The 72,089-nt window shown below is 47.0% G+C and overlaps 3 protein-coding genes across 3 annotated transcripts in view; 2 read left to right on the top strand and 1 right to left on the bottom strand.

Moving 5' to 3' along the window:
* Positions 1-27,845: 27,845 nt before the first annotated feature.
* Positions 27,846-33,181, top strand: LOC109748846 (endoglucanase 12). Its single transcript, XM_020307868.3, has 3 exons — positions 27,846-28,418; positions 28,636-28,943; positions 31,674-33,181. The coding sequence occupies exons 1-3, from the start codon at positions 28,046-28,048 to the stop codon at positions 32,856-32,858; spliced, it is 1,866 nt and encodes a 621-aa protein (XP_020163457.1). The 5' UTR covers positions 27,846-28,045; the 3' UTR covers positions 32,859-33,181.
* Positions 33,182-36,025: 2,844 nt separating this feature from the next.
* Positions 36,026-37,241, bottom strand: LOC109748847 (uncharacterized). The gene is made up of 2 exons (XM_020307869.4): positions 37,074-37,241; positions 36,026-36,507 (listed from the first exon to the last, which is right to left on the bottom strand). Exons 1-2 carry the CDS (start codon positions 37,189-37,191, stop codon positions 36,245-36,247), a joined length of 381 nt encoding a protein of 126 aa, XP_020163458.2. The 5' UTR covers positions 37,192-37,241; the 3' UTR covers positions 36,026-36,244.
* Positions 37,242-67,936: 30,695 nt separating this feature from the next.
* Positions 67,937-72,089, top strand: part of LOC109776930 (probable glucomannan 4-beta-mannosyltransferase 11) — a 4,266-nt gene continuing 113 nt past the window's right edge. Inside the window, exons 1-9 of the mRNA XM_045234539.2 lie at positions 67,937-68,351; positions 68,487-68,585; positions 69,493-69,745; positions 69,838-69,948; positions 70,190-70,326; positions 70,431-70,544; positions 70,622-70,821; positions 70,899-71,147; positions 71,281-72,089. The exon at positions 71,281-72,089 is cut by the window's right edge and continues 113 nt beyond it. Of these exons, the coding sequence (XP_045090474.1) occupies positions 67,968-68,351; positions 68,487-68,585; positions 69,493-69,745; positions 69,838-69,948; positions 70,190-70,326; positions 70,431-70,544; positions 70,622-70,821; positions 70,899-71,147; positions 71,281-71,446 (1,713 nt within the window). The 5' untranslated portion in view covers positions 67,937-67,967 and the 3' untranslated portion in view covers positions 71,447-72,089. The remainder of the gene's footprint in view (positions 68,352-68,486; positions 68,586-69,492; positions 69,746-69,837; positions 69,949-70,189; positions 70,327-70,430; positions 70,545-70,621; positions 70,822-70,898; positions 71,148-71,280) is intronic.

The raw sequence follows: 72,089 nt of genomic DNA, 5'->3' as shown, positions 1-72,089 counted from the left end.
AATTAATTTACTAACAAATGACATGAACCCAGGCACACAACAAATTTTAGCTAATTGACTATGAAATGACATGGAATGAACAAACAATTTATTTAGAAAATAGCTCTATCTTATCTAAAATTAGCTACACGTAGTTACCTGCAACTATTTAGCAAGCCTAGCCAATTAACTAATGTAACTACACCTACAAACAACAAGGGTTGGTATACCTAAAATGCTAACTTCTAAATGTTTAGCTAATTGACTAATTAAAGAGGTAGAGGAAGCAGTTAGGGCGGAGGAGGAGCTTTGCTGGGTGGCGGGTGTAGACCAAGGAAGAGGACGCAGGTCGAAGAGGCGGCAGCACTAGATTTGGCGAATTAGCAACAGCGATGGGATGTTAGGCATTGTGGCTCAGATGATGGGAGGGCCGGTGACGAAGCTATGTACCTAGGGTAGGGTTACATGCCTGACCTAGACACCCTCTCCAAGGACATTACCCTAAAGTCAGAAGCATTGGAGGGATATCATCATCCACTCGACCAGAGACGTTCCACTCGGAAGGAGTAAAGTCACTCGACCGTACCAGAAACCACTCGACACACAAAAGGTTTAAGGTCGCTCTGAGCAGCAACGGCCGGACGTTCACTCTGTAGACTTAATGATCATTTATGACACTTTACTGCTGGCGTTACCTGTAACGTCCCATCCTAATGTACATTGAACCCTTGGCGTCGTTGGCTGGCTGGGGTCCTGGCGCACTCTATATAAGCCACCCCCCTCCACAGGCACAAGGGTTCGCACCCCTGTAATCACATACACACATAATGTAGTCGACCGCCTCCGGGCTCCGAGACGTAGGGTTGTTACTTCCTCTGAGAAGGGCCTGAACTCGTAAAACTCGTGTCTACAATTTCGCCGTAGCTAGGATCTTGCCTCTACATACCTACCCCCTTTCTACTGTCAGCATTAGTACCATGACAGTTGGCGCCCACCGTGGGGCAGGTATCTTAGCGTTTTTCCGGTGAAAGTTGCGTTTTCCCCGACTCCCATCATCATGGTTTCTGGCGGAGGTTTGGTCGAGGGCCGCGAGATCCGTCTCGGCGCGCTCATCTTCGTCGCCGACGACTCCGCTTGGCTCCAGGAGGCTCCACTCGACGTCGACGCGCTCCCCGTCCGCGGGGCGATGCACTTTCGCGCGTGCGTCCGTTGTGTTCTCCTCCGTCAGCCGTCGACCCAGTATCGGTCGGCTCCCGTGGCGTCCTCGCTCCCCGCTGTCCGCCGGTGCAAGCGTTCTGGTCGGTCACGGCTCCAGCGGTGGGTGAGGCATGTGGTGGCCCGCCAGTCGGCCACTCCACAAGTCACGGCAATCGAGCCCGACGAAAATCTCTACGGCATGTTCGACCTGTCAACTGGCTCCGTCGAGACTGCATCCGAGTGTGATAGCAGCGACCCCGCGGCGGAAGTCCTGATGGTCGATGGACCACGCAGTCCTCCTGGCTTCGCCCACGACGGCGATGGTAATGGCAGTGGCGATCCGTCGCGTGCTCATGAAGAGTACCTCCCCGAGCCTCTTTCTTCGCAGCAGAGGGAAGATCTCCGCCGCCGCAACATGGATGCACTTCACACTCCTATCGTTGGAGAGACCACCGAGGCCCGGGCCTTGGAGGAGGCGCGCCTGGCCAACTTGGCTGAGCGCACTCGACTGGAGAACCTCTAGCACGCACTGGACGAGCGTGCTCGGTAGCGGGTTCCAGGATCCATTCGACGACAACTTTTTCGGCCTCCAACTCAGGTATACCGAACTCTGATTCAAAATCTCGCGGCTGCAACCCGAATAGCAGAGTCGATCCAACCTTCTCAGTCAGAGGCTGGCAGAGGTTTGGTGCAGATCTGGGATTTGCTCCGGGCAGCTGGAGAGTTGAACACAGCAGTATCTCAGTCACAGAATAGGATTCATAGCAGATCAGCAAGGGCAGACACAGTTCAGTCGGCTCACAGCCCAAGATCGCCCCTGCGGCATGAGGGATGTGGGGACCGGCGAGATCAGTATCGAAACCATGAGCAGCCTGATCACCGAGTCCATGATGATCGGCGTCGAGTGCCCACGGCTCCCCCGAGGAGTGGGTCATATGTGCCCCGGCAGTACGATGACATACGCCCTCACAGTTGAGGACGAAGAATTCCAGTCGACCCTAGAGAGCCTGGTTTTGATGCGAGGTCTATCCTTGTTCAAGGTCTGGTCGACAGGAACAAAGCATACAGGGAAGGCCCTGACAGAGATTACCCGACTGGCAGTAGAGTACATGTTTCCGGTCTAGAGTGCTTTAGCAGAGCCATCAGAGCAGCAGTGATTCCTCCCAACTTCAGATTGGCGACTGGAATCAGTAAGTTTACCGGAGAGTCCAAGCCCGACACTTGGCTTGAGGACTACCGAGTGGCTGTGCAGATTGGCGGAGGCAATGACGAAGTGGCTATGAAGCACCTTCCTTTGATGTTGGAAGGCTCAGCCAGGGCGTGGTTAAATCAGTTAGCGCCTGGCAGCATATACAGTTGGGAAGAGCTGGTCCGAGTGTTTGTTAGAACCTTCGAGGGCACATGCAAACGATCAGCAGGGTTGACAGAGTTGCAGTCTTGTGTGCAGAAGCTGGGTGAAACCTTGAGGGATTATATCCAGAGGTGGATCACATTGAACCAGACGGTAGAGGGTGTGTCAGATCACCAAGCAGTTTCTGCCTTCAAGGAGGGCGTTAAGTATCGAGAGTTGAACATGAAGTTCGGTCGGCCTGGGGATATGTCCCTGAGTCGGATGATGGAGATTGCCATCAAGTATGCTAACGGTGAAGAGGAAGACCGACTCCGGAGTGGCAAGCACAAAACAGTCGCCCAAGAAACCGGAGGAGGGAACTCCAGTCGGAAGCAAAAGCGAAAGGCCGAACCAGCAGCTCCTGGTGAAGCTTTGGCGGTAACTCAAGGAAAGTTCAAGGGGAAGCCCAAAGGACCATGGAACCCCAAGAAAGTTAAAGATCAATATGGAAATGACATGTTGGATTTGCCATGCCACATTCACACCAAAAAAGATGAAGAGGGCAATTTCATTTACCCCAAACATACCACTCGACAGTGTCGGCTCCTGATCCAGCAGTTTCGGGATAAACAACCCAAAGAGAAAGAAAAGGAGTCGGACAGGGGTGAGGATAGGGATGAAGATGATGATGGTTTCCCCAACGTCAATTCTACTCTGATGATTTTTGCTGATGTTGAGAGCAAAAGTCGATTGAAAGTCATAAACAGAGAGGTAAACATGGTTGCCCCGGCGACACCAAGTTATTGAAGTGGTCCCAGATTACCATTACATTCGACCAGTCCCATCACCCAGCACATATAGCCACCCCCGGGAGGCAAGCACTGGTGGTCGACCCAGTGGTTGAAGGCACTTGATTGACTAAAGTGCTGATGGATGGTGGTAGCGGCCTGAATATCATGTACGTTGAGACCTTGAAGGGGATGGGCATTCCGATGTCCAAGCTTAGCGCGAGCAATATGAGTTTCCATGGCGTTATCCCTGGCAAGAAGGCTGAATCACTCGGCCAAATTGCACTTGATGTGGTTTTCGGTGATTCCAAGAATTACCGCAAAGAAAAGTTGACATTTGAAGTGGTGGATTTCCAGAGTGCCTATCACGCTATCCTGGGTAGGCCTGCATATGCACGTTTCATGGCTCGACCGTGTTACGTGTACCTCAAGTTGAAGATGCCTGGTCCTAGGGGAGTGATCACTGTCACTGGCAATCGGCAGAAGGCGGAAGAGTGCTTCCAGAAGAGCTCAAAGATCGCCGATGCACAAATGGCAGTAGATGAGATGCAAGAGTACCGGAAAAATGCTGATCCGAGTGATTTGCTGCGATCCAAGAAGCCTGCAACCGACTCTGCATTTCAGTCGTCCGGTGAAACCAAGCCGATTCATATTCACCCGACCGATCCTGATGCTGCTCCTACTCATATTTCAACTACACTCGACAGCAAATAGGAAGAAGCGCTCATCCAGTTCCTCCGTGAGAACTGGGACATCTTTGCATGGAAACCTTTTGACATGCCGGGTGTACCCAGGGGACTGGCTGAGCACCGTTTGCGAGTCGACCCGAAGATAAAACTAGTCAAGGAACATCTTCGACGGTCCGCCGTATAGAAGAGGAAAGCAATTGGTGAGGAGGTGGCTCGGCTCCAGGCAGCTGGGTTCATCCGAGAAATCTACCACTCCGAGTGGCTCGCCAATGTTGTCATGGTCCCCAACAAGGACGATTCACTTCACATGTGCATTGACTTCAAGCATATCAACCAGGCCTGCCCGAAATATCATTTTCCTCTCCCCCGTATCGACCAAATCGTCGACTCGACTGCGGGGTGTGAGAGATTGTCTTTTCTGGACGCCTATTCCGGGTACCATCAGATCCGACTGTATGGGCCCGATGAGATAAAAACAACTTTCATTACTCCATTCGGATACTTCTGTTATGTCACCATGCCATTCGGCCTGAAGAACGCTGGAGCCACATTCATGAGGATGATTCAGAAGTGTCTGCTCACTCAAATCAGTCGGAATGTGGAAGTATACATGGATGACATTGCGGTCAAGTCACGAAAGGGTTCCGACCTGCTGGCTGACCTGGTGGAAACCTTTGCCAACCCTAGAAGGTATGATATCAAGCTCAATCCATCAAAGTGCACATTTGGAGTTCCTGGTGGAAAGTTACTCGGCTTCCTCGTTTCCGAACGAGGGATCGACGCTAACCCAGAGAAAGTTGGTGCTATACTCCGAATGAAACGCCCTGTGCGTGTGCATGATGTCCAAAAGCTTACTGGATGTTTGGACGCCTTGAGTCGATTCATTTCTCGCCTCGGTGAAAAGGCATTGCCTCTTTACCGACTGATGAAGAAGTCTGACAAATTCGAGTGGACTGATGATGCTGATGCAGCGTTTGCAAAGCTCAAAGCCCTGCTTTCCACCCAGCCGGTGCTCGCTGCCCCAATCAGCAAAGAGCCTTTACTGCTTTATATTGCAGCCACTGACAAGTTGTCAGCACTGTGCTCACGGTCGAGCGGGAAGAAGAAGGAAAAGCCTATAAGGTTCAGCGCCCAGTGTACTATCTCTCCGAAGTTCTGACCCCATCAAAGCAAAGATATCCGCATTATCAGAAGATTGTGTATGGGATATACATGACCACGAAGAAGGTTGCTCACTATTTCTCTGATCACTCCATTACAGTCGTCAGCGACGCACCACTGTCAGAGATCCTGAATAATAGAGATGCAACTGGTCGAGTGGCAAAGTGGGTGATTGAACTCCTTCCCTTAGGCATTGAGTTTGAGGCAAAGAAAGCTATCAAGTCCCAAGCAATAGCAGATTTCTTGGCCGAGTGGATTGAACAGCAATTGCCGACTCAAGTTCACTCGGAGCACTGGACCAGGTCTTTTGACGGCTCCAAGATGTTGAATGGTACCGGCGCTGGGGTAGTATTGGTATCCCCCCAAGGAGACAAACTCAACTATGTTCTCCAGATTCACTTTGACTCCTCTAACAATGAAGCTGAATATGAAGCACTTCTATACGGGTTGCTTATGGCCATTTCACTCGGCGTCCGTCGCCTCATGGTCTACGGCGACTCAGATTTAGTGGTCAATCAAGTGATGAAGGAGTGGGACGTCAGAAGCCCAGCTATGAATGGTTACTGTAATGCGGTAAGAAAGCTGGAAAAGAAGTTTCAGGGGTTAGAGCTCCATCACATACCCCGACTGAAAAATCAAGCGGCCGATGATCTGGCAAAGATAGGTTCCAAGAGGGGAGCCATTCCCAGCAATGTGTTCTTGGAACATATTCATTCACCTTCAGTACAAGAAGATCCCTTCACTGAAGAGCCCCCGCAACCGAAGAGTGCCACGGATCCGACTGAAGTTGAAGTCCCCGCCGTGGTCGACTTGATCATGGAAATTTTGGTCGTCACTCCCGACTGGACAGTACCATATATTGCGTACATTCTTAGAAAAGAACTCCCAGAAGATGAAGAAGAGGCTCGGCAGATCGTTCGTCGATCGAAAGCCTTTACAGTGATAAGAGGGTAGTTATTCAGAGAGAGTGCGATTGGAGTCTGCCAGAAATGCATAACACCAGAAGAAGGTCGAGTGATCCTCAATGATATCCACTCGGGGTCCTGTGGTCACCATGCGTCCTCTCGGACCATTGTGGCCAAAGCATACCGAGCAGGTTTTTATTGGCCACGGGCGAATGAAATGGCAAAAGAAATAGTTGACAAGTGTGAAGGCTGCCAGTTTTACTCCAACATGTCTCACAAGCCTGCATCAACCTTGAAGACCATTCCGCTTGTCTGGCCTTTTGCAGTCTGGGATTAGATATGGTTGGACCTCTGAGGACTGGAAGAAGCGGCTTTACTCATGTGCTTGTGGCAGTCGACAAGTTCACCAAATGGATTGAAGCCAAGCCTATCGACAGCCTTGAAGCCAGTACTGCTGTTACCTTCATCAGAGAGTTAACGTTCAGATATGGTGTTCCACACAGCATCATCACTGACAATGGATCGAACTTCGATTCTGATGAGTTTAGAACCTTCTGTGCTTCCCAAGGAACTCGAGTCGATTATGCTTCAGTCGCCCACCCCCAGTCGAATGGACAAGCTGAAAGGGCGAATGGATTGATTCTCAAGGGATTGAAACCTCGACTGATGCGTGACCTCAAACATGCAGTAAGAGCCTGGGTCGATGAACTCCCATCAGTGCTGTGGGGACTGAGGACGACTCCCAATCGGTCGACTGGCCGAACTCCATTCTTCTTGGTTTATGGAGCTGAAGCTGTACTTCCGAGTGACTTTCTCCACAATGCACCCCGCGTCGAGTTTTTCTCAGAAAATGAAGCAGAACAAGCACGACAAGATGCAGTTGATCTCCTGGAAGAAGAAAGAGAGATGGCCCTGATCCGGTCGACCATCTATCAGCAAGACCTGCGTCGATTCCACGCCAAAAACGTGAGGGGTCGGGCGTTTCAAGAGGGAGATTTGGTTCTCCGAGTGGACCAGCAGAAACCACACAAGCTTGCTCCTGCCTGGGAAGGCCCCTTCATCGTCACCAGAGTGCTCCACAATGGGGCGTACCACCTTTACAATGTCGAACACAAGAAAGACGAGCCTCGAGTTTGGAATGCGGAATTGCGCTGCCCCTTTTATACTTAAGAACTCAGTCTGCTGAGATGTAATAAAAGATACCTTTGTAGTTTTGTTTATCAAAGACAAGAGCTTTTCAGTATGTCAAAATGATCGTCGTTGCTTATATTTATGTCTAAAATCCCCCAGTGGGTGACTTAGTCGCGAATCCGTTTCACCTAAGTTTACAAAATCTTACCGAGTGGAGAGCCAGCCTCTCACTCGGGTGCTTAGTCGTGAATCCGATTCGCCTAAGTTTTAAAAAAATCCTACCGAGTGATGAGCAAGCCTCTCACTCGGGGGCTTAGCTACAGTCTAGTACTCGCCTAAGTTACAAAAATCCTACCGAGTGATGAGCAAGCCTCTCACTCGGGGGCTTAGCTGCAGTCCAGTACTCGCCTAAGTTACGAAAATCCTACCGAGTGGTTAGCAAGCCTCTCACTCGGGGGCTTAGCTGCAGTCCAGTACTCGCCTAAGTTACGAAAATCCTACCGAGTGGTGAGCAAGCCTCCCACTCAGGGGCTTAGCTGCAGTCCAGTACTCGCCTAAGTTACGAAAATCCTACCAAGTGGTGAGCAACCCTCCCACTCGGGGCTTAGCTGCAGTCCAGTACTCGCCTAAGTTACGAAAATCCTACCGAGTGGTGAGCAACCCTCCCACTCAGGGGCTTAGCTGCAGTCCAGTACTCGCCTAAGTTACGAAAATCCTACCGAGTGGTGAGCAACCCTCCCACTCGGGGGCTTAGCTGCAGTCCAGTACTCGCCTAAGTTATGAAAATCCTACCGAGTGGTGAGCAACCCTCCCACTCGGGGGCTTAGCTGCAGTCCAGTACTCGCCTAAGTTACGAAAATCCGACCGAGTGGTGAGCAACCCTCCCACTCGGGGGCTTAGCTGCAGTCCAGTACTCCCCTAAGTTATGAAAATCCTACCGAGTGGTGAGAAACCCTCCCACTCGGAGGCATAGCTGCAGTCCAATACTCGCCTAAGGATAAAACGCGGTCCGAGTAAGATCCGATATGCTCTCTCCATCCCGATCCGCAAGGACGGCGAGGTGCAGGTCGACCGCGACCTTCTCCTCAAAGCTGCTCCACAAGTACAATGGGTGCTCCATCCTGACCCGCAAGGACGACGAGGTGCAGGTCGACTGAAACTTTCTCTTCAGAGCTGCATCTCAAGTGTAAAAATCATCCGAGTGAAGAACAAGTTCCACTCCAAGAACAAAACACAAGCATATTCAGAGATAAACTAAGATCGGATAAGTTCTAAGTGTTCCAAACCACGGATAAAAGTACTCGGGCACCAAGCCCGAAGGAGTTTAACGGTTACAAGACCACTCGGCATTCCGAGGCAAATTTAAGCATGTCATAAAAATTTTCACTCCTCAGCAGGAGGACTGGCAGGATCGACGAACTCACCCAAATCGATCCCATCAGCGATCCGAGTTGCTGCATCGATGAAGGTCTCCAGGAAGGACTGAAAGTGGAGCTTCTTTGTGTTGGCAACCTTGAGCGCTGCAAGCTTGTCTTCCTTCACCTCCTTGTAGTGGCCTCAGACTAGGGACAGGGCCACGTCAGCACCACAACAGGCAGAGGATTTCTTCCATTCCATCACTCGGTCTAGGATCTGGTTGAGTCGGGCCATCAGAGACTCCAAGTCATTCCGAAGTGTGGTTTTGGGCCAGAGCGCAGTGTCGACTCGGGAAACCGCCACTTTCAGACGAGCAATGTAGTCGATGACGCTCGCGAGACGGGATTCCAGTCGGAGCACGTGCATGGCAGCTTCATCTTTGATTGGGGAGTTGATGGGATCCAAGTTCGTTTCGATCCGCCCGGTCTCCTCTTCGAAGTTCTGGCAGAATTCTGTGTGCAAAAGCGAGAAGTGAGTCGACGGTGGCATGTCGAGTCAACAACGACAGAGCAATCGAAAAAGAAATACCTTCAAGCATAAGAGACAGTTTTTGGGAGAGCCCTCCCAGATAAGCCTCCAGGTCGTCCCTCCTCTGCGCCAGGTCACTAGCTTTGTCCGTCAGCGCGTCCTTGTCTTCCTTCAGTCGGTTTGATTCCTTGTTAGCTTCGTCGAGAGCGATCTTCAGCTTGGCGTTCAACTCCTCCAACTTGCCGACTGAAGCCAGCTTCTCCTCAGCGAGTTTGGTCTTCGCTAGAGCTGCCCTCTGCGCCTCAACAAGGTCACGGTCCTTCTTCTCCAGAGCCTCCTTCATTTTCTCTACAAGAAATGACAGTCGAGTCAGAGCAAGGAATGGGAAGACAGGGTGAAAGACAGTCGACAAAGTTCTCACCGAACGTACCAGTTGTTTCGTCCTTGGCCTTATGCAGGTTCTCTTGAGCAAGCTTCAAGTCCAGGTCGAGCTGGATCTGCTTCTTTTCCAGCTCGGTATAACGAGCTCCGAGCTCACAAGATTTCTGCAAAAACGAACAGTCAGTCGACGAGCATAAAGTTTAATTGCTTCTGAGCAATGAAAAACAATTCCAACAGTTCTAAGACTACTGCCGAATCAAACATCCAACAGAAGTCTCAGGGACTACACCCAGTGGGTGCACTTAGCGTGCCCCCACTGGTACAGTTTCCACTCGGCGTGGTCTGTCCAGGCCGAGTAAAAAAAAGAGTGAAGTTGTTTTCAGACCGTAGTCGACTGCCCGCAGTCGACCACGGTCTCGGGGACTACACCCAGTGGGTGCACTTAGCGTGCCCCCACCGGTTCAGTTTCCACTCGGCATGGTCCGTCCAGGCCGAGTGAAGAATTTAGCATCTCAGACCACAGTCGACCACCCGCAGTCAACTATGGTCTTGGGGACTACACCCAGTGGGTGCACTCAGCGTGCCCCCACTAGAAATCCAATCGACTCAACTTAGTCGACCTAAGATACAAGATTTCTCAGAGGCAAATCAGAAACACCCAGTGGGTGTACAAACACGAAACGCAGACAGATGAAAAGAGTTTTCAGGTACCATATCCTAACAGAACAAGCTGAGGAGTCAGTGGATCATCAACTAACCTGGACATTACTCTGGAGACCTGAACTGGCATCACAAGCAGCCTAGCTAGCTTCCTGGACCACCTTCATTTGCTCCATCATGAGGCCCTCCTGGCGTATAGCCTCCTTAGCAGCCCCCACTTGGTCCTCCAGGACGTGGTGTGCGGCGAAGAGCGAAGGAGAGTCAGTCGGAGGCTGCGCAGTCGACGCCGATGGCTGGGCACTCGACAAAGGTTCAGCAAAGGTTACGGTAGTCCGAGCGGTATTGCCTCCCTCCTGGGCCGCTGGCTCCGTCACTGGTGTCGACTGAGGCGCTTTTCCTGCTGACGCCTTCTTGTTCCTCCGAGGCCTTAGGGGCGCCTCATCGCCGTCGTCCGGAAGGTCAATGACTTGGGGTGGAGCTGCAGAAAGAATCAAGTATGGGAAATTCAATCGACCAATAAAGCGTCCGAGTAAACAAGGACAAGATTGCGAGAATCGTACCTGGATTGGAGGTGGCGGCATCTTCCGCTTCTTCGTCTTTATACTTATGGCCGGAAGTCTCGGAGGTACCAGCACTGCAATTTTCAAGATTCAGTCGGCTGTAACAGTGAATCGACCAAGACTCAGTTCGTACTAAACAAGGAATTCAAATTCTATTATTACCCGGAAACAGTGGGGATGGTCACTTTGATCTTGGGCAAGGCTTTTGGCAGTTTTGATGGCGCGACTTTCAGTTGCTTCGGCGCCCTTTAATTCGGCGCTGGAGAGGACGTCCGAGGGCGCTTGGATGGCTGACTAGTCGGCGCGGTAGCTTTGCCGCGGTCGCTCGATAGATCGTGAGCGAACTTGGATCGCCTTTCCTCACGGGGAGGAGAGTCGACCTCTTCTTCGTCACTCGGGTCGTCGCTGTCTTCCTCCTCCTCACCATCAGACTGCCACTCGCCGCTCTCGCCTCCACTCGCCTCTCCCTCCACGTCCTGCTCCTGCTCGCCGTTGGGCATCGAATACCACTCGGTAAGGGCCTAGAAGACCACAAGCAAGACAGAAGCCAGTCGGTTGATCACAAACAGTTACATGATGATTCAAGAAAACACTCGACGACTCTGAGTTATACCTGGTCTACTTCATACGTGTCGTTGAGCGCAGGAATCCTCCTGGATCCTCTGGGGTTATCCTTACTGCCGGTGATGCTCTTCAGCCACCCCTCCAGTATAGCCTCCGAGACTTCCTCTGGGTGGACCCGAGTGGTGTCATCGGCGCCCGAGTACATCCACATCGGATGGTCACGAGCTTCAAGCGGCTGGATGCGTCGTCTGAGGAAGACCTCCAACATGTCCATGCCGGTCACGCCGTCTCGGACAAGTTGGACTACCATCTCGACCAGCACCTTCACCTGTGCCCTCTCCTCCGGGATCACTTTCAAGGCAGCGGGCTTTTCCACTCAGGCCAAAGAGAAGGGGGGAAGTCCAGCCGAATTCCAGGGGTCGGCTGATCTTGACAGTACAACCAGGTCGACTGCCACCCTAGGACCGACTCGGGAAGGGTCATGGCTGGAAAACAACTCTTTCCTCTCATATGGATCGCAAGGCCCCCACACATCTGGATCACCATCGTCCTCTCGTCACTCAAATTGGCCTTCTTGACCGACTAGGAGTGGCAGGTGAAAATGTGTTTGAACAGGCCCCAGTGTGGTCGGTAGCCCAAGAAGTTCTCACACAAAGAAACGAAAGCGGCAAGATAGACAATGGAGTTGGGAGTGAAGTGGTGGAGCTGTGCACCGAAGAAGTTCAAAAACGCTTGGAAAAAAGGATGCGGCGGCAGAGAAAACCCCCGGTCGACGTGGGTAGCGAGGAGAACGCACTCACCATCCTGAGGCTGGGGCTCAGTTTCGTCCCCTAGGAGCCGCGCAGATCCGTGGGGGATCAATCCCTCCTGGGCCATATCCGTGATGTCGTTCTGGTGAATCGTCGACCGGATCCAGTCGCCCTGGATCCAGCCGCGCGACAAGCTGGCCCTTGACTAGGATCCGCCCTGGCTGGACTTCTTCCCCTTCGCCTTCGCCGTCGCCTTCTTCACGCGCTCCAAGGCCACCGTCTTCTCCTTTCCCATTGCGGCGGACGAAGCTCGAGCAGTGCAGCAGTGCTAGGGCAAGAGCGAGCGTGGCGGAGAGAACGGAGGAGGAAGGGGAAGACTGGAGACGCACTGTTGAAAAACCCCAGCCCGATACCTTATATGAGGTGGGTTCCGAGTGGCTGACCTGTTGACCCGGGCGATCTTATCAAATCCCGTAACAGCCGCGCGCACGGTACGTGGCGAAAAAGGTGGCGCGGGAATCGAGGCGGCCCTGCCAAATCCAGTCCGATTACTACGGCCTCCGCCGCCCCGCGCGCTTCCCAAAATCCGAATCCCGCGAAATCCGCGGACGGCAGAGCAACTTATCGGACGAAAGATCTTTCTCCATAACAACGCTCGGGACTTAGCAGCAAAAGTTCACTCGACAAAAATCAAGAATGGATCAAGGCGACTGAAAAAGAAGTTGATGTCACCATGTTGAATCAGTCCATCTAAACAAGACTCTTCCGAGGCGCGAAAATTGAGTCGGAAATACTTTCAACTCCGTCTCCACTCAAACCCTGCCATTCGGGGGCTAATGACGAAGCTATATGTACCTAGGGTAGGGTTACATGCCTGACCTAGACACCCTCCCTAAGGACATTACCCTAAAGTCAGAAGCATTGGAGGGATATCATCATCCACTCGACCACAGACATTCCACTCGGAAGGAGTAAAGTCACTCGACCGTACCAGAAACCACTCGACACACAGAAGGTCTAAGGTCTCTCTGAGCAGCAACGGCCGGACGTTCACTCTGTAGACTTAATGATCATTTATGACACTTTACTGTTGGCGTTACATGTAACGTCCCATCTTAATGTATATTGAACCCTTGGCGTCATGGGCTGGCTGGGGTCCTGGCGCACTCTATATAAGCCAACCCCCTCCACAGGCACAAGGGTTTGCACCCCTGTAATCACATACACACATAATCCAGTCGACCGCCTCCGGGCTCCGAGACGTAGGGTTGTTACTTCCTCTGAGAAGGGCCTGAACTTGTAAAACTCGTGTCTACAACTTCGCCGTAGTTAGGATCTTGCCTCTACATACCTACCCCCCTTTCTACTATCAGCATTAGTACCACGACAGCCGACAGGGATGAAAGGCGGGGTGCAGTGATGGGAGGCGGTGGCGGGAGTGCGGGGGTGGATGTTTTGAGTAAGGAGAAGTGTGTGTGTGTGGGGGGGGGGTGCTTCCCGATCTAGGACCTTTGCCGAGTTTTGGGTCTAGCAAGTCTTTTCGGCTGCTTTTCTAGCAAAGTAGGTGCGTTAAACAAGTTTAGCGAGCCATTTGTCGCGTTTGCAGCATCATGGACCAGAGTGAGCATGCGGGACAAGTTCATGTGCATTTAACTCATTGTTTTCATAAGTCGTCATCAGTGGGTGGAACATAATGATGTGTAATTAAACTTAAATACATCTTACTAGCATGTAAAATGCTCCGTAAAAATGGCATACTATGATGCACGGTTTTTATTTCATGAAAATCTGCATACTGGCAAAAAATTTTGAGGGGTACCAAACTTTATTATTTTATTTTATTTTGCGAATTGTGTACCAAACTTTATTGCCCAAATGAAATGTTTATGCGTATACACTTGCAGATAAACAATGCATTGGGTGCGCTGTAAACATCACAGCCTACATATGCACGTCCGGGGAATCTTTCGCTGCTATTTTTTTTCTTTTTTGAGAGAGAACGTCGGCATTTATTAATCATGCAAACATACTACAGAGAATCTCCCGGATACAATCTGAAACAGAGTGATAAAAACAAAAACTCACAGAGTTCAAACTAGACATAGCTAAAACATGAGCTAAGACATTACGATGCCGACGAACATGCTTGAAAGATACAGACGACAGAGCTCCACACGCTTTCTTGATGTCAGAAATGATCGAGCCTACCACGGATCGATCACGGGTCGAAGAGTGCAGCCTTTGAATCACCGAGAGGCAGTCAGACTGGAAGATCACATGCACGTAGTTCTCCTGACGAGTCAAAACAGCAGCACGACAAAGAGCCAGCGCCTCAGCCAACTCCGGGGACGAGACTCCCGGCAGAGGTTCTGAAGCCGCCGCCACACACTGGCCGGTGTGGTCCTGCATGCGCCACAACGCCCACAGCCGAAGAATTCTGCTCCAAGCTGACCGCGGCATCTGTAGAAAGAAGCAGCGTACCATGTGGAGGAGGAGTCCAACAGGACCTATACGCCGGTGTCACCTGGGGATCAGCGGCTGCAGACTTGAAAATATACTGAAAAATCATGTCAATGTAAGCACGCGCCCTCGCCGCTGTACGTTTCGGAGGAGAAGCTTCAGGCTCATTCCGGGCAGAGTTCCTGGCTTCCCAGATATGCCACAAAGTGACCGTTATGACGGATATCTCTCGATCGGAGCCACGCTCCGGCAGGTTGAAAAGCCACTGCTTCGGAGAGGTGAAAGACAAGCGACATAACGTGATCCCGAACGCAACTTTAATCTCATCCCAGACTGCTCGGGCATGAACACAGAACAGAAGCGTGTGATCAATACCTTCCGGACGACCGCAGAAGAAGCAGTCCGTCCTTTCGCTGCTAATTGAGCCTTCTCATCATGTACACATTCTAAACGTGCAAATGCTACTGTGCTAACGATAGCGGCGGCCACGTCCAGGCAGACCATAATCTACGGGAATTGTTGCTAGTAGGTGCCATCTACTCTCTCCATCCCGAAATACTTGTCGGAGAAATTGATAAAAATAGATGAATTTAAAACTAAAATATGTCAAGATACATACATTTCTTCGACAAGTATTTCCAGAGAGAGGGAGTATCTTGCATGCTGAAAAATAATCACGGTTGGTCGAGAGTGTGACCGCCCCCGGATGCAGACAAATGGTCCTCTATCGGACAGAACTAAAATTAATACTGCCCTATAAGACAATGGCCGGGGAACAGAAAAGTATATCAATCATATGCACAGTCACATGCATGCCGCGATTACAACTAACTAATCGTACGGCATTGTCGCATGGGTAGGTTCTATCTGATGCTGACATTTTCCGTCCTCGTTGATTTCTTTTAATTAACTCTGATCTCAAATGGGATTCGCACCTGAATAATATGACTCTGGTCGATCGGTTGTGTTTCGGTGCATTTGGTGGCATCGGAACAAAGGTGGTCTTCGACGGCGCAGCGGTCTCGGTCCACTTGATTGTGCGGATGACCAGAAAGGAGTTTGAGACCTGGCAATTCGCATGATTTTACAAAATTAGCTATGCGACTTACAAACGAAGCCAACAATAAATCGGGGCGAGTGTGCGTGTGTATGTGTCTGTAATGTGTCCCTAAAGATACATGGACATGTCTGAAAACTTCTGTCAATTTCTTTTGCTAACTATAAAATTGGTCAATGATACCTCCAGACGCGCGGCTGCAGACAGCGTGCGGCAGAACACACTGAGTACCCAAGAGCATGGCCCAATCAATATTCTCGGTGTAGTCTAACTAATTCGTACTGTTAACCATGGCCAGTTCGAATTCGTACCCAAGAGCATGAAGATGTGAACCATCGAGTCAAAGCCGAATGGATGAAGTGGCGCCAAGCTTCTAACATTTTCTATGACAAAAGGGTGTCACAGAAGCTTAAAGGCAAGTATTATAAGACCGCGGTTCGACCCGCAATGTTGTACGGCGCTAAGTGTTGGCCGACTAAAAGGCGACATGTTCAACAGTTAGTTGTGGCGGATATGCGTACGTTGAGATGTATATGTGGCCACACAAGGAAGGATCGAGTCCGGAATGATGATATACGAGATTGAGTTGGGCTAGCACCAATTGATGAGAAGCTTGTCCAACATCGTCTGAGACGGTTTGGGTATATTCAGCGCGGGTCTCCAGAAGCTCCAGTGCTAGCGGACGGCTAAAGCGTGCGGAGAATGTCAAGCGAGGTCGGGGGAGACCGAATTTGACATGGGAGGAGTCCGTTAAAAGAGACCTGAAGGATTGGAGTGTCAGCAAAAAACTAGCTATGGACAAGGGTGCGTGAAAGCACGCTATCCATGTGTCAGAGCCATGAGTTGGTCGCGAGATCTTATAGGTTTCACCTCTAGTCTACCGCAACTTGTTTGGGATTAAAGGCTTTGTTGTTTTTGTTTTTGTTTTTGTTGTTGGACCCTAAAGCCATTTCTAACCGATTCCCAATAATCGGTTGGAGAGAAGTAAAATTTCGATTTTACTCCTCTAACTGGGACATAGCCAAACCCCCATCGATCTTAGAGGAGAACATATTATCCTCAGCCGCCGTGGTTCTCCCTATAGTTACTCGGCCACTCGGCGGCTGGGTAAAAATATCTCACCCACTCTTCCCTCCTCTGCTTCCCCTTCTCGCCCCTCGCTCTGCCGCCGACGCGTCCCACGCCGTTCCCGTCGGCCCCTCTTCTCCCAGTGGACGGACGTCCCCGCCGCCGATCAGCAACGCCGATCCGCGCCGCCACGCCCATGGTTCGTCGTCTAGCGGTGCATCCTCAAGCCGCCACCACATACCTGATCCGCCCGCCTCCACCCTGTTCACCGACGTCCTGGTGCTCCCTCCTCCGCAGCCGCCGTAGAGGATATACCTCAACGTCCGGCAGTGCATGTGGGGGACATGGGTGGAAGAGGTCTTCGATCAAGGAACCCATAAGAGGAAGTGGGTCGGATCATTCCACATGGCGGAGCTCGTGCTGATGGAATATGATCGGTGGCAAGTCCAGTTCCACGGCTTTGCTGCGTTGAACTTCCCGTTTGGGATGGCACCATTCCACCTCGTCCCGCCGGCGCCTGGTGCGGTGACAATGGCGATAGCTCTGGAGGACCGAGAGGCGAGGGAGCACCTCGTGGTGGAGGCCTCTGACGATGCGTACATGCAGGACCTCCGTCGATAGCACCCCAAGCTTGTGGAGGCGGAGCGGGCGACATGCGCTGACAATGGCGGGGAGGTCGTCGTCATCTTCGACAACGAGGTGCAAGGAGGCGAGGAGGGTGGCAAGGAGGGCGGCGAGGAGGAAAGTTTGACATTGAGGACTAGCGGCACATCTTCCCCGGCTGTGACGACGACGGCATCGGCTCGAAACCATGTCTCACCGGTGGTGGCCTGTGGAGGAAAGATTGGCTCAACCTCCACAAATGCCCATGAAGATGAGTAGTTTAGTGTAGTTTAAATTTGAATTTATGTTTAATGTTCGGTTGTCAAGACTATGTTGAACTTATGTTTAAATATATGCAAATTTCGGTTGAAACTAGGTTGAACTTATGCAAATTTATGTTTTGCTCCAATAAATTGAGGGTATCGAATAGAACCGGCCAAAATTTAGGGGATCGGCTAGAACCGACCAATACTCGGTCGGATCCTCTAGAGGTTCTGATAGAGATGACCTAACCCATGTCACCCAAAAGCCCAACTCTAGTTTATCCGAACGGGGAAAGACACCTCCACAGTTCGGCAACAAGTGCCCATTTCTACCCTAGACGGCAACCAACGGCCTCCGAGTGCTCAATCTGGCCCCGCGGTCCAGCAGTCCTTGCGGGGCGCACCTATACCTCGCGTAACACGAGTTGGAACGACTACTCGGGTCAGGGCACTGCAAATCGGCCGCCCCAGGTAACTTTGTCTTTTTCTCTTATTTATCGCTTTGTCCGTCTTGTTTGTTATTTTATTCTTATTTTATAGAATGTTATAGATACTTATATTCCAAACGATAGAACAAATATATAGTATTTTAAATCAGGAATTTCAAAAAATGCTAACACAATGTAGAAACAATTGCTAGCTTATTTCAAAAAAATGTTTTGTCACATTTAAAATATTCACATATTTCAGAAAATGTATGTGATATTATACAATCTCAATCATATATTTTAAATAATATTTAAGATATATAAATACATGTTTGAAATATAAATGTAAAGTGTTGTTACTATACAGAAAAATGTTTCAAATATTTACAAAATGTTCACGCTTTGGGAAACAATTGTAATGACATTATAAAAAAAATCTATGTGAGAATGTTTCTATTGTACATGAAAAATGATAATTGTTTATGAAAGAAGTAGATATCACATATGCATTTAAATGAAATATTAAACATTGTACTTAAAAGTTCTAATCATAGATTGAAAAAGGTTAAACATGTATAAAAATATTTCTGTTCTATACAAATATTGTAGACCTGAACATTTTTATTGTAAAAAATGTTAATTTTCTATTTTCAAATTGTTGAACATATAAAATAAATATTTCACATGTACACGAAAAATGTACATATAAAACCATAATGGGAAACACATAAAAAGAAATAAAAACAAAAGTAAACCCAAAAAAATGAAAACCAAAGAAAGAAACAAAGAAAACCATAAAACAAAAAAAAAGAAAATAAAGCAAGTGAAATCCGTGAAAGAAAAACCAAATAAAACAAAGTAAAGAGAAAACCGTGAAAACCGAGGAAAGACAAAAAAAACAAAGAAAGGTAGTGAAAAATAGAAAAAAAAACAAGATAAACCAAAAGAAACCAAAAGGAAAAAAAAGAAAACTAACAGGAGAAAATCGAAGTGAAGTAAACCTACAGTGAGCGAATTCTATCCTAACGGTCCGCCCGGCTCGCACTGCGCCTGACGCGAGAAATACTTCCATCTCGCTGTAAGCGAGATATAGCCCTCACGGTACCTGCCCGCCGGAGGCCATCGTACTCGTGCAACTAACTTTTGGTCCTATCTTAATCCATCACATGTTCTACCCAAAACTTTCATTGTACTTTTTGTATCTTTTATCTACATATGTAGGAACCATTTCACAAAAACTTCATAGCTATTTATAAAGTTTTACTCAGATTTAAGAAACTGTTTATATGTGCTTGAGTTCCAAAATTCTGCTCTTGGTTTCTACCCTGCACACGGTCTAGATTGATAAACAAATCAGTGTGACACACTAAGAAAAAAGTTTTCGCGATCTTTTTCATATGCAATGTGATGGACCAAGAAAGCAATACAACAGAACAAACGATCATTGGTTCAATTATAGCGACCTTTAGTAAACTTTCCACATAAACCATATAATATTAGCCACCAAGAGCTCAAACAACCAAGTTTGCAGCAAAAACATCAGTAGGCCATCCTGAGCATGTGTATCCCTTTCCCTTGTACTCCCCATTGTAAGCTAATGTAAGATGTTTTTGTAATTCAAATTAAACTGTAAAAACTTATATTAGTGTATACAGATAGTACTTCTCAAAAATGTCGAATGCTACGAGGTGTTAGAATAAATCCGAGGCACACCGTTGATCATCCGAGGACCAAGCAATCACACGAGCACGACACCAAGATTTGTTAACGAGGTTCACCGATATGGCTACATCCCCGGGGCCTGACTACGGGCGCTCCTCCCCGTGACACCGTCACAATACCGCACCCGGTCGCCCTGGACACCGGCACATGCCGCCGGCTTCCCCTGCGTTCCGGTGCTATTATGTTGGCATAGGTTACATCGTGTGTCTATCCCCGCTATATATGAGAGGTCTAGGATACAAGTGTCCTACTTGGACACGACTCCATATCCTATCTAAACACAATACAACTACAAGTCCAACTGTAACATACCTTGTACACAATATTCGGCACAACTCTAACAAACTCCACCTTGGCGAATATTCTCCACCATCTTGAGTTCGTCAATGCGTCAAACTTCCATGTACATTGGACTTGAGCTTATCCCATGAGCACCGCTACTACTCCAAAGACTCCATATGACTCCACATGCAACTTGTAGTCCCTTCTTTTCTTGACCACAGTCAACACTCGAGCAAAATTAAGTTCCATGTTGCTCTAGTTTGTGCTCCCAACTTTCAGAGTATCAATCCAACGCCATCACACACTGATCATTGACCTGCGTGAAAGTGAACAACTCACATATTGGGTGTCACACATAAGAGTTACCTGAACTCAACATCACCGCTCCTTTCTTGACCGTCTGTCTGAAACTTGAAGGAATTTCACCATTGCTTGTAGTCATCCCGAGTCAAAATCGCAGTTGTCTCACCACATGTATGACCACCAGAGCCCTGGCCCGTCTCCATGCCCCGTGCGTACCGCACGCCTCGCTGCTATTACTGCGTCGAGCCTCCGCTATCCCGATCGAGTCTGAAGGGTCGCAAAACCACACCACTCAACCCCCACTGCAGAGTACCATCGATCATCATCGACCGATGACGAGTTTCACGCTTCCATCAGACCACTGGGCTCCAGTCCGAACTACGTGCCTCTCGCTTTTTCCCCGTCCGCTGAATAGGCTTCGATTCTCTGGATCCTTGCACCGTAGCCCCTCAATCCAGCTCCACCTTCAACATGACTCCATGGTAGATGATCAGTCCACCCTCGCGCCCCGTTGGCTTCAAACTCACATGTGCACTATCTTGAATAAACCCCGCGCCATAGTCTTGTCGAAGCCACACAAGCCTCGGGCTTGTGGCACGTGTTTCCACGCCCAGAAGTCGATCACCATCAGCATCACGCTCCTACGTCATCGTCGCCGATCCCACCACCGTCTTCTGTTCCAACCGACTCACGTCGATCCATCAGAATATCTAGTCTGACCCAGCCGAACTTGTCCGGCTACATGACACGGTCGAGGCTCCCAAATCGTCTTCCGCGAATTTCCATCCATCACCTGATAATTTCATCTTAGCTGACATGACTTTCTGCAACTCCTTCAAGCATCCCTGTCACGCCAAAAATCTTTCATCCATGTCTGCCATAACCCAAGGTTTTCAGTTTCGTTGAACTTCTCTACCTCAAACCCGATGCCCGATGGCGTCTTGATTCTTCGTATAGCTGACCTTGTGAATAATAACGAGCTTCCCACACAATGCCCAAGTACCGACGTACACAAACAGAACCTGATTGCTCCATGTACTACTAGCCTTTGCTTTACGTGAACTTGTCTCCTTGGCTTCAACTTCCAATGCTAGCTAATTGCTTTGTCTAAGCCCGATGGATGCACAAGACAATGGATCTCTTCAACCCGATTTGATTCCTTTTGCCTCTGTGTCACATGAGGACTCGGTCCTCTTTTTTTCAACAAACAAATCCTCACGATGCCTTCGGCTCTGGACAAACGAACGGATAGCTCCTGATCAATTCGCTCTCAGCCTGCTCCATGCACATCTGCCTCTCGCTTCAGCCCCTTTAGCAGCCCAAGTTGGGCCGAGCCAGCCTGCTCTTCACCTGGGCCTCAGCCGTGATACGCTCGTGCACCGCCTGCCTGCATGAATTGATCCGTCTCGCTGCCGCCGTTGCTTTCCGATCTCGCCGAGAACACTACCCGATTGCTCTTTTCCAAACACGATACATGGTGTCTTCCATGAAATCTTCCGCTCGAATCAACCTCGTGGATCCACCGACACGACAACCACAGCCACATCTCCAATCGCACATATTGCATCTTGCAAGATCTCGCCGACAACTTTCACGTGTTCTCCTCTAGATCAACGATCCGCAGCCTTCCCGTAACCTTGCTCATGATACCACTTGTTAGAATAAATGCGAGGCACACTGTTGATCATCCGAGGACCAAGCAATCACACGAGCACGACACCGAGATTTGTTAACGAGGTTCACCGATATGGCTACATCCCCGGGGCCTGACTACGGGCGCTCCTCCCCGTGACACCGTCACAATACCGCACCCGGTCGCCCTGGACACCGGCACATGCCGCCGGCTTCCCCTGCGTTCCGGTGCTATTATGTTGGCATAGGTTACATCGTGTGTCTATCCCCGCTATATATGAGAGGTTTAGGATACAAGTGTCCTACTTGAACACGACTCCATATCCTATCTAAACACAATACAACTACAAGTCCAACTGTAACATACCTTGTACACAATATTCGACACAACTCTAACACGAGGCAACCAGAGCATAAACAAACCACCATGCGCTGCTATCCACTAGCGAAGCACTACTATCCCGGGTCGGTGCTTTAGTTCAAGAGATTAAAACCCTGATAAGCGGAGATAGGATGTTTCGCGTGAAGGCTATAATGCGTGAGGAAAATCATGTTAGCCACCAGTTTGTGAGGGTTGGTCATACAGACATGAGAATCACAGTTTGGCTGCATTATAGCCATGAAGCGATTGTAAATCTTTGTGCACTGGTCAGGTTGATTACTAGAAATCCCTGCCCCCACATAGAAAGTATCTGTAACCTATATACAGCGAGTACTTACTGTACTTTAACCTGCACCAAAAGCGTGCCAATTAAATCATGCTGGATAGTATCACTCTTTCAACATATCGCATGAGGCGGCGCGTACTGGTGGTAACCACTGGTAGGCATTTGAATTTGGAATTCACATGACATTATGACATAACCCATCTTAACATACTGTATTTATTTAAAAAATACAATATTCAAATATGGCTTGCATCAAATTTTCATTGAAACTTGGTTTCCACTTGATATTCTCTCTCACAGGAATTAATCCACATTCTTATAAACGCATAGAACTACTGTGCGAACGGCGGCGGCGACACGAGAAGGTAGACCATAACTAAGCAGGAATTTCATGGCCGCATGCAAAACATGGCTTTCTTCCTTTTTATCACCATAGGAGATCTGTCGTTATTTAACCTTTTTTCTCTTTGCCAGGAAGCAGATTTGAACTGGTGACACGAGGACTATCCTCAGCTCTACCAACTGAGCTATCCTAACCTTTTCTTGTACATCATCCTAGTAGAGTATTTGTATCTATGTCAATTAAAAGGACTGAAAATTAATTAAAGTATTTCAAATTCAAACTTTGAAAATGGGGGAAACCTAGTTGTGCCGCCGCCGCCCCCTTCTACAGCACGCCCTCCTCCCGCCGCCGCCGGATGAGTCCGCCGGGCGAAGCCCGCGCAAGAGGACGCTGGCGGCGGGGATCTCCCCGCGCGCGGCGGCCTTAGTTTCCGGCGTGAGCCCGTGGTGGTGGGAGACTCGACCTCGACGTCTCCGGCCGGTGTGGCGGCTGCCCGATGCGGCGTCCTCATCCTCTCGCGGGTAATGGGCTGTCGGATGCTCGTGGCTGCCTCGACGCGACGGCGTCCTCAGGTTTTAGATCTGGCCGTGGCGGGCTCGGCCGATCTGGCCCGTCAGCTCCGACCGACGGTGAGGTTGGTGGTCGTGCATGATGGTGGCGCCGCCGCCGCACAGTACGTGCTTGGGCCAGTGGGTTCGCATGCTGGCGACGTTGGAGTTCCCCCATCCTCATCCAGCAGCATGAGGGTGCGGAGGTAGGTTCCTCCGGATGAAAGCCGATGGCGCGGCGTCTGCGGATGTCTCTCTCCTCCTGGGAGAGGGCGTCGTGGAGCTCTCCGACCTCCTCCGCTCTCGGGCCACTTTCTTCGGGTGAAAGCCTAGGACCTGGCGTGCAGGGCCAGACGATGTTGTGGCACATCGCTTCCCCTCCTGAGGGTGTCGTCTTGAAGATTGGGATTCCCTGCGTGCTTTCCCGGGGCTGGACTTGCACGCCATCACGGCAGGTGGACGGCGATGCACCCAAAGTGGAGCGGTGTCTCCTCCTCCGCATCGAAGACGACAGATTTGGCGGCATGGCGTAGTGGAGTCTCGCCGTTCGATGCGGGTAGATGGACTCGCGCAAGAGGTTGGAGCTATCTGGCATCGTGGTGACGTGGATGGTAGGCCTCGCAAGGTTGATGCGTCAGCAAATGCTCTGAAGATGGATCAGTGGAAGACGACGGCAGCGGCCTCTGAGAGTGCGCCGGACCGGTGTGTGCCCTAAACTCGGCAGTGGCTTGGTTTGGGCCTCCAATTCTAGATGTTAGGCTTGCTGCGAAGTCTGTTTGGTATTAGGCTCGGACTATCAGCGCCCCTTCATGAAGTGGATAGGAGTAGCGACAGATGTTACCAGAACGGTGGCTTCAGACTTACTGATGTATTACTCTGTAAGGTCTTCGTGGATAATTAATAAAGTGGCTGCATGCATCGCCAAGACGCAGAGGCCGGGGGTCCTCCTCCTTTTAGAAAAAACTAGTCACTGTCCTGGTTCGGCTAGCGTGTACTTTAAAAGGATATGAGAGGGGTGGCTGCGTAGGAGTCATGAAACCCTAGCCGCCACCCATCTTCTCTTCCTCTCGCCGCCTCCTAGGCATGTCACCGGGCGAAGCCCGCAAGGCACCGGCAGGTACATCCTATTCGAAGGCTGCCCACTTTCGAGGTTTGGAGGGCTGTCGTGAGATGGCGAAGAAGATTTTTGTTTGAGTGATCTCCGTCGAGTGGTGCTCGACGATGGCGTTAGTGAAGACGGCAACAGCCGGAGCTATCCAACCAACATCTTCAACGATGAATTAGCCTGGCTACGTAACGAGAGAATGGGGTATCAGCGTATGGTGATGGATGGCAGCGAGCTCAACACCATATCCAGACATGTCATGCAATGGCATGGGTTATTGTTTTTTCAGGTTTTCCGTAAGCAATCTTCGTGTTCAGTTGCGGCGGGGGGGGGGGGGGGGGGGATCCCCCGTGGATCTTCTAGGATTCAGTCGGTTTAGGTTGACGGTGGATACTTCTGGATTCGTTCCGTTCTCGTTTTCTTCGGAGTTTCTATAGGCCCTTATCGGCGTTTTATTTTCTGAGGCGACAATTTGCTCCACATATCGTGGTTGTCACTTGTCAGCATCTACTAATGTGTACAACGACTTCCCGGCTGCCCCTTCTACAAACTTTTGGGTTTATAAAAGTTTACTGCAATGAGATGAAGGCCCAAATGTGGCATCGAGTTGTGCTCACGACACGCCTCTGATGGACGCAGGATGACAAAGATTTCAACACTCCACAGAATTCAATTATTTATCTTTTTAAATGGGTGCGTGATGACCCACAAGTATAGGGGATCAATCATAGTCCTTTCGATAAGTAAGAGTGTCAAACGTAACGAGGAGTAGAAGGAAATGATAAACGGTTTTCAGCAAGGTATTCTCAGCAAGTACTGAAAATAGCGGTAACAGATAGTTTGAAAGCAAGGTAATTCATAACAAGTAACAAAGTAGCAATACCAACAAAGGTGCAACAAGGTGGCCCAATCCTTTTTATAGCAAAGGACAAGCCGGAACGTTCTCTTATAATAAGTGTAACACCCCAAATGTCATGCTACAGTAAATTCACGCTAATGGTGTCATGTCATCATTAATAATTCTGCTAAACTTCACTTTGATCCAAACCCAGTTCAAATTCAAATTTAAATTAAAGTCAAAAATAATATTTTTTTAAGAAGCTAGACAAAATTCTTCACAATATGTCGTAAAATCCCCCGCCCAAGCAATTGTAAAAATAACACAAACTTCATTTGGATGCCCAAATTGTCCGTGGCAATTATTTTAGTGGTCCGGCAGCATTTAAAGTGGATGCCCCAATTGTCCGTGGAGATTGATGAAACTTGCGGCTCGACCCAGTCGAGTGACTGAGAAAACCTATTCAATGTAGGACGAACAAAAACTATGACGTACAAAAATTTTGGAGGAAGAAATGTTTCTACCATTATTAGTAGGTAATAGAAAAAATGTGTGTGTGGTGTACATTATTGTTATCATCATTAAGAGAGAGAAATCAAAGTGACCATGGAGTCCCACGCTCATAGGTTTGGGATAGGTAGAGCAATCTCTCATTTCTAATCCAATCGCTAAGAAATAGGGGGCACGTAGGGTGGATGGTGTGTCCGGTCTGGACTTTTATTAGTGATTGTTGTGTGAGGGTAACAGACGACTACATACACAATTACGAAAAAACTATACAACGACCGATGGAGAACCAAGAAATATCTCTCCCTTCATTAGTGGGAAAATAGGGGGCAGGTATGGTGGACGATGTGTCTTGTGGAGGACTTTTATTAGTGATAGCTCCCTGCAGGTAACAGTCGACTATATACCCAGTTAAAAAACAATGTAATAATAACGAAAAGAGACCAGGAAATCTTTCTCCCTTTATTAATACAGTATAGATAAGTTACTCTCTCCATTCCCCAATATAAGACTTTTCAGCTTTTTCTTAATCCGTATGTATGTAGTTGTATTTTAGTACGTATGTTTACTCATTTTTGCATGCATTAGTCAATATTGAAATAGTTAAAAAGTCTCGTATTAAGAGACGGAGGGAGTAGTGGGAATAAATCTCCTAGGTACACAAAATTTGTCTTAGGAAACTCCCGATGTGTGTCACAAGAAGATGTACGGAAATGATGCTAGGTGTGATCTATCTTGCAAATCATGGCTAGTCGGGTGTAACCGCCCCCGGATGCATACAAATGGTCCTCGATCGGACATAATTAAAACTAATGGTGGCCTATAAATTATAAATACTAGATAAGGTTCCGGCGAGCTGAAAAGTATATCTGTTTCACATGCAGTCACATGCAGTCACATGCATGCTAATCGTACGGCATTGTCGCATGGGTAGGTTCTATCTGACATGGGTAGGTTCTATCTGATGATGCTGACATTTTCCGTACTCGTTGATTTCTGTTAGGTAACTGTGATCTGAAATGGGATTCTCACCTGAATAATATTGTTCCGGTCGATTGTATGGTGGCTCTTCAGGTATGGTATGGCAGGGCCGTACGGGGCAGGTACTTATGCAGGGTGTGCGCCCGCACAGGGCCTCTAAGCCAACGGTGGCCCTATCATAGTCTCATCGGGTCATATCATGAGACTATGTCAAGTTTCTTGTTATTCTTACTTCGTTTGAATTTTTTATAATGAAATAACGAATAAGCTCCAGACAGGTGCCCTAGTCAGGGCCCCGTTGTGTTTGGCACTCCTTTTGTACTTTTGTATTGTGCTATAAGGGCTAAGCATAAACTAAAGACCACCAATCAGATTTTTCAATTCACATGGGGCCATAATTTCAATTAGATGTAGTTCAAAACTTTTAGTTTGAATCATATCTATTAAATGTCTACAAATGCATTTAATGGCTTAAATATGGAAAAATGTCAAATTTTGACATGTTAAATGCAATGGCGAGTGTTATGTGTAGAAATTTTTTGAAGGCCGTCAGATAAAGCAGTGGTCACTTCGCCTCCAATTTGACTTTTGCCTTTATCGGAACCTAGATTCTTTCTCGGAGATGGTCTTCTTTGTAAACAGTCTTTAAAACATTCTAAAAAATTTCCTCACAGACTCTTGCAGTCGTATCAAGACACCGTGCTGATTTCATGTTAATCTAACTTTCTTTTAATTCTTTAGAATTAAATAAGCACTAACCTCCGCATTGATGCCCGAGTCTCACCTCGTGATCTTGGCACTCCTTTTCTTTTATGGTATAAGGGTAAACATAGAGTAATAAATACCAACAGATGAAGCGACGATTGCTTTACCTCCAAAGATACAAGAAGATAGAAAGAAAAAATGAACAAAACACAGCAAAGAAAATGAAAGAAATGAACGAAGAAGATATTATTTTGAGTATTTTCAGTGTCACTCAATTTACGTGATTATTTGCCAAGTGCCTGACAAAATGCACTCGGCATATGGAACCATTTTGCCCTTGTGAAAAGCAAAAACGTCAAGAGTGAAGGAGCATTGCAGCAAAATATGAGAGACAGACAAGTGATAGAGAGTTATAAGGCCATCCTCTCCTCTCTTTGGCGAGGTACCCCTAGTACTAGCAACCACACAGTGCGGACGGTTCGTGCACTGATCGCCTAAACCGCAACCAAAGATCCCGGCCGGCCAGCGCGGCGACGAGATATCGAAGAGGCGCCATGCACTCGCAGAACCACTGGGGCGGGTCGTTCGAGATCACAGATCCATCGGAGGTTGAAGACAATCACAGCCGCAACATGGACATCGACCCAGGCGCGCTGCAGCAGCGCCAGCTAGACGAGACGCAGAAGAGCTGGCTGCTCGGCCCGCCTGAGACCAAGAAGAAGGACAAGTACATCGACCTGGGCTGCGTCCTGGTCAAGCGCAAGCTCCTCTGGTCGATGCTCGGGGCCGTCCTCGGCGCCTTCCTCCTCATCGGCCTCCCCATCATCATCGCCAAGTCCATCCCCAAGAAGCCGTCCCGAGCGCCGGCCCCGGACAAGTACACCCAAGCGCTCCACAAGGCGCTCCTATTCTTCGACGCCCAGAAATGTGATCTCACTCTTCACCCTAGCTTTTCATATTTTCTATACCGGCTTGCTTCAGTGATCAACTATTTGATTTGCGCTAGCTGGGTGCTGGGAAGCTGTGCTGCAGATCTGCCTTTTGTTGCATTAATTTTTGTAGTTTTGATCTGTGATCTTATGTGCCAAGCAAAAAAGGGGAACCCCGGTAGAAAGTGACAATCGCAAGTTCTTTGTTGTGACAGCCGGCAAGCTTCCTAAGAAGAACGGCATCCCGTGGCGCGGGAACTCCGGCCTGAAGGACGGGTCGGATCTGAGGGACGTGAAGGGCGGCCTCGTCGGAGGCTACTACGATGCCGGCGACAACATCAAGTTCCACTTTCCGATGGCTTTCTCCATGACGCTACTGAGCTGGTCCGTAGTGGAGTACAGCGACAGGTACAAGGCTATCGGTGAGTATGACCACGTCCGGGAACTCATCAAGTGGGGAACCGACTATCTGCTTCTCACCTTCAACTCATCTGCATCAACCATCAATAAAATCTACAGTCAGGTCAGCTCCCTCCATCCAAAATTGTACCGGAAAAACCTCCTTAATCTATTTCTATATATCTATATATCTATACCAAGATCAGAAAAAGCTTACGTAGATCCAACAAATCTCACCCATTCAATCGCATCTATCCAACGGTCCACGTCACTTCGGGATTTCGCCTTAAACACGTTTATCACCCTACATCAGTTAATTTCACACTAATATTAATGTCAGCATTAACCAAGTAATTATATACTAACTAGTAATATTAACACACAATTCATATCTTACCTAATATTAATATAAATAGAACGTATACAATTAGTCAATTGCTAGTAATTATTAATGTGGCTGCTTTACTAAGAATGTACATTTCAAAATTTAAAAGCAACTCATTATAAAAACACACACATAAACGACAGTGCACAGCTAACAACCTTTTTTTTTTAGGGGTAAAGCATTTATTCAGCTAAGACAAACAAAGTCCGCAAAAACTCAAGTCTCATCTGCACGAGCTGCAGGAATTAAACAACACCCGGAATTTCGTCTGCAACAATCTGCAGAATACAATCAGGTGGCATATCCAGCCACTCTTTATTCATCTCAATGCCAATCCCCTCTTTTGCTAGTCTATGCGCCGCTCCATTTGCCGTTCTTCTCACCCAGCTCACCTTGTAGTCCTGTCTTGTCTGAAGTAGTTCTTTGATCTCCTCAACAAGAGGCCCAACCGTAGCTAGATTCTTGCTCCTGCTATTAATCATTGCCACAACCTCCTTACTGTCAAGCTCAAGATGAACTCTCTGAACCCCTTGCTGTATAGCCAGTTGCACAGCCCGCTGGCTGGCCATCACTTCCAGGAGCTCTGGGTCGGACATGCTCGGGAGAAACACACAAGCCCCTCCACGATACGCACCTTCATGGTCTCGTAGGACCACTCCTCCGCCCCCCTTTGATCTCATCTTCGTTGTAGCACCGTCCGCATTAGCCTTAATCCACCCAATGTCAGGCGGTTTCCAATTTTCTACCTGCGTCGGCTTATCTTGTCTGGGAGTTTTTGGATGAACCTCTCTCCATTGATTCATATGTAAGACCACTAACAACCTTTAACACGTATCTTATCAGATCAGTTGAGTAATTAAGGTTCAAAACCAAATCCTTCGATGCATGTGCTTAACGCGACATGCCATGTTACTCCAACTGTCTCAGCCAATTTAACTATCCTCTCTACAATTCGTAATTTGCTTCTCCTGTGTGTTCTGTGATGTGATCTCCGTACGCAAGCAAAACCTAGAGTCTGTGATGTGGTCTGTGATGTTTTCAACTATTATTAAAATGAATGCTGGATGGCATATCTATTATTCTATACTAAAAGTATTTAACGGGCGCCTAGCCAGAAAAACAGAATAAGCTAGAACATACTGCAAAAGTCAGAAACATATTATTATTCATTTGACATTTTGCTTTAGTTAACAAAACATAACTGTTAGAACTTCATAACCTGATGGACTCTACCTTCTACCTCCCATAACTATGCAGCCCAGATCGAAGATCTCATTTGCGTGTACCAGTCTCATGTATCCAAACCTGTATCCCTTTCACCTAGCAATAATTATACTGTGGTTATATTCAATAATCTTAATTCAACTATATAGTTATAAAATATAATAGAAACGTAACCACAACAAAAAATGAACAAGGCCAATACACATTATTTTTCGGTCGGATAAAGGTGTAAAAACTTCGCCAAACTACTCCATCCGTTCCAAAATACATGAAATTTTACTGGGTTCTTTTTTTTTTGCAAAATTCTTGAATTTCTAAGTTTACCCTAAGTGAGACAGTGCGTGGGTGACAATATTAGAACTTCGGGTACGTACTTTCTTTTTTATAAAAGAAGGATTATCCCCCGACCTCCGCATCAAAATGATGCATGCATGCATATTATTAAAACAGGCAGTTAATAGGTATGTAGAACAGTACAAGCTCACAATATGAGCTGAAATGAAAAAAAAATTGGCCCGACCGGCATAAACAGTACACATATCATATTGTTGGCCGCCATACAAACTGGTTGTAAGTATCCCGTGCTACGGTCTTCCAATGGTTGCACCCATAAGCTACAAGCTCCTTGGCTTCTACATGGCTGAGTGATCACCATGTACGGATCCAGCCAGTTGCTTGGTACATTGCAAAAAAATGTGATGGTTTGTCTTTTAAAAATTTATGATGGTTTGTGAAGGACTTCGAGTACTTTGAACGGAGGGAGTACTTTGATATCAATTAAGCATACATAACAGTTTTTAGACACACTCGACACATGAAAGAGGTTACGATCGAGCTAGTTAGCTGTTAATTTTAGCTGTGAGCGTACACCAATTATTCCGATTCATAGCACATACGCTCTCTAATGTGCGAAGGTAAGGCTGGTTGTAATGGGTAATATCATAAGTTAGTATCATACGTATGATACTAGTGTTTGATACTACCTTCCTAATGCATAATATATCAAATTATAGTATCATATATGATTATTTATTGCCATGCATGAGACATAGTAGTATAAGATTTATTATGAGATGATATCATGAATTCATGATATGATATTCAACCGTCTCTTTCTTCGTTTAATTTCGTGTCATCTCATCTAAATTGCCTAGTTAGCATGCATGATACTAGCTATAATGATACACCCATTACGACCAGCCTAATGCATCATGTGCTGACACACGTACGTACATCTGGCTGCAGGTGGGTATCGCGAAGGTGAACGGAAGCAAGCCGGACGACCACTACTGCTGGAACCGGCCAGATGACATGACGTATGCCCGCCCCGTACAGGAGTGCAACGCGGGGCCAGACCTGGCGGGCGAGATGGCGGCGGCGCTGGCGGCGGCCTCCATCGTGTTCCGTGACCACGCCGCCTACTCGAGGCGGCTGGTCCGGGGCGCGGCGACGGTGTACAAGTTCGCGCGCGACGGCGGGAAGCGCAGCCCCTACTCCCGCGGCAACGAGTACATCGAGTACTACTACAACTCCACGGGGTACTGGGACGAGTACATGTGGAGCGCGGCGTGGATGTACTACGCCACCGGGAACAACAGCTACATCAGCTTCGCCACCGACCCGCGGCTCCCCAAGAACGCCAAGGCCTTCTTCGGCATCCTCGACTTCTCCGTCCTCAGCTGGGACAACAAGCTCCCGGGGGCCACGCTGCTGCTGTCGCGCCTCCGCATGTTCCTCAACCCCGGCTACCCCTACGAGGAGTCGCTCCGGGGGTACCACAACATCACCGGCGTCAACATGTGCATGTACTTCCCGCGGTTCGGGGTCTTCAACTTCACCCGCGGCGGCCTCGCGCAGTTCAACCACGGCGACGGCCAGCCGCTGCAGTACGCCGTCGCCAACTCCTTCCTCGCCGCGCTCTATGCCGACTACATGGAGTCCGTCAACGTCCCCGGATGGTACTGCGGCCCCAACTTCATGACCCTCAACGACCTCCGCTCCTTGGCCAAGTCCCAGCTCAACTACATCCTTGGCGATAACCCCAGGAAGATGAGCTACGTGGTGGGCTACGGCAAAAGGTACCCGAGGCGGCTGCACCACCGGGGGGCCTCCACGCCGAACAACGGCGTCAGGTACTCCTGCACCGGCGGCAACAAGTGGCGCGACGCCAAGGGGAAGGACCCACACGTGCTCACGGGGGCGATGGTCGGTGGGCCCGACAAGCACGACAAGTTCAAGGACGCGCGGATCAGCTACGCACAGAACGAGCCCACACTGGTGGGCAATGCCGGCCTCGTCGCCGCTCTCGTCGCCATCACTAGCAGCGGCCGCGGCTTGGGCGTCCGCGCCGTCGACAAGAACACCATGTTCACCGCCGTGCCGCCCATGTTCCCCGCTGCTCCGCCGCCGCCGGCCACCTGGAAGCCGTGAGGACAGACCTGCCCTACCTGACTTGAGAAAAACTATTCTACCGGGATATCCTATCTGGTGCACCGTTCGTGGTTGGTTTGAGTTTATGTTAGTTTTTTTTTCTTGACATTTTTTCAGAATTTGCCTTGCTTCAAAGAATTGCATGGATCCACCTTCCGTGGTTGGTTTGAGTTTATGCTACTTTTCTCTACTGGTTTCGGAATTTGCCTTATTTCAAAGTGTTGCATTTTTTTTTTCATCTTCTCTTTCAAAAGTGTATCTTGATGTTTATTGTGTATACTCGTGTGTATGTCAGCAAACCCAATCCAAAATAAGTGCATTCTTTTTTATTGGTACCTACACGGTGAAATATGATGATGCTCGTTTGAAACAAGGAAAAAGCGAACGAAATATATATGTTGAAATGCGATAAGTTTTGACAGCAACCAAACAAGAAGCATGAATCGCTAAGCAGACATAAACGGTGAATCAATGTACGACATATCCCGTGCACGGTAGATAACTCAATCTCTGCCCAGCCTGCCGGTGTTTTTACTTGTAAGCCAATGTTGAGTAGGGGTTTTCTTCCATGCATCGGGTTAGGTGGTTAGTCGTTTATTGTTTAATTTACTAAATTAATAGAATATACGAGTAGCCAACCCGTTCAACTGCATGGACTAGTAAGTTTCAAAAAGAAGTGCATGGACTAGTATTAATTTGAAAAAATATGTAAGTTACAATTGCCTTCATTCTATTCAATAGTAAACTGTTTTTACATGCATGGTAAGTACACAATTAATATATTTATAGATGAGGAAAGCACTATGTAGTGACACTCAAAATATGATCAACTAGATTATTGATAGCACGCATTGTTGCGCTCGTCTGTTTAACGGTAGAATGATAGGAATATCTAAAACATATAGGGGACATTTCTCCTATAATCCTCTCTACTCTACCCGCTATTCTGGGGAGTTCGCCTCGAGCGATCGATTTGGTTCATCCATTCCGCATGGCTGTAAAGTTTTCTATACGTTTCAACTGTCTGTCAAAGATCCCTCTGCTGGTCTTACTTCACGCCATGTAATTTGTGTTTTGGTGGATGACGGGTAGGCCAGGAAAATGTGTGGGGCCAGCGGTGCAGTGGGCTGCACGTGCGTGATTTCCTATGAGAAAAATATCGATTCCCACGGTAAAAAGAAGGGTCGACTGGGAGGGCCTGTCGCCCGCTGCGCGTCGAGCCAATCCTCACCCGACGCCCTCTACTTTCCCTCCACGTCATCCTGCCTCCCGTCTCGAGCCACCGCCTTCTCTCCACACGCCTCATCATCGGCCACCCTCCTGGCACGTTCTTGTAGGCATCTTCCCCCCGGCGCCGCTGCTGCTCACGGGCATGGACGCATCTGCCTGTGCTCGGCAAAAGGATTGGCTGCGGTGATGGCAGATGCATCAGGAGGAGGAGGAGGAGGAGGCCGTGGTCATGGCGGCGCGACAGAGGTCGTGTCGGGCCGGCGCGCCGCACCAGGCGGCGGCGCGGTTCGTCGAGGCGGAGGTGCAAGCGCGTGGGGTCTCGATCGAACGGGGCGTGAGGAGAGCGGGGAGGGAGGGGAAGAGAGGGAGGCCCGAGGGCGGCGGTGCTCCGGCAACGGTCGCGGTCGAGAGCAACAGCGCATGGGGGGTAGTGCAGCTTGCCGGTTCCTAACCCATGTGCTAGGCAAGCAAGCCCGTGGAAGAGTTTTTCTGAAGGCGAGCCCTCAGCTCGCCCCGACAACCTTTCCCGGTCATCTTCGCTCCCCTCTTTCTCCTCTTATAATTGTTTTATTACCATTGGTATTCTAGATTGAATTCTGATGAGATTTCTTCTTGTTAGATTAAATTCTAGCCAAGACTAAACTGTAGACAAAGGAAGGCAGGATTCTACTTGTGTTTGGTCTAAAAAGGGGGGTTTTACTTGTTTGATTAGATTATAAGTCAGATTTTGGGTAGGCTTTAGATATAGTCTGTTAGTTGAAAAAAGATGTGTGCTTGCGCTTGAGAAATTGCTGCCACGTGTTACTGTATCATATATGAATATGTACTAGGCTGGTGATGAAGAAAATTTATGTTCTGTGATGTGTGACTCGAACTTTTCTCTGGAATCCTGCAGGCCCAGCGTGGCAATTTCGTGGGATACCCAAAGGTACCATCTCTTTTTCCAGTGGCTCTCCCAAGCATAGCAAACTGAAGATTCTAAGCAGTATTCATCCTTTATTCTATATTTATCAATGTTTTAAATAGCGGGCTATGAAAATAGCGGCGGGCCTTCAAATCAGGTATAGCGGAGCTATAGCGGGCTATTTATGAATGCGTCCATTTAGCGGCACCCTGCTAAAAAAGCAATAGCGGGCTATTTAAAACTATAATATTTATGGAGTTGACCGTGTTGGCCGGGCATGTAATTCATCGTGTAGAATTATTACATGGAGCTGTATCAACCGCGATGCAGTTTGAAAGGACCTTCCTTCTGCTACTTTAGAAAGTTCTGTTAGTCGGTCGGTCGGACATGAACCCCAATTCTATTTTTGATACTAAAGTACAGGCTGACGTATGATACATGCCCGGATATTAAAACCAAAAAAATGTAAGACACAGACGACCATGCAACCATGCAGTGGAGTGAGGTTAGATTCTGTGCCATTTCGCCTCCGGGGATTTCCTTCTCCCGCCATCTCCGCCCCGATCCCCCCTACACTGTGGTGTACGTCATGCCCCACTTTGCATCCGGCTCAACCTAGCTCGCTATAAATGGCAGATTTGAGCGTTCCCAGCGAGCCAAGCTCTGGGTTGCTTTAAGGTTTGTGTCCTCCTAGCCAGGCCTCCCTGTATGCAACCAAACAGACTTTTTTCTTCCCGCGCGGGCCTGTTTGGGCTGTATGCAGGTAACGAAACGTGTCCTAGCTTTCAGTGGGTGATTGTGGCGCACACCAACAACTTCATTCAAATTTAACTATGTGGATGGTTGGGGGAGCACCAAAGTGCTGCCTACATGGTACGCACTTGAAACCAAAAAAAGTTAAGACGCAAACTAAAAAAGATCGCAGTCAACCATGCAGGGGGGTGAAGCTGGAACCAAGGACAAATGGTAGCCGCACCTCATTGAGCACCTCGAACTCGAGGTCTTCAACGGAACCAAAACTGGCACGACAATCTGATCAACACAGCTCATCTTATTCATCGGTGCAATTAAACTAGCGTTACAGCAACAACCCGAAAGAAAGAAAGGAAGAAAAAATGTGGGAAAGAGCGACCACAACGGGTGAACAACGCCGGCATAGCGATTCACTCTGTCCACTCGCCCACCGGCCGGCTCACTTCATTGGATTCACCATCACCCGGTGCAATGCTAAGGCCGGGCATCGGCGGCGACGCTAGTTACCGCCGGAGATGTCGCCGTTGCGGCCAACCTTGGTGCACCTGGGCACGGGGCCAGCAATGTAACTGTCCCCGCAGTAGTGGTGGGATGGGCCCAAGGACACGCACTCCAGGCAGGTGGCGGGGCACTTGCGGTCGAACATATCATCGCAGTGACACACCCGCAGGGTCCCGCCGCACCGCTCCCGGTCACAGCAGCTCGGCCGCCCAAAATCCTTCACGGCCGCCGTCGCTTCACCGGCGCCAGCAACCCCTGGACCTGCACTCACCCGTTACATAAATAGGAGTATTTGCACCACATACATACTACTCACTTAAAAGACGCATTTATATTATGGAACGAAGAAAGTAATAGCAATGCGCAGAGATGGAGGGGAACTTTTGGTCTATGGGGACATATGCACCGTATATGGGAAAAAAATAGTAATTCAACAAAAAGTTAAAAATTTCTGAAAATATTTTTGAAATAAACTTGACCTTCTATTGTACTCGTGAGAAATAAAATCCAAAAAAATAATATCCTTTTGACTTCTTTTCAAAAAAGATAAATTTTTGGCTAAAATAGTGTGAATAGTGACCTATAATAGCAAATAAATTTTGTCTTTTTTGCTGTGAGGTCAACTTTTTTTTTTCGTCGACATTTATATATCAGTGCAAAAGTAAGTCAAGTGTTTTGTCAAAATAGTTCTTACCTATTTTGACTTTTTATTAAATATTTAAAAAAATCCCCGTATAGAGTGCATATATAACCAGAAACCAAAGTGTATTTCCCGCGTAGAGATGGACTGTATATCTTGTGGATCGAATAGTGACACAGTTACGTACCGTGGCTCGGGAGACGAATAACGGCGTCCACCTTGTCGGCGGCGGCGGCGGCGGCGGCGGCGGAGAGGCGACCGGCGAGGGAAAGCACCAGCAGGATGGCAGCCATGTATGTCTTCATCGCCGCCGGCCGGTCAGTCAGCTAGCTGTTGCTCTTGGGTGAATGAAACTTCCAGTCACCGGTCACGTATTTATAGCCCCGGCAGCTATGGTGCATCTCAATGCCATCTACTGTACTGTACTCCCAAGCGTTGATCTTTCGTTTTCGTTTTTAGAATCCCGCAGCATTTGAATTTGAACACGATCACTCCTGCACGCGCATGGTGCATGCATGTATGGGGCCGCCTAGGGTTTCATCATGTGCGTTGCTCGCAAAACGTGCAGCGAATCAGAATCCACGTCAACGCGTCGGGGCATGCAAGCATCTCGTACGTGGCCTGCACCTGCACGCATATATGCGTAGATGACGGTGGCGTGCATGCTTGCCTTAGCCACCGACGGATCAGTACACTCGTACTTCTGAGTTTTAACTCGATGATCACTCCTACCTATGCGCTAGTTAACCTAAGAGCATCTCCAATAGATGGTTCAAAATTTGGCGGTCTAAAATTCGAAATGTAAAATTTGGTCCGCCAAAAAATGCGTTTTGGAGATCCGAAAAAAGCTCAACTCCAACAGATTGTCCAAAATAATGGTTCAACTTTGCAACTCCAATAGATGGTCCAAAATGAAGATGAAAAACAATATGAAAACGGCCGCGGGCTGCTGGCAGCCACTGTTCAGCCGCGGTTTTGCATTGAAATAGCAACTAAAATTTGAAAATAAAATGCATCATCATCATAGTTTTAATCAAAAGTGCATCACCATCATAGTATCAAATTCGTCTACTAAAAGAGCATCGTCTCAATTAAAGTTTTTCACATTTGCCACATTTGTTGCGTGCATGAAAGCTCAAAAATTTGAAACAACAAACGAGAGCACAACCGCAAAATGTATACCTTTGCGACATTTCGTCGAACATGTTAGAGGCGGTGGCTGTCGGCGTGGACACATCTTCCTCCACGGCCGGCGCTGGCAGCGGGGGAGGTGGAGGAATGGATGTGTGGCTGCTGGAGGAGGCCGCCGGCTGCACCGTCTGCGACTCGTCGCCCCGAGCCGCCGCGGCCGCCTTTGAGACCTTCACCGGCCGCGTAGAACTGTCGGCCGGGTTGCGGCTGCGGTTGGCCGGTCGTTTGACGCTGCCTCCTCATCCCTTCGCCGGCTTCGCCGCCTGCGCGGTGGCTGTAGGGGAACATGACAGAAAACAAAAATTTTTCGACCTACGCACCAGCCCAGGACCACTATGAAGACTGCATACATGGTTTGATCTTTTTCGTTACCGACTCGTAGTGCAGCGGGAAGTAGAGTCGATGACGATCGGCGGTGCAGATCCCCGCAGCTAGGATTTACAACCTCCCAACCGCGAGGATGTATACCCTCATCTGCTCCTCAGACAGCCCTCCAGGAGGCGGTCGAACAGCCCCCCGGACGGTGTCGCGGACAGCCCTTCGGGAGGACCTTCGAAACTCGAACGGTCACTCGGACAGCCCTTCGGGAGGACCTTCGAAACTCGGACGGTCACACGGACAGCCCTTCGGGAGGCACTCACGAACTAAGACCGAAACTACGATCTCTCTACAGAGTTGCACACATACGGTGTCATCTATCCGGCAGGGCTTCGCCGTCCAGAACTAGTTCCTGCCGGAACCCAGACAGCCTTACGGCTCTACGAAACTCTTTTCGTGGGAGGGAGAGAAGAAGCCAGATAATGCATGGCATGTGTATGAGAGCAAGGGATGAGTGTGGAGGGCTGCCCCTCCACCTCTATTTATAGGAAATCCCAAGGGGGTAGGGTAGTTTCACAAAAAACCCAAAATGCACATGAATGAAGTCCTTCCACAAGGACCTAGGAGTGAAACCAAGGAACAAGAGGGTCCCCAAGGGGGGATACCCCATGTGGCCGGCCACACCCCCATGAGGGGCCCAAAAAATGGCTCCTATCCATCCATGTCATCCCCAAGATCTTTTGGAGCAAAGCCCCAAAAGGTGGCTTTCCATAAAGTAACCATAAAGCTGATTTTCACTATTCACGACGACATTTTTCAGCGTCTGATCGAACTGAAAATATTTATGTGGGCTAAGAACATTTCCAGTACCCACTAAAATGATTTTCAACGCGTTCCGAAACAATTCCGGGTTTAGTGATTTTCATCTGCGAAACGCATCTGAAGTGGCTCCGGCAGCTCCGGAACATTTCCGGTTTTTATCTCAGAAAATTCCAAAAAGCTTCCAGAATGATTCTGGCATCCTCCAAGAATTATCAGGCATGTGCCGAAACCAATTTGACTTAATGGTGTATCCCGAAACAACTTTTCGGTATCATCGAAACTTATCCGATAACCTCTCTCTGCGGTACGATTCCGCTGTCCGAAACTTTTCGGTGTCCGAAACTTTTTCGGTGATTTTCTCTCAGACTCCCTGTCTAGTATTCAGCAGATAGATGACCCTTAAGTGTGTGACCCTATAGGTTCGGTGAAGTATAGACATGACCCGGAACCCCTTCCGATCAATGATCAACATCGGAGCCGTGGACACCCATATTGACCCCTATACCCACACGAATAAATATTCGAGTGAACCTCCAGTTGCCGTGTGCTATTCCTGTTGCTTCGCGATATGTTACAAATACCCGAGGTGAGACATGTTGGCATTCCCGTGGATCAACAACTTGTCCACTATGCTAGTTACCTCGTTACCGGTATTGTTCTCTTTTCTCGTTATCGTGTTCCGGCATCCCCGTGATCAAATCATAAAGTGTCTGGCCAGACGATGATGGATACCGTAACACCGAGAGGGCCCAGAGATATCTCTCCATCGTCGGAGGAGAAAATCCCAATCTTGAGCTATCAAGTTACTTGACACACTTTTCCATGAACCCGTAAGCCGCCGTAATAGCCACCCAATTACGGATGACGTTTAACAAACCCCAAAGTTCATGAAGCAAGCATGAAGAAACTCGATACTCTCATGGTCTAAGGAATCATGCAAACGTTAACCATCTCTGTGTTATGTACCAATAAACTTGTGACGAATGAATCTCATAGCATAACATCATGCCGGGTCGATTCAACACAAATGTTCTCTTAACATTATGCCCTCAAGGTTGCTGACATAGACATGCCCATGATCAGGAAAACATAACCATCATGCAACACTTGAGCTAGTCTTAGAGGCCAGACTAGGAATACATTTTACCGTTTATTATTCCACACGTGCATATGAGTCTTCCTCCGAGCCTCGTGGTTATTGCAGACTCGAGAACCATAGCAGTTATAGCATGGAACATAAACATAATTATGAACTCGGAGATAAATAATATCATTTATTATTGCCTCTAGGGCATATCTCCTACAGACTCCCACTTGCACTAGAGTCAATAATCTAGTTAATGCTAATGCACTTTACACCTGTGGCACACCGGTGTAAATATGCTTCGCTTGTGGTATAGCCTGATGTCCAACGGATCTGACGACTTCAGTTCCGTGTGTATCTTTGCATGTCCTCGCGTTTTCACGTTTTCACAAAAATTCATATTTTGTGTGGACTTGGCTTTGTATGTATGTGAATCACAGGTCGAACCTGGATTCCTCAGACTGAGTTATGGAGCAACTACCTGCAGTAGTGTCCCATTGTCAAAAGCCATCTTGGAACTATACTAAGTTCATGAATGAACTATATGATTCAACATCTTCTTTGTCGCTTCTAAAGCGTCAACATACTTAGCCCTTGTTATAGAATTCGCCACAGTAACTAGTTTGAACAAGTTCCAACTAACTGTGCCACCACATTGTGTGTTACACAAAACCCTTAACTTAAATCGAAAATCGCACGGTGAAAAGATGAAGACTATCGATGTAACATTTTACAACGAACTCTTCATGATCTCCGCTTGCAAGAAAACATATCATCAGTACTTACTCTAGTACTCAATGACATCTTTCACTGTTGTCCCACGATCAGTACTTTGATCACTTTAGTATCCATACTCGCAACACCTTGGGAGTATCGGACATATCTGGTTGTTCTACATACCATGGAATACATGATTAATCCAACCACAAAAGTGTGTGGAATCTGCATCATGTATTTTACTCATCAGTGTTTTGGGACACCGAGTCTTGCAAAAACTCCTTCCATGTGACTTTGGCAAGAATCACTCCTTGGCGTTTTAAATGCTAAAAGGTTTTAGCATCTTGTCAATATGTATTCATTGCTTAGCCCCATTAGGTAAATCTATCTCCATAGATCATCATGCCTAATATTGAGGCTATTTAGCCTAAGCACTTCATCGAAAAACTATTTTCAAATGAAGTCCTAATTCGTGTCAAGAAATTTATTTCCAATTACCAATGTGCCAAGCACATAAGGTTTTTAGAAATATTATTACGCTCCCACTTACTTTCTTGAATTACAAGCATCTTCGTTACCCATTGATGAAGTCAAAACCCCTTTGACCATTTCATCAAAACACGAAGATTCCAACTCCATTTTGCTCTCTTCTGTCCATTGCTGGAACTCTGAAGTTTGCATACCTACTAGCATCCTCTGGATCGACAAGTTACTTTGGACTGTATCATATACAAGTCCTAGCTTTCATTTCCATCAGATGGAAATCCTTTTATCATCCATGTTTCATATCTCATGATTGAAATATGTATTAATTGCTAGTTCAACCCGAACCGACTTTAAGCATCGCTACGATGAAAACAACCTCATCGTAGTCAACTCTTGAACTTGTTATTTCAACAAGTCGAGCTTTATGGATAAAACATTTTTATCCATATCAGTTTTAAGTTCCATAAATATTCGTTAGACTCTAAGTCTTCCGAAAGGTGTATCAAGGTTTTAATCTTGAATCACTTATATGGAAACCAACTTGGGTTGTATTGGCATTTAGCCAATTCCGGAGTCAGGGCCCATCAACGCTTCCTTGTGTATCGTAGGTATAATGTTGTCTAACAACAATATCTCGTTTGCGCACCTGAGAGGTTTGCACGAGCCTTGCCTACGTGGTTCAGCTGCAAGTTCGACCGAAGTTCATACATTTTATTGTAGAGACTTCCGTATCAGTCGCAGTAGGAAACTCTGGAATTACTTCCAAGGTCTCTTTCCTTTGATCTGATGACTTAGATACTGTTTATCTCGTCGAGTTGCACTATTCTCCCACTCACCTTTTTGAAAGAACCATTCTCTTTAAAAGCACACCGTTTCGCGGCAAAACTATTTGCCTCGGTATAGTGAGGGAGGAATACCCAACATTTTGGTATAACCTACAAAGTAGCACTTGTCTGATTTGGAATAGGTTTGTAACCTTTTACACAAGCCCCATATTCAAAATGTTAAGAAAAGATATAACATGGTTGGGCGTACCATACCATGGCTTCATTTCAACAGACCCGATGTAACTCTTTTCAGTGTAAAAGCCGCAGTCTCTAAAGCATCACTTTAAAAGGGATAATGGCAAATTTATTTATGTCATCTTTGACCTTACCATGTCATAAATGGTTTGATTACATCTCCACGGACTTTCCACTTGCAGTGGTGTTCCGGGAGGTGCAAGTTATGAAACCCCTTTCACAACTCATCAGACATTCGCTAAACATGTAACTCAAATATTCCTTTGTGCAATCAAATTGCAGAAACATAATTTTCTTGTTACAATAACTTCTACTTCATTTTTGAGAACCTTTCGAATGATTTCAAAAGATCCAGACTTACGTCTCATCAAGTAAATATCCATATATCTACTTGAGTCATTTCTGAAGATAAATAAATCCACCACTAACAACACTTATCGGACTACACACATCAAATGTATGATCACTAATAAGTTTGTTGTTCGTTCCTTATGGCCTGTGAACGGTATTTTAGTCACTTCACTTTTCGGAGGAAAGTTGCAAGTGTCAGATGATTCAAAATCAAAAAGACTTCAAAATCCATCATAATGGAATTTTCCATGCGGGTTTCTCCAATGTGACCAAATGTAGTGCCACACTTGTGTGGTATTCTTTTAGTCTTGCGACATTTAGCGTCAGTGTTATGGATGTATCATATTACCCTCAATATTCATAACATACGTCCCATCGATGATGGAAGTATGGCCCTTATGTTATTCATAATACTTAACAACAATTGTTGTTTTTATGAACAACTCTTTTGCAACAAACATTGTGCAATGGGCTAGAGTGTATGAAACTCTAAAATGAATTATGAAAAGTAAACCCAGAGGTATTGTATTATTATCAATATTCATAACATACATCTCATTCATAATGAAAGTATGGCCCTTGTGTTATTCATAACATCGAACATAAAAAGTTCTCTTATGAACAACCTTCTTGCAAGATGCCTTATGCAATGGGATAGAGTTTGTAAAACTCTAAATGAATTATGAAAATAAATACAGACGGCAATACACCGATGGAAGGTATAGTAACATTTACTATGTTCCATGTGTATACCTTAACCTCATTTCTAGCTAGTCTTTCATGCCATAGTAGTTCTTACATCGAGTTGCAACAGACTGCAATCGAGCGGGCATTTTTGTGATGAACTCACAATACCCAAGAATTAGTGATTAACATGTTTAACCATAATTCGCAAGAACTATATCTTTGACCAGCCTTCTATACATCAAAAACTTGTATGACATTCATACATGAGCTAGATATTCCAGTCTTCTTTCCTTTTGCCTTTATACTTCTAGCAGTTTAACTTTTAGTATTTCTCCTACTCTCAGAAGAAGCACCCAACTTAAGAGTGGCATTAGCCCCGGACTTCCTAGGCGTGTAAGTCATACTAACACCCTTTGGACACTTCCTTTATCTTTAAGTTGTTGTTTTATTCACCTTTCATTATATGACAGGCGTTCTTCTGGATCCCTTTCCCAACAGTCAAATGCATAGTAAACACTTTTACTAATACTTGCAAACAAACATTACTTTGTTTGTATCTGAAAATAATTTTCAGTTCCATGAATATCATATAACTATCCCAACTTTCGAAGTTTGGGTTTCATGGAAACAAACATATTGCACTTGACTGAAACGGAATTATAGCTTTTGGATCAAAGGACGAGAGTCACATGATCCATAGCTTTAGCGGGAGGATACGGAAAGCATGCGATAGGACAAAGTCCTTCTCGGCACTTTTGAGGACAATCCTCATATTACGTTACCAATCGTAAAGTTTTAACCAGATATTTAACAGTTATTCAATTTTAATAGGGAAGGTGGAAACGCGAACCATTATTCTACAACTATTTTGCAAGAAACACTTAGACAGTGTTCATAATTAATTGCACTGAGAATTAAACATGTTAATTCAACAGTGCGCTCCCACTCAAATCAATATCTCTCACAATTAATTTTGAGTGATACAAGATCCAGACTTCAATTCATCGCCATAGAATCATCATCTCATAACGGGAATTTTAATCGGTAGGCCAACTTGCCGATCACATCTCTATGTGACTCTTGCTCATCTTTCGATGCATGTGTTCCGAGCTCAGGACGATCCTGCCATGAACGTCAAGACAACCAAGTGATCTTGCTGCGAGGTCTGACCTCACCCGCCTCACACTTCTCTAGTCGTTCGTACCCATGCATCCATGGCGCACCCCGAAAAGATAGGTGCCGTGACGGTGCTACACTTGGGAGAACACTAACTACTTGATATTTTAAGTGAGAGATCACCCTAATAAAAGCGACTACCGCGCAATCAAGAAGGGTGCATCATAAGGGATAAACATCTCAGGCAATTCATAATAGCATGATATGGTATAGCCCTTTCTAACGGAGAAGTATTTCATTTCTTCGTCTTCGGCATTCGCGTCGGTGTTCACCTTCGCGAAGATTGCCACCACCTTGTTGATGCACCAGATAATATTGCTATCTCTATAGCTAACAAAATAATGCATTACAACAAGGTTGACACGCAGGTCATTAAAGTGCAATCATATGGCTCCAGCCATCATGCCGAATCATGACACGCAGGTCATGTTAATCAAATTACATCATATAGTCATCTCATACATAATCGAATTAGTATGAGCACTGCTATACCACATCACATGCACATCCTGCAAAACCAAGTTAGACGCCTCTAATAGGTTTATGCAAAATTTTATTTTACGTGGCTTCTAAGGTTTTGACTTAAACCGCAGCTACCAACGTTTTATCATCAAGTATGATTATTCAAGTTGCTACATTAACATCTCGGGGTGTATGAAACATGAGATAATTAAATCTCGAGCCCCATACTAAACTTCGTCATACGCATGACCCCCATGCAGATAATATCTGCAATGCCCTTTCATCTGCGAATTTCATCTTTCTTTTGACTACGGCAGAACCCAAAGAACTGATAGCACTTCCATGATCAATCAGGATCACGGATTGCCAGAACTTTGTCAAATTCCACCATGCTGTCTCGAGATTGAGCAAACGCAAATTCTAGGGAAGCAACAAGAACCTCGGGTCACAGATTTCATCTGTCACCCGCATAAATAATTTTCAGCAATAGATCTCATCTACTACCTAATTATATTATGCAATACCCATACATCTCCATGTATTCTAGATCGAAACCTGCATCTACGCATAGCACGGCTCTTGATGCCACTGTAGGGGAACATGACAGAAAACAAAAAATTTCCGACCTACGCACCAGCCCAGGACCACTATGAAGACTGCATACATGGTTTGATCTTTTTCGTTACCGACTCGTAGTGCAGCGGGAAGTAGAGTCGATGACGATCGGCGGTGCAGATCCCCGCAGCTAGGATTTACAACCTCCCAACCGCGAGGATGTATACCCTCATCTGCTCCTCAGACAGCCCTCCAGGAGGCGGTCGAACAGCCCCCCGGACGGTGTCGCGGACAGCCCTTCGGGAGGACCTTCGAAACTCGAACGGTCACTCGGACAGCCCTTCGGGAGGACCTTCGAAACTCGGACGGTCACACGGACAGCCCTTCAGGAGGCACTCACGAACTAAGACCGAAACTACGATCTCTCTACAGAGTTGCACACATACGGTGTCATCTATCCGGCAGGGCTTCGCCGTCCAGAACTAGTTCCTGCCGGAACCCAGACAGCCTTACGGCTCTACGAAACTCTTTTCGTGGGAGGGAGAGAAGAAGCCAAATAATGCATGGCATGTGTATGAGAGCAAGGGATGAGTGTGGAGGGCTGCCCCTCCACCTCTATTTATAGGAAATCCCAAGGGGGTAGGGTAGTTTCACAAAAAACCCAAAATGCACATGAATGAAGTCCTTCCACAAGGACCTAGGAGTGAAACCAAGGAACAAGAGGGTCCCCAAGGGGGGATACCCCATGTGGCCGGCCACACCCCCATGAGGGGCCCAAAAAATGGCTCCTATCCATCCATGTCATCCCCAAGATCTTTTGGAGCAAAGCCCCAAAAGGTGGCTTTCCATAAAGTAACCATAAAGCTAATTTTCACTATTCACGACGACATTTTTCAGCGTCTGATCGAACTGAAAATATTTATGTGGGCTAAGAACATTTCCAGTACCCACTAAAATGATTTTCAACGCGTTCCGAAACAATTCCGGGTTTAGTGATTTTCATCTGCGAAACGCATCTGAAGTGGCTCCGGCAGCTCCGGAACATTTCCGGTTTTTATCTCAGAAAATTCCAAAAAGCTTCCAGAATGATTCTGGCATCCTCCAAGAATTATCAGGCATGTGCCGAAACCAATTTGACTTAATGGTGTATCCCGAAACAACTTTTCGGTATCATCGAAACTTATCCGATGACCTCTCTCTGCGGTACGATTCCGCTGTCCGAAACTTTTCGGTGTCCGAAACTTTTTCGGTGATTTTCTCTCAGACTCCCTGTCTAGTATTCAGCAGATAGATGACCCTTAAGTGTGTGACCCTATAGGTTCGGTGAAGTATAGACATGACCCGGAACCCCTTCCGATCAATGATCAACATCGGAGCCGTGGACACCCATATTGACCCCTATACCCACACGAATAAATATTCGAGTGAACCTCCAGTTGCCGTGTGCTATTCCTGTTGCTTCGCGATATGTTACAAATACCCGAGGTGAGACATGTTGGCATTCCCGTGGATCAACAACTTGTCCACTATGCTAGTTACCTCGTTACCGGTATTGTTCTCTTTTCTCGTTATCGTGTTCCGGCATCCCCGTGATCAAATCACAAAGTGTCTGGCCAGACGATGATGGATACCGTAACACCGAGAGGGTCCAGAGATATCTCTCCATCGTCGGAGGAGAAAATCCCAATCTTGAGCTATCAAGTTACTTGACACACTTTTCCATGAACCCGTAAGCCGCCGTAATAGCCACCCAATTACGGATGACGTTTAACAAACCCCAAAGTTCATGAAGCAAGCATGAAGAAACTCGATACTCTCATGGTCTAAGGAATCATGCAAACGTTAACCATCTCTGTGTTATGTACCAATAAACTTGTGACGAATGAATCTCATAGCATAACATCATGCCGGGTCGATTCAACACAAATGTTCTCTTAACATTATGCCCTCAAGGTTGCTGACATAGACATGCCCATGATCAGGAAAACATAACCATCATGCAACACTTGAGCTAGTCTTAGAGGCCAGACTAGGAATACATTTTACCGTTTATTATTCCACACGTGCATATGAGTCTTCCTCCGAGCCTCGTGGTTATTGCAGACTCGAGAACCATAGCAGTTATAGCATGGAACATAAACATAATTATGAACTCGGAGATAAATAATATCATTTATTATTGCCTCTAGGGCATATCTCCTACAGTGGCCACCGGCCGGGGCGGCGCCAATCCGGGCCAGCGGGCGGGGGGCGGCGGCATGGCCACGGATGCGGGCAGGATGGCAGCGGCGGCAGAGGCGGGGGCCACGTTGGTCAACCCACCGGCTGCGGCGACGGCGGAGAAGGCGGCGGGGTCGTCGGCATCGGCCATGGCGGCGCTGGACGGCGGGGGGGCGGCGGCGGCCGGGAGGGTCGCGGGCAGGCGGATGGGCGCGGGCGGGCGGGAACAGAAATGAAGTGGCGGTTGGGCGTTCGCGGGCGGCGGCTAGTTTTGGACCAGATTCATCTCGTGATGTATATTTGCATCGCGAGGTGTTGCATTTTACATCACGAGGAGGCCGCGGTCCAATTTTTTTTTCATATGCATCGTTTGTTGGAGCAACTTTTTTCCCAGACGGTCCAAAAGTTAGTTATTTTTACATTTGGACCATCTATTTTTTTTTTGGAAACGAGGCAAAAGACTTGCCATTTTCATTGATTAAGAAGAAGAGAATTGTCCGGTTAATTGACGGAAAACCGGGCTAAACCCGAAACAACACAGCCCACATAACATGGGCACCACCGGTCAACCTGGCCACCGACATGGAACAAAAGCCACGACGGCACATGCCAATAGATGACCACACGCGCAAGCAACCGACAGCTCCGACTTTGACGATGAGCAATGCAAGGGAAATATGTAGGACTTGCGCCGACCGTGCCCCCCGCAAACGACCACCGAATGCCTGTCATCGTCACCACCTAGACTCGCTCCAACGCAGCTCCGACTTCAAAGCAACCAGCAACCACGGAAGAGCACCTCGGACACGCCGGGAAGAACCGACTACCGAAGACCACGCCGCGACCAAAGCTTCACTCGACGCCGTCATCGTTGCCAAACAGAAACCAGCGCCCCGCCCCAGCAAACCATGCGGCAAAGATGCCGCCCTCGACGGCGAAGATGCCGTCATCCACCAGTCTCTCAGTCGTAGCCTACTCAGAGACGATGCCCCCAAGGAGGAGAAAGACGCGAAGACGCCTCCATCGCTCAATCCAGCGGATCTGAGGTTTCCCTCCAGAGCCAAAGCCATGGGGAGGAGGGGCACACCTCCACGACGACGCTTCCAAGAAAGAACGCGACGCCCGCGGGCGCCGCCGTCACCGGCTCCGGTGAAGACCGGAGCAAGGATTTCTCCCGGAGATGTGCCGACCGCCCGCCACCACCGACCGCCGCCAACCAACCACCACCCTGCCGAGGCCGACCTCACTCTGGCCACGGGATCCCATGATCCACCGCGACCAGACACGCACCGCCCCCTGGCCGAAGCCGCCGTCCACCACCGCAGCACCACCGTAGCCACCACCACCTCAGCAACCAACGCCGCATCGCGAAGCGCAGCACCCAGATCGATGCACCTCGCACCAGATCCAATCGGAGCTGCACAGGCGAAGCAGCAGAGCAGACGAGCAGGATCTCCCACCGTAGCACACCTCGTATTCCAGAGAAGCACACCTGCCACGCACAGCCGGCCACCGCACCTACCGCGCGCCTGCCGCCGCCGCGCCCGGCCGGCCACCGCGCCCCACGGGCACAGCCGGAACCGAGCCGCCGCCGCATGAGCGCGAGCCATCGACGCCCCGGCCACATCAGGAACCCGGACCGAGGCCGCCGCCCCGGCGCCCCACTCGCCGCCCGCAGCGCGCAACGGAGGAGCCGAGCCTCCCTCTGCCCGCCTCACCGTCCGCACCAGCCGCCCCCCGCGGGATCCCAGATCGGATCGGGACCGCTCGAAACCGACGACCGCGACCGCGCGCCCACCGCCGCGCCACACGCCGGAGACCGCCTCCGCCGCGAGCAGGGACGCCGCCACGAAGCCGAGCGCCGGACAGCCGCGACCCGCACGCGAGCTCCCCTCCTCCCGAGTGAGCAGCAGCGAGAGCAGCGAGAAAGCACCCCGCCGCCGCCGGCTCCGCGCAGGCTTTGCCTGCCGGAGGCCACCGGCGACGGCGAGGGGGAGAGGAGGCTAGTGGGGGGGAGGCTGCGGGAGGGGCGGGGGTCGCCGCCCGTGTCGCCCCGGGGAGGGAGCGGCGCGGGGGCAGAGGGGAGAGATTTGGACCATCTATTGGAGATGCTCTAAGATATCGTCCAAGCATCGAGGTCCATTGGCGGCAAAACCGGATGCGGTCGCATTCGCATCATACCTCCATAACACACGGACCAGTCAGCTCGATAGCGGAATTTTTTTCTCGACAAAGGACATTTTAATTCCGTTGATATATAGAGGTGACACTTTTTTTTTGCGGGAAATATATATAGAGGTGACACAGCCATAAAGAACGAATGTCCGGCTACTATACAACACAATGCACACAACCAACACTCCAACACGACCAAAAGGAAATGCCAGTCATACATACAGCGATATCCATGACAAAGACGGCTTCATCCACTCTGGCGGGGACGGTCGCACTTGTCCCCTTATTTTTTGCGCGGCTCCCAATTGTGGATTCTCCTGTTTTCATATTTCTTTTTCCTACGGCCTCTCACAGCAATTTGAGATTTTTAACCGTCCGATCAAAGTCATCAACCTATACCAGATTTTTTTTTCGAAAAGGGAGAATCCCCGGCCTCTGCATCAGAACGATGCATACGGCCACCTTTATTACCAAACAAGTTAGTTCGACAGAAGTCTTAAAGTCTCAAAAAAAGTACAAACTATGCTCACAGAGAGCTAAAGAACAAAAATGAAGGCACAACCGGCTAGTAAGAGAAAGATAGGAAAACTAATTGTCTATCCTATTACATGACCGTCATCCAAACCGGTTGAAAATAGCCCGAGCTACCATCTCTCATCGGATAGATCCAGTAACCAAACGCTCCCTGGCTTCCGTCGGAGTGAGTAGTGACCACATACGGACCAACGCAGTGGCTCGGAAGATAACCTGCAAAAAATGAGTATTTGTTGTTCTGTTAAAGACCAAATCATTTCTGCAATTCCAGATAGCCCATAATAAAGCACATACTCCTACACGAATGTGTCTTGCTGTTTGGGGCTCAACCCCATCAAGCCATATCCCAAATAATGTGTTGATATTATTCAGAAGAGTAATATTAAAGGCTATGTGAACTGACTGCCAAAGAATTTTTGCCAAGGGACAATCAAGAAAGAGGTGTTTGATGGATTCATCCCGATCACAAAAGCTACATCTAGTGGATCCATTTCAGTTGCGTTTTATCAAGTTATCCTTAGTTAATATGACTTGTTTGTGTACAAACCACATAAACATTTTAACTCTCAAGGGTACTTTGACATGCCAAACATGTTTCGAATTAGGAATAGAGCTGGAATTAACAACATCCAAATACATGGATTTGACCATAAACTCTTCATTCCTAGTTAGCTTCCAACCCAATTGATCGGGTCTTGAGTTAGTTGAACATCCATCAATCTTCTCACAAGATGGAGCCAAGCTTCCCAACGGTTTTCAGCTAGCGCTCTCCTGAAGTGAATATTGAGAGGCGTGGACTGACATACTGTCTCAACGGTTATGTCTCTCTGTTGAACAATGCTATATAGAGAAGGATATTGAAGCGCGAGGGGCGTGTCCCCTAGCCATGTATCCTCCCAGAATCTCATAGAAGTACCGTTGCCGATCACAAACTTTGTCCGTTTAAAAAAAACTGACTTAACTCTCATCAGTCCTTTCCAGAAAGGTGAATCCATTGGCCTCACTGTCACCTGGGATAAAGTTCTGGAGTGAAGGTACTTATTACGCAGAATCTGTGCCATGTAGCCCTGGTCTCACTAGATAGCTTCACTAATAGAAAAAGGGGCTTTCGTTCGGGCCTGGCCAGCCCATTAGTCCCGGTTCTTATACAAACCGGGACCAATGGGAGCATTCGTCCCGGTTCGTGAGCCCAGGTGGCCGGCCGGGGCCTCGTGGGCTTTGGTCCCGGTTTGTCTGGACCCATTTGTCCCGATTCTAGGCACGAACCGGGACCAATGGGCCTCGCTCCTGGCCCACAACCATTGGTCCCGGTTCGTGGCACGAACCGGGACAAATGAGTTGCCTATATATATAGCCCACCGCCGGCAAGCAGAGCACTCCACACTGCTCTTTTTTTTGCTGGCCGGCGAGGGGAGGGCATTTGGGTGCTCTAGCTCACCTCCTATGCACATGAGGTGTTCGATGAAATGTCCGAGCCACACTAGTTAATATTTCTTCTCTCGAAACTCGACCTCCGAGCTCCATTTTCCCCGAGATTTTTCTAGGTTTAGTGGTCCATCACGTCCCGTCCCCGTCTTCACCGCCGTCGATCGCCCGCGCCGATCTCGTCGCCGGCACCACCGTGGTGAGCCAATTGTTCTTATCTTCTTTCTGAAAGAAAAAAAATCTTACTTCAGATAGATACTTGTCTAATTTTCTTACTTTTATTATTCCTTGTAATTATATGGTGCGATGGTTCTGGTATCCGCCCCCGTCGGCCCTCGTCCTGTCTATGATTCGGATGCGATATATATTATCTTTTTATAACTATTTGGTTCATTTATTGTTTATGACAATCATGCCGACCAACGTGACATAGATTTTATTTATGTAGGAGGTGGTTGAACCGGAAATTCCAGCCGACCCTATTGTCGAGAGGTTAAATTTAGTTGAAGAAAAAAATTACTTGAAGTAAAAAATAAAAAAAATTAAGGAGGAGAAGATGATATTGGAGTTGCATGTTGCGGATGTCGTCGATGATCACAAGATCAAGATGGATGCAATGCGGTTGAAGATTAGAAAGATTAGAAAATATGCCATTCATACCGAGGCTTGGTATCATTATGCCGTTGGATCAATTGTTACCTTAGTTGTGATGATGATCGCATTTGTTGTTGCATTGAAAAGTTTTACATAGTTTTAATGTATGGTTTAACTAGATGCTCTGGAGAGCTATATGTTGTTCAATTTGAACTATGTATGTACTTTGGTTTTAATGTGATGATGAACTACTATTAATTTGGTCACTTATCTATCCATGTTCATTTGAAGTGCTTTTCAATTTCAGGGTCTTATAGCTTAAAAAAATCAGTAAATGCATGAAAAATAACAAATGAAGTCAGAAAGGGTTGAAAATTGATGATGTGGTTTTGAATGATGCATTTTGAACACAGAAAAACTATGGAGTTCAATTAAGTTCAAAAAAATGAAATCCCTTTGTAACAGACGAGTTTCCGTGTGAAACCCTGATACTTCGAAAGACATTGTCCGTTTTGTACACGAAGTGCATCCAGTTTTTGCCGTAAGCCTCTCTACTTTCTTGCACATGCTATGTGGGTGAAATGATGACACCATGCCAACTTTCAACCTTGCAGAGTTCATTTCTAGTGCTTTTCAATTTCAGGGTCTTATAGCTCAAAAAAATCAGTAAATGCATGAAAAATAACAAATGAAGTTAGAAAGGGTTGAAAATTGATGATGTGCCTTTGAATGGTGCATTTTGAACACAGAAAAACTATGCAGTTCAAATAAGTTCAAGAAAAGGAAATTCCTTTGTAACAGACGAGTTTCCGTATGAAACCCTGATACTTCGAATGAGATTGTCCGTTTTGTACACGAAGTGCATCCAATTTTTTGCCGTAAGCCTCTCTACTTTCTTGCACATGCTATGTGGGTGAAATGATGACACCATGCCAACTTTTAACCTTTTCAGACTTCATTTGTAGTGCTTTTCAATTTCAAGGCCTTATAGCTGAAAAAAATCAGTAAATGCATGAAAAATAACAAATGAAGTCAGAAAGGGTTGAAAATTGATGATGTGGCTTTGAATGGTGCATTTTGAACACAGCGAAACTATGGAGTTCAAATAAGTTCAAGAAAATGAAATCCCTTTGTAACAGACGAGTTTCCGTATGAAACCCTGATACTTCGAATGAGATTGTCCGTTTTGTACACGAAGTGCATCCAGTTTTTGCCGTAAGCCTATCTACTTTCTTGCACATGCTATGTGGGCGAAATGATGATACCATGCCAACTCTCAACCTTTTTAGACTTCGTTTGTAGTGCTTTTCAATTTCAGGGTCTTATAGCTAAAAAAATCAGTAAATGCATGAAAAATAACAAATGAAGTCAGAAAGGGTTGAAAATTGATGATGTGGCTTTGAATGGTGCATTTTGAACACAGCGAAACTATGGAGTTCAAATAAGTTCAAGAAAATGAAATCCCTTTGTAACAGACGAGTTTCCGTGTGAAACCCTGATACTTCCAATGAGATTGTCCGTTTCGTACACGAAGTGCATCCAGTTTTTGCCGTAAGCCTCTCTACTTTCTTGCACATGCTATGTGGGTGAAATGGTGACACCATGCCAACTTTCAACCTTTTCAGAGTTCATTTGTAGCGCCTTTCAATTTCAGGGTCTTATAGCTCAAAAAAAATCAGTAAATGCATGAAAAATAACAAATGAAGTCAGAAAGGGTTGAAAATTGATGATGTGGCTTTGAGTGGTGCATTTTGAACACAAAAAAACTATGGAGTTCAAATAAGTTCAAAAAAATGAAATCCCTATGTAACAGACGAGTTTCCGTGTGAAACCCTAATACTTCGAAAGACATTGTCCGTTTTGTACACGAAGTGCATCCAGTTTTTGCTGTAAGCCTCTCTACTTTCTTGCACATGCTATGCGGGTGAAATGATGACACCATGCCAACTTTCAACCTTTTCAGAATTCATTTGTAGTGCTTTTCAATTTCAGGGTCTTATAGCTTTTTCATAATGAACTTTTCTGTTACAAATTTTAATAGCAAAAAGAATTATCATAAAATAAAATAAATAAGTAATTAGAAAAAAATGAAATAAAATAAATAAGTATTTTGTTCTAAGTACAAACAAAATAAAATAAATAAAGCAAAAAAGAAAAGAAAAAACTAGGAAAAAATAAAAAAATGCCACCTATTGGGCCACCACGGCCTGAATACGACTAGAAACCCATCCATGGGCCAGGATTCAGGCCCGCAGAAGGCCCAGCAGGCCCACAGGCATAGCAGAACGAGATTAGGCCCAGAGGCCTGCAATTCAGAGGAGTTCAATGGAGAGGGCGGGGCAGGGCTTATAAACAGGTCCGGCCGCTCCTCGGCCAGCGAGGTGGGACTAAACATCCCACCGCACCGCGGCTTTGGCAGGCGCAGGCCTTTGGTCCCGGTTGGTGGCACCAACCGGGACTAAAGGGTGGCTTTGGTCCCGGTTTGTGCCACAAACCGGGGCCATAGCACCCTTTAGTCCCGGTGGGTGCCACCAACCGGGACCATAGGCCTCTGCTTCCCGCCCTTTGGGGTACCAAAAAGAGACATTTGGTCCCGGTTGGTGGCACCAACCGGGACTAAAGGGGGCATTAGTCCCGGTTTGTGCCATAAACCGGGACCAATGGCTTTGCTATATAAGAAAACACTTAGTAAATTTTTCAGATTTCATCTGCAGTTTGCCCCGACGATGCCGAGCACATCGACGCTGCCAGGCTGCCCTGACGCCGTCGCCGCCCCGCCCCTGAGCCCGCGCCCGTGCCCCGCCCCCTCCGTCGCCGTCGCCGAGCCCGCGCCCGCGCCCTGGCCCCGCCTTTGCTGTCGACGTCACCAGCCCCGAGCCCGCGCCCCTGCCCCGCCACCGCCGTCGTCGTCGCCGTCACCGAGACCGCGCCCCTGCCCCGCCACCGCCATCGTCGTCGCCGTCGCCGCCCCCGCCGTCGTCGTCGCCGCTCCCGAGCCCGCGCCCCTGCCCCGCCACCTCCGTCGTCGTCGCCGTACGTCACCGCCCCAGAGTCCGCGCCCTGCCCCGCCCCCGCCGTCGTCGTCGCCGTCGCCACCCACGCTGTGAGCTGCTGCCGCCCCAGCCCGCTGTCTTTTTTTATTAATTAGTAAAGTTTATGTATTTTTTGTTCATATATAATGTAGATGTATATATATATATGGATGGATGAAAACATTGATGTGATGTTTTTTTTGTTCATAGACCTTTTTATGTTCATAGAATTAGTAAAAAAAAATTGTTCATATATATATATAATTAATGTAGATGTATATGTATGTTTATGTATGGATGGATGGATGTATGTATATAGAAAATATTTATATTGTGATATATAGATTATTTTTTCTTTACAATTTTTCTGTAGATAATATGCTGATGATGATATATAGAGTTCACCTCGCCGATAACTTCGACATGTATGGAAACTTTGTAAAATTTACCCCCTCCCCGATAACTTCGACACGAGGGGGGACGTAGGACATGCATGAGAGAGAGGCGGTCCGCTTGCCCGGCCAACTATCGAGGCCACCCAAACCCTAGAAAAAGAGCGTCGTCGTTGTCGATATAAGCCAACACTTAGGATTTTTCGCCAGTTTCTCCCATCGCCGCGCCCTACCTCCTCGTTGCCATCGCCGTCGTCGCCCTCGCCCTGCCCTGCCCCGACGCGCGGCCCTCCTCTCGCCGTTCCGACCGGCCCAAAAGCCTCCCCGCGCTCGACCTCGTCGCCTCTGCCCGTTCAGTTTTTTATGTATGTATGTTCATATATGCAAAAGTTACATTTAAGAAAAAAGAAAATGTATATATGTTCATATGCAAAGAATATGCAAAAGTTAGAATTTATTATGTTCGTAGAATTGTTTTGGTGATATTATTGTAGAATATGCATGCAAATGTTTGTATGTTCATATACAAAGTTGCTAAGTGATATTTAGAAGGAAGAAGAAGAAAAAGAAGGATAGGAAAAAAGAAAATAAGAAGAGGAAGAAAGAAGAAGAAGAGGAGAAATAAATAAGAAGAGGAAAAAAGAAGAAAAAGAAGAGGAGAAGAAGAAAGGAATAGAGGAGAAGAAGAAAAAAAATAGACTATTTTTTTCTTCTTTTCCTCTATTCCTTTCTTCTTCTCCTCTTTTTTTTCTTCTTTTTTTTTCTTCGATCTTCTCATCTATTCCTTTTTTTTCTCCTCTTTTTATTTCTTCTTCGTCTTCTTATTTTTTATCGGATATGCCATTGTCGATATGCCCCCTTCCGATAACTTCAACATGAGGGAGGGGGGGGGGTCGATATACCCCCTCCCCGATAACATTATTTACCCATGTATGTATGTCGTCGTTGTCGATATAACCCCCTCTCCCCGATAACTTCAACATGAGGGGCGGTCGATATATATATATACATATATATATATATATATATATATATATATATATATATATATATATATATATATATATATATATATACACACACCCTCTCGACCGCGATAACTTATACCACGGGAGTACCCCCCCGACCCTCTCGCTCGACCAAAACTCTTGAAGCGTTGCCGAGGCCATCCCAAACCCTAGAGAAGCGTTGAGGCCAGGCCACTAATATGATTCCTTATTGTGCGCTTAGCTAGCTAGTTCTACGTTTGCCACTAATATATCCACTGCCATGTTTGAGTAATAATTGCCATGTTGTAAATATTTGCAGAAACTATGGATCCGCACCCCCGAGACGAAGCAACAACATCAGTGTGAGGGACATAATCGCACACGGAAGTGATGTCGTCTTCGAGTTTCTCAACGACAAATGCATCGATGGTCTGGAAACATTGGTGGAGGAGGAAGAAGTAGGCTACGACGATGATCAACAATGGAGGAAGGACACCGTGATGATGGCTCTGGTGACCGAATGGAGGAGGACGAAGGACACCGTGATGACGGCTCCGGTGACCGAACGGAGTCCGGCCAGGTATATATATTAATTAAGCATGTGCTGACTATAGCTAATTGATGCATTAATTGTTTTTGGTATGTACACATATTAACTCTCTTCTTTCTTCTTTTCTAGCCCTCCGGATCGAGCACCACGTCGGTAACGAGACGAGGCCCGGCGAAAAAGTTGTGCATGGATGAAAGATACACGATCGTCGAAATTGATCGCGCTGGCCAACCGATTGACCCCCTCCAGACCAAGCAAAAATTTAATGCTCAGTGCGGGGTTCTAGTTAGGGACATGATCCCGATCAGCATCGAGCAATGGTTGAAGCCTAAGGACAAAGACTCTCAGGTGTCTTATGGCAGCGATCGGCAGAAAGCTGAATCTTTGGACCGCGCTGCAGGCAAATTTCACCTTTCCGCCAGAGGAGGATCCGGAGAACCCAGTCAAAAAGCCAATGATCAAGGCTTATGCTCTCAAGAAAATGGCTGAGCTATTCAGGAGATGGAAGAATGAGCTGAAAAAAGAGTATGTCGACAAAGACAAGACTCCAAAATTCATCGGCCGGTTTGAGAAGATTGGAGATCAGTGGGACGCATTTGTCGCCAAAAAGAAATCTTAGAGAGCAACGAAGATGTCAGCGACAAACAAGAAAAATGCTGCAAAGAACAAGCATCACCATCGCACAGGGTCAGGTGGCTACCTGAAAGCCCGGCCTAAGTGGGACAAGGCTGAGATCGACCTCCTTAATAAAGGGATCGAACCAGAGCCGCGACGCTGGCCAGACCGTTGCAGGACTTGGTTCTTCGGGGTTGGGGGGAACATTGGACCCTGTAACAGGCCAGTGTGTTTGGACGAATGAGCAGCTGAATACACCCATCGAGAAGCTAAAGGACTTGATCAAAGAAGCGCATCAAGGGACGTTTGTTCCGGACAGAGCGAAAGACAAGCTCACAGAGGCCCTCGGGAATCCTGAGCACCCCGGACGGACACGAGGCACGCCAGGCTCCCTTCCATGGAAGGCTGGCTTTCCGGACGCGGGCGGTTACAAAAGCCAGGAGAGGAGGAAGAAAGTGGAGCATAACCAACTATAGGCGCTGCACGCAAGGGTGCAAGCGATTGAGAACGAGAAGCAAATCGCAGCAAACGAACTGCCAAAGCTTCCCCCGAAGCTACCCCGCCATCTCAGCGGAGAAGCAGCATGGCTTCCACCGAGCTGCTTCAGCAGGAGCCTGTCTTCACGGCTCCTGCTAGCTACCCCGTGGATGCTATCACGGAGTCTCAACATTGCCACCTTATGACGCAATGGATGAAACTCAAAGTCAAGGCGGTTGTTGGCTCTGTTTTACCTACTGAACCTGGCGCAACCTACCACTGTCGGCGGATTCCAGAAGAATATGCTAGGGTGATGGTGGATGAAATAACGGACGGATTTGAGGACCTGGAGCTTGACCACCCTACGGGTGAAGGGGAGATTCGACTGGGTTCTTCTCCGAAGACTCCATGCCTATGGAGGAAGGAGCTCATCAACCTTTCGAACTGGACGCCTCTGCCTCCTCCACCTGCTCCGGCGATTCAGGGCACTCCGCCTCCTCCTCCGCCTCCTCCTCCTCCGGCGAGTGATCAGGGCACTCAGCCTCCTTCTCCGGCGCGTGGCGGCACTCCGCCTCCTTCTCCGCCTACGCCGGCGCGCCCGAGCAGCCAGCCTCCTCCTTCTCCGCCTCGCCAGCAAGGGCGGAAGGGACCAGCCGCCGCCCCGGCTGCTCCGACGCGTCGTACTCCTCCTCCGCCTCGTAAGCAAGCACGAAAGAAGACAGTCGCAGCCGCTCCGTCTGCTCCGGCTTCTAGCAGTACAGCCAGAGGCGGGAGGCAATACATATTTGGTCCTTCTCTGAGGACTCTAGAGAAGTTACCATACGAGAGGACCGAGGAGGAAACCAGGAAGATCGTGCGAGCCGAAGTGACGAGCTTCTTTGAAGGAGCAAAGAAACATCCACCTCCGGAGGAGAAGATAGATCCGATGAAAGTGAAGCGCACTCTGGCTGCCCTGAAGAAACCACCAAAGTCTCCGCCGAAAGGTAACTATGACCGTGTTATTGAAAAGTCATTTGTCGAAGCGGATCGGTCAGGAAGGACTATCAGTGATTGAAGGTTAGCAGAACGACGAGCTAGGAAAACAATTGCCCAGCTCGGCGAACAAGCGAACCAAACGTGCCCCCCGCTCAAGGTGCCTAGCGATAGCGTCGCTAATGATCCGAGGATGGTGCTCGGTTATACCAATCTTGGAGATTACCTGCCCGACGATGTACATTATGATTTCTTGGAGGTGGACGAACACAGATACCAGTACGGGAAGCCTCTCGTCAAAGATGGAAGTCCTCCTCTAACAACGATGATGCGAAGATTCCATAATTGGTACATGAAAACCTGCAGAGAGTCTGGGGGGCTGAATACTTTGACGCTGAGAGTTAAAGAGGAGTATGACCTCGTTGGAATTGATCTATTGAATGTTCCATTTGAGGAGTTCTTCGAGTTTTTCAATCAAAAGGCCCTCGATAAATTAAAGGTCACTTGCTACTGTCTGTAAGTACTACTTTTGTCATTAAGTCTCTATATATAAGTCAGCTCTTTCATTGCATGTATATATAATTATCCTCACTATATTATGCAGGTTGAAGATCGCCGAATTAAAGAAAAAACAAATCGGTGATATTGGGTTCATTAACACAAATCTCATAGATGCTTATCAGGTTGAAAAACATGCCAAAGACGCCGAGACCAACTTGCTACGATTGTTGGTATTAAATCAAAACAAAGCTATAAGAATCTTTCCTTACAACTTCAAGTGAGTGTTACTGTCTTTTGCATATTCGGTTTCCCTTATTACTCGAGGATATGGTAATGTAATTGATGAGTTATGCATGCGTGCGCAGGTTCCACTATATTCTCCTGGAGATTAAGCTTGAGTAGGGACTAGTAACCGTCTTCGACTCGAGACGAAAAGATCCCCAGGAGTATGCGAACATGACTGAAATGCTCGAGAAGTAAGTTAAATCGATCATTATCGCACCATATCGGCAACTTTGTTCATTTCCTGATATCAAGTAATTGTTTTCTTTGTCTGACAGGGTTTGGAAAAAATTCACCTCAAAAGCTCCGGGACTGCCGAAGAAGCTGCAATTTAAACACCCGAAAGTAAGTACTACTAGCTAGTTCCGCGCATCTCCTAGTGATTCAAGCGCTAGTATCGTCAATATCATTTAGTATGCTTGCTTATCAGTTTGATTGACCTCTATTTCTTGTAAAGTGGTTGTGGCAAGAATCCGGGAATAATTACTGTGGATACTACGTTTGCGAGTGCATCTGCCACACGACCTGTGAGCGGGGCTACTCTGACAAACAATATGAAGTGTGTAAGCAATAATATCACAATTTTATTTTATTACCATCATTTGTGTTGAGTTTCATTCATTCATATATATGTATTGACCCCCTTCTTCAAATTTAGGTGTTTCGGATGCGGGATGAACCCCTAGCACCAGATCGCATGCGCGGAATTCAAGAGGAATTGACGGCATTCTTTCTTGACACGTGATCGATAAAGACGGAGAATACCATGTGGACCCTAAGTTCGTATATAATTAGGGGATTATATTGTAAGAGATTTTATATTGTATATATATAGCCAGTAGCGTCGGATAGATATATGAAAACTTGTTGTTCGGCCAATCTTTCGGAGAAGGAGAGGTCGGTATCACTTCTCTCTGTATGCATATATATGTTCATGACGATCTACTGTTTCCTTCATTTGCTTACTAGCTAGCGTGTCGAGTCCTCTCTATACGTATAGTACGTAGCGTCGACCAAGCACGGAGATAAGAGAGGACACTTCTCTCTATTAATTAGCTAGCTAACACAATATATGAAACACGTAAATTAACCTCCCAAAACCCCCAAACCCCCCACCACCCCCCTTCAAAAAAAAATCCAGCCCCTGAAATGCTGACGCGTGGATGCCTTTTGGTCCCGGTTGGTGTCACCAACCGGGACCAAAGGCCCTCTTGCTTGGGCTGGCCGCAGCGGCCACGTGGAGGCCCATCTGTCCCGGTTCGTGTAAGAACCGGGACTAAAGAGTAGGGCATTAGTAACGACCTTTTAGTCCCGGTTCCTAAATCGGGACAAAAGGCCCTTATGAACCGGGACAAATGACCCTTTTTCTACTAGTGCTTATACAGCCATTTGCTGAGAAGACATTTGTTCTTCACCTCAAGATTTTCGATACCTAGCCCCCCTTGGTCCTTCGGTCGACAAATAATGTCCCATTTAGCGAGTCTATACTTCCTCTTCAGATCATCACCTTGCCGGAAGAAGCGGAACCGATAGAAATCAAGTCTTTTCCGAACTCCAACTGGTACCTCGAAAAAAGACAAAAGAAACATGGGCATGCTTGTGAGAACCGAATTAATGAGAATTAAACGGCCTCCATATGACATCAATTTGCCCTTCCAGCAGCCCAGTTTCTTCTCAAAATGATCCTCAATGCTTTTCCATTCTCTGTTTGTTAGCTTACGATGGTGAATTGGTATACCCAAATATGTGAAAGGTAAAGCCCCCAATTCACATCCGAACAATTGCTTATATGCCTCTTGTTCCTCATTGGCTCTTCCAAAACAGAACAATTCACTCTTGTGGAAATTAATCTTTAATTCGGTCAATTGTTCAAATAAGCATAACACCAGCTTCATGTTTCTCGCTTTTGCCAAGTCATGCTCCACAAAAATGATAGTATCATCGGCGTATTGTAGGACAGATACACCTCCATCAACTAGATGAGGTACCAGACTGCCTACTTGACTAGCATCCTTAGCCCTCCCTATTAGAATCGTCAACATGTCGACTACAATGTTGAACAAAATAGGTGACATCGGATCTCCTTGTCTCAGGCCCTTATGTGTTTGGAAATAGTGACCTATATCATCATTCACTTTAATTCCAACACTCCCTTTTTGCGTGAAAGATTCTACCTGTTGTCTTCGGGCTTGATCAAATCCTTTCATACGCAAAGCCTGTTGAAGAAATGGCCATTTGACTTTGTCGTACGCCTTTTCGAAATCCACTTTGAAAACAATCCCTTCTAGTTTTTTCGTGTGAATTTCATGGAGTGTTTCATGAAGGACCACAACCCCTTCTAGGATGTTTCTGTCCGGCATGAAAGCAGTTTGGGACGGCTGCACCACAAAGTGCGCAATCTGCGTGAGTCTATTTGTCCCAACCTTGGTGAAAATTTTGAAACTTGCATTATGAAGGCAGATCGGCCTGAACTGCTCAATTCTAACGGCCTCTGTTTTCTTAGGAAGCAAAGTAATGATTCCAAAATTCAGATGAAACAACTGAAGCTGTCCAGAGAATAAATCATGGAACATCGGAAGCAAATCCCCTTTAATAATATGCCAGCATTTTTTATAAAACCCCGCTGGAAATCCATCCGGCCCCGGAGCTTTATTATTCTTCATCTGAGAAATAGCTTCAAACACCTCTTTCTCCGAAATAGCTTCAAACACCTCTTTCTAATCATTGTGTTGGATCAATGATACAATTTTGCTAGGTAACACTTCAGTAAACATGAGGAAAGTGCTTGGGGAATTGGACAAAAATAATACCTTTAGAAAAACTGAAAAGACCTCCGACGCTGGAAATAAGCTCTCCAACCTGTATGCAAAGTTGCAAACACTATTGATTTAATATGAACTGAAACAAAAACATAAATCAAGAGAAGTAAAGAAGTGCATACCGGACCATGCCTAAACCCCGTAAGGGTTCGATCTTAAGTCGGGCCTGCCAAACCTCCTACACACACACACACACGAAAAGTCGACTTAAGAAGGACCGAATGGTTGATTTAGTCTAGCTAAATTTGACACACCAAACTGAGCTACAGATTACAATTCGAAATTGGAAATAGAAATATATATGGTTAACGTGGATGCAACAAAAGAGTTTTTTCTTAGAACAAAAGACCTTTTTTTGCGGGGATTAGAACAAAAGATCTGACGAGGAGAAAGCAAGGTTCAGGAACACAATACAAAGGCATGCACCACTCCCAGTTTATCTGAATCCATAATTGTGCATTTTACAGAAGGTATAACAATCTCCAGAATGTGCAAAACCTGATCATCCTGACCACTTCGTCAGAGTTGAAAAACTATAAATCAAGCTTCAACAACTCATGGAAAAAAAGAGGTGTAAGTTTTGAAATTCTTTGCTTTACTTATATACCTGTAAGTTTTAGATACAACTTATGTGTACATAAGGATCTTCACTCAAAAAGTAAAGGTACACTGTACGTCGGGTAACAAAACTAAAGCCACTCAATGTGCTTCCACCTTTTTTTATTCTCAACACTGGATCATTAACATTAGTCCAGTTGTTTCCTTGACCTCAGTATAAGATATGAGAGATCATAGTTATAAATTTTGTCGGGGTAACACAATTACATGAAACAGAGCACATAGTACCCAGAGCTATCACTACAACTGAGCATGAAGGACTGTCGGACGGCCACATTTCTTCAATATGTATAGTCTGTCTACCCTACAACAGTTAAAGCTGCAAAAAAGAAAATTACCAGATGACCAGACCAGAACAAGTGTTCCACGGAACTATTAGAATTATGTAGCATCCACACAGCGAACGATGGAACTCAAAACATCAGTGCAAGCTTTGCCAGCTGCAATTACCTTCCAAAACCAGAGCAATAGGTAATGCGAGTGGTTACTCCACTGTAGGTTTTTCAGAGATCTAGCAAAAGGAAAACCTTCTATTTTCAGATTAAGGTGAAGATGGCTCATGTAGTTCCGACTGGCTGTTCTGAACTATTCGAGACATCAGCTTAGATATCTCAAAAATTGCAACAGCGAAGAAGCAACGAGCAGAACGAAGATGCAGCAACGGATGAGATCATACAACCTGTAAAATACAGAAAAGAACTTGTCAGAACACAATCACGGCATGCAACAATGCAGATGCAAGCAAGAAACACTAAGGCGTCATTTCTATAAGGTATCATATCCTCACAATTAACTTGCAACAAATATATAGAGTAGTTCTTTTAACGAGAACAAGTTGTAAAACTATATCATAGGTCTATCCTCACATTCACACCTCTCCTTTTGCATTTGCGATTCTGCATCGACCACCAAGGTAGCATAAAAAAGGTTCGCAAACCAGGATAAACTTGTTACAGTATATGTGGATTGCACTAGTCCTTTCCATCAGTTCGGAATTTGGTTGCGTTGGCTAGTACATGAAGCTTAACATGGAATCAAAGCTAAGGTCTTGAGTTCAAGTCCTGGCTTTCGCAATTTATTAAAAATTGTTGGTAGCACCCCTTTGTGTCCACATAGAGGCCTCTTGAGTCATATGTGAGTTTCGTGCGCCTTCGCTCTCTTCCTGTTGCACGTGTTGACTTGTCTTCCACGTCACACGTGAGAGGGGGTGTTACAGTATATGTGAATTGCACTAGTCCTTTTCATCAGTTCGAACTTTTGGTTGCGTTGGCTAGTGCATGAAGCTTAACGAAACTAAAGCATGCACTTGGAAAGGAAAATCAAATAAACAAAAATGGGCTAGTGTACCTATGGATAGGTTAGACAGAGGATCAGCGAGAACGCCCAACGCTGGCCGAGAACACCCGCCCCTAATTAAATAACAATCTGGAATTCTGGATGCCTAGTAAAAATCACAAACATGCATCAGACAAGACGAACAAAGAGATAGAAGAGCACCTATGTTTCCTTGGTCCTCCCTACCTTGGCTGCTTCAAACTGTGCTAGAATCAATGGTAGGCATGGGGCTGGGCAAGATGGATTGGAAGATGCGCACCTGTTCCTCACCTCGGCCAACCCATGGTGCCCAGCCATGGTCAGTCCTCCCATGCTCGAGTTGCCTTCCACATCTGAGTTGGCTCGGCCAGGAAGAGGACATGCGAGTGTGCTCGTCCGCCAGCGCGGCCTGCGAAGACGAAGACGTCCTTCCCCTCTTAACACCCTCCGTCCATGGTGGATCCATTGTCAGCGGCAAGCACGAGGCAGCAGTGGGATGAGCTGGCCGCCGGTGACAGAGAAGAAGGAGGTGGAGTGGCGGCGGCCGCTGACAGGGGAGGTGGCAGGGAGGGGAGACGGAGAGGGGGGGTTGTGGCGGCTGTGGGGATCGAGGAGAAAAGGGGCTAGGGTTTGTGCGTGGGCAGCTGAGGCGAGACGAGGATGGGATTGGGTGCGCGCGCGTGGAGGGGATTGGCCAAATCCTCACGCACCCAGCCAATACCCGCCAGAAACGAGCCCACCAGTCATAGGCTAGACAGAACTACCATAAGGTGAAAATCAGATTGACCAGCGATGAATATCGGACGGATAAGATCACACAGAACCAAGATCAGACGGCCATCGAAGGCTCAATCTGGGGGAGCGGCTGGTTGGCTGAGTTGCCCAGCCGCCTTATTGGTTTAAATTTGTGGTACCGATATGGCAAACCTGGTGTTCAAATGTTCCACACAGATTGAAGCGACTGTCTTATGTGAAAGATTGATGTTTCTTCCAATTAACAACTGAAGAATATATCACAGGGATGAATGCTATCAAGAATTAAACTATACGGAACAGTTAGTTGTAGACAGAGATGATGCCATTTAATTAAGGCGCGGATTGACTACAATGTACTCCATCCGTCTTAAAATAAGTGTCTCAACTTTATATTAACTTTAGTACTCCCTTCATCTTTATTTACTCTGCCTATTAGGTCTGTCTAAAGTCAAACTTTATATACTTTCAACAAGTTTGTAGAAAAATATATTAACAAATATAACACCAAGTCCATAACATTGGATTCATCATTGCATATATTTTCACATCATGTAAATTTATTATTGTAAATGTTTATATTGTTTTCTACAAACTTGATCAAACTTTACAAAGTTTGACTTCGGTTAAAACTAATATGTGGAGTAAATAGAAATGAAGGGAGTACAAAGTTATACTAAAGTTGAGACACGTATTTTTAGACGGAGGGAGTAGTACATTGTTAACTGACATATCAAAAAGTAAGGAGTGGGAAGGCCGGCCTATCAGGGGAAGTGCGTTACGTGGATGGATGATGCAGCAATGCCCACAGCCACAAGGCCAACATCGTCACCATGACTGAAAACAAAACTACTCCACCGAACTGAGGATATTCATCTAAACTTGCCTTTGGTATAACACTGGGCAATACCCTGAAAATCTCTGTGATGACTTTGACTGCCAGCTGTATTGTGTGAAATAGCTGCGTTGGGGACACAGATTTTCGTTTTCTGTAGGAAATTGAAGGATGGACAAAGGAATTGCTCTGAGATCAGGTGCAGATTCAACTTTCTTGATTTTAATTAGTGACCGCTCTGTGTATTGCTGAGCCACGTATATTTTGTGTTATTCTTTTGCTGAATTTAGAAACAGCTATGAGGCACTGTACCACACAAGCAGTTTGACCGAATTGTCGCTGACATACGTCCACCCGATTCAGGTTTAACAAGCCGCATTCTTTGCTTTTGAATGGTTCCGAGGACGAAAATGAGGTTTTGTAATTTCGCATATATATGTGCAACCATGCTAGATTGTTGTTGAACAAACTCTTCAGACTTGTGACATTTCTTGAAGATAAATCCAAAGGAGGATTTATCAGTGTTGGGAAAAGATAAAAGCGAGGTTGAGAAATTGATTTCTTCTTTCCTATATAAACGCTATATTTTTATTTTTAGGGGCGTTTACTGAAGGACATTTACCTAATTAATAAGTGATGCCTATCTGCTTCACCTCTTTAGTGCCCAATGATGAATACAAATTTGTGATGGAAAATTGAACTCCGCTAAGAATAGCATCACCTTTCAATTCAACCAACAATGTACTCTATATTTACATGAACTTTGATTATTATTTTGTAGAAATGGACGGCACTTCCTTTGTCCATCCTAGCTACTTGGCCTGTATGCGGATTGGGGAGTAGTGCTCCTAGGCTCCTAGCTACTACTTCCACACTCACAGGTGACAGGTCACCAGACTACATGCATGGCCTCGTGGCAACATTCCCATGCATGTTGCCAACCACCAGATGACCAAAAAAACTCATCACGTACATACTCCATGTGCATGCATGCATCCTCCATCCATCCACACTATCTATATAATCCTGCACTATTTCATCTAGCCTAGCCAGTCGTGCTAGCATCTGCACCCAGTCCTCCTGGCTAGACGAGCCGGCGCCGGCGAGGAGGTCATGGCGGCGACAGCGTGGCTGTGGGCGGAGGTGCCGGTGCCCGTGCGGGTGGACTTGGCGGCTGTGGCCGCGCAATGCGCGTGGGCCGGGCAGCAAGCGCGGGCGCTCCTGGTGGTGCCGACCGTGCGGCTGCTGGTGCTCCTGTCCCTGGCCATGACCGTGATGATCCTGCTCGAGAAGCTCTTCGTCGCCGCCGTGTGCTACGCCGCCAAGGCCTTCGGGCACAGGCCCGAGAGCCGGTACCGGTGGCGGCCGATCGCCGCGTCAGCATGCAAAGCTGGCGGCGGTGACGAGGAGGACGGCATTGTCATCGTCGGCAGCAGCAGCGGCAGCGCGGCGTTCCCCGTGGTGCTGGTGCAGATCCCCATGTACAACGAGCGCGAGGTGAGCTCAATAGGAAAATGTTGGTTGATCGATTTTGGTTTGACCGGCGGGGAGCTGGTGCTGTGGTGGTTTTGTTTACTGATCAATTTGTTCTCTTGTTTGGTTGGATTGGATCGCCGGATGGAATGAGTGAAGGTGTACAAGGTGTCAATCGGAGCGGCATGTGCGCTGGAGTGGCCGTCGGACCGGATGGTGATCCAGGTGCTTGACGACTCCACCGACCCCGTTGTAAAGGTACGTAATCAATCAATCAATCAATTAACCAGGCGCAAGCGTCTAGCAGGCAGCACGTACATACTCTTGTATTATGGGTTGGTTTTTTCTTGCAATTTGCGTTCGTACTACTACTACCTATGTAAAGAAATATAAGAGTGTTTTAGATTACTACTCCCACCATTTCTAAATATTTGTTTTTCTAGAGATTTCAACAAGTGACTTGACAACATACGAAGCAAAATGAGTGAATATATACTTTAAAATATGTCTATATACATCCGTATGCGGTAGTCCATTTGAAATCTCTAAAAGGACAAATATTTAGAAACGGAGGGAGTATAAAGTAGTGATCTAACCTGTGATCCTTGGTTGTGGGGATGAAGTCCTGCACATAGACATCGATCGATCGTAGGCAAGAACTGGCCAATAACATGCATGTGCAGTGCACACAGATCACCAGAACATGTTCCCAGATTCTTTGGCATATTATAACTATGCAGAATACCTGGCGGTCATGTGACCAAGAAGGAACGTGAGGAGACGTGACAGTGGGTTAGGTGGCTTGATCTACCTTGAGGCCTCCTAGTCAACGCTTCACTATCTTTTTGAGCCTCGCAGAAATGCAAAAAACAAAGGAAAAAAAACTTTATCAAGTTCGCGGTGCCACACTCCAATATTGTCGAGTAGTGCTACCTCCGTTTCTAGAATAATTCAAGTTCTGGATTTCTCGAAAATCAAGCATGTTTAAGTTCGACTATTATTTGAGACAAATTGTCAGTCGGAAAGTTGTAGCCTCATTGTCAGTGGTAGATGCAGTTTCGAAAGTCATGCTCCGTGTTCCTGCTGCAGAGTTTTGGACAATAGATTACCCAACAGCACAATTCCAGATAAAAACCGATCATACTTTCTGTTTCTTTTTTATCAGGACTTGGTGAAGATCGAGTGCCAAAGATGGAAGAGCAAGGGCGTGAACATCAGGTATGAGGTCAGAGAGAACCGCAAGGGGTACAAGGCCGGCGCGCTCAAGCAAGGGCTGATGCGCGACTACGTGCGGGAGTGCGAGTTCATCGCCATGTTCGACGCCGACTTCCAGCCCGAGTCCGACTTCCTCCTTCGGACCGTCCCCTTCCTCGTGCACAACCCTGACATCGCCCTCGTGCAGACTCGCTGGAAATTCGGTCAGTCAGCCCTCTTGCACTATGGTCTTATACTACTGTTTATGACATTATAAGCAGGATCTAAGGCTTGTTTTATAGCTTTTGTTGTGCAGTTAATTCGGATGAGTGTTTGTTGACAAGATTCCAGGAGATGTCATTGGACTACCATTTCAAGTTTGAGCAGGAGGCTGGGTCCATAGTGTACTCCTTTTTTGGCTTCAATGGTACGTAAACTCGGTTTCATCATATCATATATGTAGCTCAAGTATATATATACGTATATATTTCAAAAAAGGTTAAACCCGTGGTCTCTACATCATTGTGATGCACACAACCATAGCATATATATATATATATAATTTTAACCTTTTTTGTTGGGGATTTGTTGGATATTTTAAAAATTACTCAAATATCCAAATGAGCACATTGAGTGAGTGATTTGTTGGTGATCTTTGCATCTTCCAGGGACAGCCGGCGTTTGGAGGATCTCGGCGATCAATGATGCCGGGGGGTGGAATGACCGGACGACGGTGGAGGACATGGACCTGGCTGTTCGCACGGCGCTGCTGGGATGGAAGTTCGTGTATGTAGGCGATGTCAAAGTAAGCGAAAAAATAATGCTCTTTTATTTAGTTGCTTCTCAGTCAGAAATAATCAAACCCATAGAGAAACAAACCTAACGATGCTCGGACCTGTGTGTGGTTAGGTCAGGAGTGAGCTGCCAAGCACATTCAAGGCATACCGATTTCAGCAGCACAGGTGGTCATGTGGACCAGCAAACCTGTTCAAGAAAATGTTGGTAGATATTCTAGAGAACAAGGTCTATATTTATTTGATATTGGAGGATACATCACCACACACACCATCTTGTTGCCTGAAATTTAATTTACTCTGCAGAAAGTGTCATTTTGGAGCAAACTCCACCTGTTGTACGACTTCTTCTTCGTTGGGAAGATTGCTGCTCATACATTGACATTCATCTACTATTGCTTTGCGATCCCGGTGTCCGTTTTCTTCCCTGAGATTCAGATACCTCTCTGGGGCGTGGTCTATGTTCCAACTGTTATCACCCTCTGCAAGTCTCTTGGGTCACCAAGGTAACACACACACCAAGATCAAATGAGAGTAGTACCGTTTATTACATTCAGTTAACACCAGAAAGCCACTCTTTCAGTTCATTTCATCTGGTGATCCTCTGGGTCCTCTTTGAGAATGTGATGTCATTGCACCGGATAAAGGCCACAATAACTGGTCTTCTCGACACTAGACGAGTCAATGAGTGGGTTGTCACTGAGAAATTGGGAGATGCCAACAAGACAGAGCCAGCCATGGAAGGATTAGATGATGTGCAAGTGATAGATGTCGAGCTATCGACGCCCCTAGTACCAAAGCTCGAGAAGAGGCGAACACGATTATGGGACAAGTAAGCAAAGTCTGTTGTCTCAAAGCTAATACATTATGATATATACTACTTTGATTTACTGTATATTGACTACCGTTTTGAACGTTTTCTAGTTTTTTCAAATAATGGCTGATATGTGCATTCTTTTTATCAGGTACAACTGCTCAGAGATTCCTGTTGGAACCTGCATAATTATATGTGGGTGCTACGACGTGCTTTACGCAAAGAAAGGATACTACATCTACCTCTTCATTCAAGGCCTAGCATTCCTTGTTGTCGGGTTTGAGTACATCGGCACACGCCCTCCCAGCGCCGAATAAGCAACCATGCCATTCATGAAGCTGATACGCATGGTTACGACAAACCGTGTGCAAGTAAAGCCCCTCTCCTGCACATATCGATCTCAGACCATAACGATATACAGAGAATTTTTCCTCGGCCCTAGTCAGATTTGATCCAACCTTTAATTCTTTGCTGCCGAGAAGGCTATCAAAATTGCATGGTAGCTCATCTAATAGTAAAATGCAGTATTAACTGAAGCATCATGACAGAAAGATGCATTCAACACCTGGAAGAATAACAGAAGTTGCAAATGAATTAATATGCTCTGTCAATTACTTACAGTGATTCTCCCAAAAAAATTATGCCACTGTACTTACTGATGTAGCTTATTCGGAATAGAGGATGATCAGCACTTTGTGCGGTTGTGTTGTGTAGTAGGACAAAACATGTAAACGTACATTTGCTCAACACCATTTATAACTCTGTCAAATTCAGACAGACCTTAGAATGCAGTAACAAAAATTCAGACAAATGTCGGAATGCATTCAAATTCAGACATGTAGCTTGCAAGAAAGGAATATTTGTGGTATAACTTTTCCCTTCGATGTGAGGCAGAGGAGGGAGATGCATGCGTGCCCACGCTTTATATGCGCGGGGTAGACAAAGGGTCAGTGCTTTGCC

This window comes from Aegilops tauschii, chromosome 3 (genome assembly GCF_002575655.3).
Source record: "Aegilops tauschii subsp. strangulata cultivar AL8/78 chromosome 3, Aet v6.0, whole genome shotgun sequence".
Classification (NCBI taxonomy): domain Eukaryota; kingdom Viridiplantae; phylum Streptophyta; class Magnoliopsida; order Poales; family Poaceae; genus Aegilops; species Aegilops tauschii.
Note: the sequence above shows the minus strand (reverse complement) of the source record. Positions and strands in the feature narration are given on the sequence as shown.

Coding starts and splice junctions, on each gene's coding strand:
- LOC109748846 (XM_020307868.3), top strand. CDS start 28,046: ATGCACTCGCAGAACCACTGGGGCGGGTCGTTCGAGATCACAGATCCA. Junction 28,419..28,635: donor ATTCTTCGACGCCCAGAAAT/GTGATCTCACTC, acceptor TTGTTGTGACAG/CCGGCAAGCTTCCTAAGAAG. Junction 28,944..31,673: donor TCAATAAAATCTACAGTCAG/GTCAGCTCCCTC, acceptor ATCTGGCTGCAG/GTGGGTATCGCGAAGGTGAA.
- LOC109748847 (XM_020307869.4), bottom strand. CDS start 37,191: ATGAAGACATACATGGCTGCCATCCTGCTGGTGCTTTCCCTCGCCGGT. Junction 36,508..37,073: donor TATTCGTCTCCCGAGCCACG/GTACGTAACTGT, acceptor GGGTGAGTGCAG/GTCCAGGGGTTGCTGGCGCC.